This window comes from Podarcis vaucheri (genome assembly GCF_965113315.1).
Source record: "Podarcis vaucheri genome assembly, chromosome: 1".
In the NCBI taxonomy this organism is placed as follows: domain Eukaryota; kingdom Metazoa; phylum Chordata; class Lepidosauria; order Squamata; family Lacertidae; genus Podarcis; species Podarcis vaucheri.
The window spans coordinates 136131849-136203937 of record NC_138759.1 but is presented as its reverse complement, the minus strand read 5'-3'; the positions used below and the strand labels follow the sequence as shown (position 1 = coordinate 136203937).

The window sequence follows — 72089 nt, the reverse complement described above, 5'->3', positions numbered from 1 at the left end:
CAGGACTGGACCAAAAATTTCAGTACAGCACCCTAAAAGGCAGTCTGTTACCCCAGGGAAACTAGGGCCAAAGAAAGCATTCACACATCACATGCATAGGTTCCTATTGTGAAGCACCTGTCCTTTGGAGGACTTACACTAAGACGTCATTTGAACCTATATATTCTGCTCTTTGAAGGCAGGGGTTGCTGAACTACAGCTCTGATCATTCTAGACCGTAGGCCATGCTGGTTGGGGCTGGCAGGAGTTGGAGTCCAACTACACCTGAAGGGTGTCATGTCTTAAGGGCACTACCCTGAAAAGTGGTGGGCAGGCCTGCTTGCCACTGCATCCACATCTGCACAGGAAAGTTGGAGAGAGAGGAGCCCTTTCAGCCAGTAAAGAATTGTGCACGTTTTACCCAGATCTTCACACTAAACAAATCCCCTTGGTTTCTGCCTAGTTGTTACATCCTAAGGAACACCAGTGGCATATGATTGATGTTTGAGGGAGGGAGATTGCAGTGGATGGGTTGAACTTCTCTTTATTACATAGAAGGAGAGAGTGCACAGACTTGCCATTCCTCAAACCACCAGCAGCGATTGTATTGGCTTTGCTACTAGTTTTGCTGCCCCAGGAAGTGCTGCTGCAGCAATTTCTGTGGCACTTCATATTTGTTCTCTATCAAGGACATTTGCAGCATGGCAGTTTGGACCTTCCTGTCTATCTGTTATAAGGCACTATTAGATTGGTGTCTTCTTGTAGATTCTATCAGGCAAGCATGTTCAGTTGTAAATTAATATGAGGGCCAGGTCTACCTATGGCCCTGTTCCCACCCTGCCTGCCACACCACCACTAAACAAGAAAGTGAGACAGCAGTCAAAACACAGGGGGCAGGGCAGGGCGGTGGAGGGCCATGCTAGCAGATCACATCCAGCATCCCAGTTCAGGTGTTCCCTGGATTTCCCTTGCAGTGTTTTTCAGTCATTTCCAATCTGTTTTCTTGGACTCTTCTCTCAGAGATGCAGAGACCCTTGTCTGAAGGGTACTCACACAAGCAAGGAGTAGCATGGCCATACTTTCACCTGGCCCCACGTTTGTGTGTAGGCTTTACATCCTTTATCACTGGAAGAATCAATTATTACTAGTTTTGATGATGTTACTATACATAGTTGAAATTATTGCAGGGCAGTTCTCTATGTTCAGAAATGCTTACTTGCCAGTCCACCTTTTGCATCTTCTATTTATAGGACTGAAAGTGAGTCCCTTCGCAGTATGCATCTCATGTGACAACCAAGCATAATGCAACAAGCATTGTCACAATCATTTAACCATACATTAGTGTTACTAAAATTGGTGGTATGAAATTGTGCCTTGCTGAGCCCTTCCCCCTGCAGGGCTTTGGTAGCATGAACATGAAACGTTGCATTACAGTTAGTGTTAATGTAGACAGCCTATCATGTTATAAACCTTCTCATATGATATCATCTTTATCCCTGAAGGATGTACACCATGGAAATGGTACTCAGCAGGCTTTCTACAATGATCCTAATGTTCTTTATATTTCACTACATCGCTATGATGATGGAAACTTCTTCCCGGGCAGTGGAGCTCCTGATGAGGTAATAATAATAATAATATTGATATGTGTTCTTACAGCATTTGTTTATAGTAATGGTATTGCAATCTTAGAGGTCACTCAAGCAATAATGGATTAGGACTTTCACTACAATTCGTATGGGGGTGTGGCAAATATGAATGTGTTGATGCTCTATTCAGACATGTTGTTTGCTTGTTAAGGCACACCAAACATCACATCTGTGCATGCTGCTGTCCTTGAGGCGGGGTGCAAAGCCTTCTGCTTGTGAAGGCTCCCAGTGTGATATAGAATCCCTCAGAACTGTGTTTCTGAATAATGCAGGCAGCTTCCATGAGTAGAGGAGGCTCCCTGCTTTGAACTCAAGGAGAGTGGCAGTCAGCTGTAGTGATCAGATCAGTCAAGGAGGGCGGCAGTCAGTCTTGGTGAAATGAGCGCATGAACCTAGTGCGCTCGTCTCCCTACTTGCACCCAGCCTTTACACACAAGCAGCACTCTCAGATTCTTGTCTTCAGTCTTGGCAAATGTCATTTAGTCTCCCTCCCCACTTCCTACCCCAGCCTCTAGTCCAGGCTTCCTCAACCTCCACCTTCCAGATGTTTTGAGACTACAATTCCCAGCACCCCTGACCACTGGTCCTGCTAGCTAGGAATCATGGGAGTTGTAGGCCAAAACCATCTGGAGTGCCGAGGTTGAGGAAGCCTGCTCTAGTCACTACAACAACTAGAGACAAGTATTGCTAATATAGGTAGGCAGGCAAGAGTCACTTTTTTGAACTTTGGTTGGCATTCCTAAAAATAATAGTTGGCATTTAGTATCAATATTTATTTAGCTTTGATTTGTCAAAAGGCCTTGCTTTTTTCTACCAGTAGAGGACACCCATCCCCTGAGTTCTTAGATCTGGAAAAGGACAATTCTTACAACACATAGGATTTATACATTGTTTCTAATGAAAGTGAATTATGGACATTTCACAATCCACTCTCTACAAGGTTTTGTTATTTGTACTTACAGGAGGGAGCAGCCTTTCTTGCCCTGTCCTGTCTTTGGCCATTTGCTGATAAAAGCTGTGAATGGAGCTAGTAGTGATGGTTACGAAAAGCATGGAGTTCTTTGATAGTTATACACCTCTGGAATTGGGAAGATCTAGTACTCATTGCATTATTTAAGAAGTGGAAGTAAGAGGTTGCCCTGTAATATCCTAGTGGTCAAATAAATTATGTACTAAAGAAAAGTAAAACATTGACTCTTATATAACCGTGGTCAATTGTATATTCTATCAAGGTAGGAAAAAAATTTAAAGTTTTGCAGAAATTTGCCCAACCCCCACTGCTATAGTGTAAGTTGACAAAGGGAGGTATGGGAAGGCGACCATAAGAATGCGTGGTCAGGGTAAAATATGAATGCTCTTTTGGCAGAATATGAAAGGTTCATGACTGACCATTTGAGGCTTCAGCAGAGTAGACTGTACATGTGCAAAACAATGAGAATTGGTACACAGTTTACTTTTTTCTTACACGCAAGAAGTCCTGACAATCTTTGGGCCCATGCTTGCATTAAGAAATGTAACATGAACTGAAAGATCACTGATGTGATGAGTAATGGTTTGTTTGGCTGGAGCAGTATCTTTTCCAGCAGTCATAGTAGTGTGAATCACTGTAGTCTATATACCTTTGATTGCCCAGCTGGTATGCAACATTTGTCCATGACAGTGTGTACCTGATAATGGTTGAGACTGCTTGTGTGTGTGCTGCATGAACAGACGTGGGAATTAGGAACCTGCATGCTTTTATAACATGAAGTGGAACTCATTCCCCCATCCACCAGCCTGCAAAAATCCTGTGCATATTTGGAAATTCATGCTGTCTCACGTTCTAAGGTAGAAGGTATTTCACTAATTTCCACAATGACCTCCCTCTGGTCTTGCTGCTGCTGTGATACTCAGGGCTAAGCTTAATGTTGTGTCTGAACAGACAAACCACAGGCCCAGGTTAAGCCATAGGCATAGGTAGCATGATGGCAGCAGGACCACCAAAAGAGTGCAGCAGTTTTTATCTCTCCAGGAACCTATGCACTATGTGCACACTGGGCCTCTGTCTCGCTGATGCCATTCCTTACCCTTCACAGTGCACTACTGTATTTTTGTCATCTCCTGCCAACCAAGTTCAGTCAACCTAAATAGTGCCAAATGCTTGGCTGTACAGCATGAGCTGCAGCTTCATCCTTAGGTTTTGCTGAAGGTGTCCTATTTGTGGAACCATTGTGCACTTAGTCCTAGAGTTGGAAGTCTCTTTGTAATTAAGAACACTGAATGTTTCTGGTACCCCCAAAGTGCACATGTCATGTAAGTACCCAGGAGGCGAGGAACCCGGCTTCTACTCTTAAGGCTTCAGTGACTGCGTTAAAGGCATAGAGAGGTAGCCTCCTAGGTGTGGTGCGGCACACAGTCCCCAAAGTGCTCACATAGCTTATTTTTCTCCCAATGAACCCAACATATCCAACTGTGAAGTTGAATTTTTTAAACCTTCTGTACTTTGACCAAACTGCAGGAGGCAGTAGAAGACAGGAGTGCCTGGCGTGCTCTGGTCCAGGGGGTCACGAAGAGTCGGACACGACTAAACGACTAAACAACAACACAAGCTGAAGTGCAAGTTGAACTTGAGGACATTTTGTAAGAGAAGTGAAACTAAAAGCAAATAGCACCAGAATCAACAATGAGGAAATAGACTAACATTTTGAGAAAAATCATGGTACTGTTGTACTTTGTAACATACAGGAATTTATTGTTGAATTGGTGCTGCTTATGGACACCATTTTTTGCAGTGTTCTTATGACGCCAATTCCTTTTCTTTTCTATTTACATTTAAATCAGAAATTTCCTTAACACCACAAATAATTTAAGTAAAAATAGTACATTATAGATCTGTAGTCTTTGCTGGTGTTGTAGCTTGTTAGTGCAATTTTGGTGGGCAGGTTATGTATGGTGAAGTTTCACTGGGTGGCTTTTTACACTGCACCCCTGTTTCCATTGGCTCCTCACCTGAGTGCACAACCTTGCTGTTTTATTTCTGGTAGCCAAAACTTATAAGAATGTGCCTATTTCTAGCAGTTGCTGTATGCTGAAGGTATACTTGAATTTCAACAACCCAGTTAAGAGAAGCTGTTCTCTCTCAAACTCCACACAGTACTTATAAGGGATTAGCTTGGAGACTATAATCAAAATACACACACAATAAAGGAGACTCTTGCAGAAGATCTTATCATTCTTGTGTGATCTTTAGGAAAAAATCTAAAACAAAAAAGCACATGGCTCCATTGTGCAATTTTATAATAATTGCTTTTGCACACTTTGGGATTTGTTTAAGTTGTATAGATGCAGAAATACCGTATTTTTCGCTCTATAACACGCATATTTTTTCTCCTAAAAAGGAAGGGGAAATGTCTGTGCGTGTTATTGAGCGAATGTGTGGTCCCTGGAGCCGAAAAATCAGACAAAAATCAAATCGGGCTTCACGGAGAAGGGAAACCTGAAAAGAGGAAGTGGTTGCTTTCCTGCATTCTGCCTCAGGGTCTTACTGCCCACCCTCTCTGTTTCCTTGCTGTGTTTGCTCAAACGGAACAAAGAGCAGGGAAAGCCCCTCCCCTCCAGGCAAGCAGAGGGGAAAGCAGAGCGTCCTTCCTTCTAATTCCTCTCCCTGCTCCGGAGGGAACAATGTTTGTGAAGGGAAGAGAGATTACAGGTTCAGCTTAAAATTCTGATTTGACTTCCTGCTTTTTGTTTTTGGGGACACACAGCATTCAAATATGCTTTCTTCCATTTAAAAGGATGAAATCCTTAAACAGTGTTTTGCCTGTAAATTCATGCGATCTGGAAGATTACAGTGTCTGTACCTCTTAAGGGATGGCAAAGCTTAGGTTTCACTGCTAAATAGTTCTTAATGCAGTTAAAATGCTTTCTTCTGTCAAGGCAATTAAAATATATATATATCAGGCAGCCGGAAAACATGCAGGTGGGAGGGGGAGAGAGAGAGAGAGAGCGCGCTGGCTGGCTTGTGTGGGTGGGGGGGGGGACTTTTGCCTTCCTTTCCTCACGTTATAGCCCTCTCCTGCATTCTTAGCCTTCTGTGTTTTTCCTTCCCTCCCCAGTTAAAATGTGGTTACAAAGCATGGATCCACATGGATCCTCAGGATCTTTGCATTGGGTCACCCCAAATTCACCATCAGAGCACATAGCATGTCCATGGCTCCAGCCTGCCCCCCCCCAAATCACGCACCCACTGTTGCCTGGGGCTGCAATGGTGCAAAAACGTGGTTACAAAGCATGGATCCACAGGGATTCTCAGGATTTTTGCATTGGGTCACCCCAAATTCACCATCAGATCACATGTCTGTGGCCACAGCATGAATCACAAACATGATACGTCCACTGTTTCATTCAGAATATTTTTTCCCTTGTTTTCCTCCTCTAAAAACGATGTGCGTGTTATGGTCAGGTGTGTGTTATAGAGCGAAAAATACGGTACTTGCACACGTGCCCAGAATAGAAAGGACCAGTGAAGAGAGATTGAGGGAAGGGACAAACGTTCCCCCCGCCTGATACATCCACTGATATGGATGGCAAGCCGCAGAATAGCAATGAAAAAACATGAAAAAGTGGCCCTATGTAAGCCAATGTACCAAATAGGCACACAGAAAAATTAGATCTTAGCGACCCTTTGTGATAAAAGGCAGGCCTTGACCTGGATGCACCCATAGACAGAGCACATCATGCCAAGGTCATAGGAACTCAGGCAACTGGGATGGGGGGGGGCAGGAAAAAACCCTGCTCCAAGGCCCAGCTCTCCCACATTCACTTAAGAATGACAGCTCTTAAGATACAGTCTTTATATTTTTAGCTGGAGACCAGGAGGCATGGTTTCCTCTGATACATGCTTGTGCTATTTTGTTGATTATAAGAGAGTATTTTGTTATTGCAAATAATCTCAGCCAGTGGCTTCTGGCCCAAAGCAGCAGTGATGATCCTGAGCTCACTGGATCCAGTAAGGAAAATGTGTGCACTTGGATATTAGAACTCCAGGAAACATTTTTGGAAAAGAAGCTGATTCTGCATTTACAATATTTGCGGCAGTTAAGAAGCTACTTCAGTGTACCAGATCCAGAGTCCCCAGCAATTCTGTGTGAACAGCTTTAAAATATGACTGGAACTTTAAACAATTTGGTGTGTTTTTGTTTTTGTAAATGTAATAATATTTTAAAGTCACGAGCATGAGCATATGCTTTTCTTTTAAATGCTAACTAAGGATTAAGGCTGTTTCTGCCTTTCATCCCACTCATTGATCTGGAGAAGAGGAGGTTAAGGGGTGATATGATAGCCATGTTCAAATATATAAAAGGATGTCACATGGAGGAGGGAGAAAGGTTGTTTTCTGCTGCTCCAGAGAAGCAGACACGGAGCAATGGATCCAAACTACAAGAAGAAGATTCCACCTAAACATTAGGAAGAACTTCCTGACAGTAAGAGCTGTTGGACAGTGGAATTTGCTGCCAAGGAGTGTGGTGGAGTCTCCTCCTTTGGAGGTCTTTAAGCAGAGGCTTGACAACCATATGTCAGGAGTGCTCTGATGGTGTTTCCTGCTTGGCAGGGGGTTGGACTTGATGGCCCTTGTGGTCTCTTCCAACTCTATGATTCTATGATGGCGCAGGAAGCAGTGGATTTTTAAGCAAAATAGAATACCTTCTCAACAACAACTGTTGTGTTACCACACTTTGAATTGTAGGAGCAACATAAAATTATTGGAGATATTGCTGAGGTGATATGGGCAGCCCCCCATGCATGGCCATATTTGCCAGAGGTGTAACCTGCTGCTTTCTTTTCCTCTCCACCCCTTTCTTAGGTTGGCATAGGACCAGGTGCCGGTTTCAATGTTAACATGGCATTTACTGGTGGTCTTGATCCACCCATGGGAGATACAGAATACTTGACGGCTTTCAGGTAATCCTCTCTGATTTTCCTGCCTATATTTCTCCCTAAATGTGCCCTTTGAGTTCTTGTATGTGTGTTTGTGTGTACACACACACACACACACACACACACCCCTCTCTTTCTGTGTGTGTTGAGTACCTTGCTGTTCTGAGACCAAGGAATTGAAGCTGACTGCAAGTGGCAAGGTCCTGATGCAATGTGGAAAGACTGGCACATGGACACTGTTCACCAGCACAATATTGATAACCCTCATGCATGCATTCATGTTATAATAATGAATAGGATTCTCTCTCAGACATGAAACACAGTGAAATTGCCATTGTGCATAACTTTGTATAGAAAAGCCATTTCGTACATTTTGCCATTTTATGACACAATTTCCCAAAGTTGTGACCCAGTTCAGATGATCATTCAAGACTTCATAAGCCATGGTTTATGAAACAACCTCAGGTCATTGGCCATTCCAGGCTAGTTGCTGCATGTTGTCTGCTTTAATAGTGCTAATAATAAAAATTGTTTTCAGTTGATCTGGATTTACAAGCAAAGCAAATTTCTACCTTATTGTTAGAAGAACAGGAGACAGAGGGTGGTATTCCATGCTAGTCCTCCTCATATGAGGCCCATTGAAGTTAATGGGCATGATTAACTTAGGTTCATTAATTTCAGTGGGTCTAATCTGAGAAGGACTTAATTAAACACAACCAAGAGTAGTAACCAAGAAGGTAGGGAAGCAGAATAGAAAGAATGTCCCCTGCCAGCACAGAACTAATTGCATTTTCATCCATATTTAAATAATTTGTTAATACCTATCTAAATTTGGTTCCACAATGCGTATGTATTCTTTACTTGTTATTCCATCACCTCTGATGGGCCACTTTGGTCTTATTCTGCTGTTTCAGTGAATTCAAGTAAGTAGAGCATTGCTTGATCCAAGAGTTTATAGCCAGATTGGAAGAAGATATTGATGGAATCACAGTTCTCGGTATCATAATTCTATGTATATGCTTTCAAATCTCATCAAAGGAAATCATAATACACAGCACAGTCTGGAATACATAATTCTTTTACTGAAGTTTTAACTAAGGTCTCTAAAGTAAGAGCTTTCAAGTATCCATGAGCTAAGTAGCTTGCACTATTCAGGTGTCTTTTGTTTTTAAAATGGAGGGTCATAATGTATCGGTTCACTTGAGATACGTGGAATTTTGCTGTGCATCTGTGCTATGTACATCGTTTAAGTGCTACTCCAGTTTACCCAGATGTGAGCACATCATGCTAAATGGGCAAAGATTGCAGTTAAGCTCATCCTCCTGTGTACTATTGTGCTACATAGTGAACTTATTGCCTGATATGGGGAGAGTTTTAGGAAAGTACTTTCCATGATGTATAGGTATAGATAATACCAGAGGAGTGAATACATTCCCTACCTCTGATTTATAGCATCACATGAGCATTGCAGATCTATGCTTCCCTGTCAGATGGCTGTGGTTGTCATGCTCATCTCGAGTCACATATGTTAAATGAAGAAGTGTGCAACACTAAATCAAGGTACTGCCATTACTTTCCCTTCAGCAACAAACAGTTGTAAAGACCAGTGGTCGAGTACATGTCTTCACAGCAAACTGTTATGGATCACTTACACAGTGAGTTTTGTTTAGATTATTGTCACTTGAAAAAAAAAATTAAGCTAGCAATATCCCTCTGTACACAGGGACACATTATTAAAAGATTGTATTTTTATTCTGCATTTTCTCCAAGGATCTCCAGACAAGAGATATGAACTTGCATCTCCCCAGTCCTTGCTTGGCTTTCTAACCAGCTTTAAACCTCTTTCCATTTGATGGGGCACTTATTTGGAAAACAAAGTGAAAAGGGGCATGTCCTGCACATTTCTAGATCATGCTCTGTTGTCTTCTAATTAAGCACTTTTTATTTACTGATGCCTGTAGTTGTTTTGCAGTTTGCATGAGATGCAAGCTTTTACAAGAAGTAAAACTTTTTTGATAACAATTGTGGCATTTACCAGTAGGTAGACTTGCCAACTTTTATTGTTCCCAAGTTTTGTTTTACAGTCGTACCTTGGATCCCAAACGCCTTGTGAATTGAATGTTCTGGCTCCCGTATGCTGCAAACCAGGAAGTGAATGTTCCGGTTTGTGAACGTTCTTTGGAACCCGAATGTCTGACGTGACTTCTGCAGCTTCTGATTGGCGGCAGGAGCTTCCTGCAGTCAATTGGAAGCTTCACTTTGGTTTTGGAAGTCAAATGGACTTCCGAAACGGATTCCGTTCGACATCCGAGGTACCACTGTATTTTGCTAAAACTTATATGAAAAGCTTTACAATTATTTTGAATAACTCTCATCTGTTCCCTTTCTTTTATGGTGATCCCCCACAAAGCATTACTGTGGGGTACTCAAGCCTGCTATACCTGAAAGCTTAGTTCCTGCTTACCGCAAAGCACCACAGAATGCAAGCAGTACATAGGAAGTTGTCTTATACTGGGGCAGGCCATTGGGTCATCTAGTTCAGCTTTGAGTTTTGAGTTCTGTCCCAGCCCTACCTGAAGGTGATGTGGGGTGAGCCTGGGACCTTCTGCATGCAAACCAGGTGCTCTGCCTCTGAGTTGAGGCCTTTCTTTAAGAGCTTGATCAATTGCACGAATGGTTCCAGTCTGTTCCTGAGACCAGATTTTATTGTCCACAACAGGTGACCGCTGTCTTCTCAAAAATGTTCAGTGCAGAAGTCTGTGATGCTCGTGTATTGAATGATACTGCCACTGGTCCTTGCCACAAAAGAACCCAATGCATTGCCAGTATGCTTTGGGCAATCTCCACCTTTTCTGGTCTCTTTGAATACCTCTGGTTAAGGAATGAGTTATTCGTAAAAGCCTTCCTGTGGATTTTACTATTGGTGAAGGTGAAGAACTTAAGTACCATCTTGGATAGAGGTGTCGCTGTTGAAGGGCAGACACTCTTGCCCTGTGACTGGCCGTCCACTTCAGCTGGAAAAACCAGGACAGCCCTGAGTTTGGACCAGGGCACTTGCTGGATGCAACTAGCTACAGTGGTGCCCCGCAAGACGAATGCCTCGCAAGACAGAAAACTCGCTAGACGAAAGAGTTTTCCATTTTGGAGGTGCTTCGCAAAACGAATCTCCTATGGGCTTGCTTCGCAAGATGAAAATGTCTTGCGAGTTCCTGCGGGGTTTTTTTCCTCCCCCCCTTTTTCTAAGCCGCTTATCAGCTGATCCGATAAGCCGCTAAAAGCCGCTAATAGCGCTAATCCGCTAATCCGTCAATGGGCTTGCTTCGCAAGACGAAAAAACCGCTAGACAAAGAGAATCACAGAACGGATTATTTTCATCTTGCGAGGCACCACTGTACTTGTCTCTCAGCTAGATGTGTCCAGTGGTTTCAAAATATTTGGACCTTGTGCCATATTGAATACAGATAACTAGGTGTTAGCATTGCTATATAAAGCATAAGCATGGAAACACTGCATTCCCATCCAGTTCCCAGCTTCTCCTCCTCGCTTTGCTACAGCTTCCACTTCAGGTGATGAATAGGGAGTGCGCCCACTCACTGCTGCCCCCTGAACCACCTGGATTGAACTTCTTTTGAAGTGTGGATTTACATAGATGTTTTAAAATACATTTTTTCTCCTGGGCTTGTAGCTTCTGCTTCTGCTTTGTGGCAGACAGAACTTGCCACTGCATCTCTCTCTCTCCCCAGCTGAAAGAGCAGCTGGGTTAAGGCAAGTGTTGATGCCCCAGATGACAGTGGTACTAGAATGGAGGTGGATGGGGGTGAAGGAGGTGAGAGATGACAGATATGTAAAATGGGAGGGGGGGTAAAGATCTAGGAGGTATTTGTATGCTAGAGTCCTCCCCACTTCCACATGATGATAACAATACACCTTTTGTTCTCCCTGCTGCTCTTGACTGTTGCCAGGGTCTCTCACATTTCCAATTCCACTGCAATTCTAAGTATTTGAATGCAAATATTCCCTGAGAAGAGGCACCAGCTTCAGTCCTCTTAAATGGGCCATAGGCAAACCCAGAGTGAACGGTTGCCTTCTTATCTGTGTTGCCTAGCCTTGACTTTTGCACCACTGCATGAAGCCAGCCTTGAAGAAGGCCACACACTCTGGGCACCCACTGCCCAGCCTGGAATGTCAGCCAGGTGGGCCAGATCACCACTGGCCAAGCTGTCATCCCCCACTCCCTGTGGGGCACAAACCTGGGTCTGCTAGAAAAACGTATGATTGCACACCACATCCATAGAAAACAATTCCAACAGTCCATGCCTATGTGCACATACCTTCAGCCTGGAGGTCATGTTGGAAACCTGTTTAATCTTGTGCCAAGTCCCCCTGCCCCATGATAATAGATTGTCAAGTGGCCTTTGAGGTTCATAACCGGCTGCTTTGAAAAACCTTTTCCTGATTCATTTTAATGTAAAAAGGTTCTTTGAAGTTTACAATTCATAGTCCCCAGAGAGGCAGAAAAGTGAAGGGAATGGGCTGTATCCCCCCCCCCCCAATCTTATGAGGCAATGCATGCCTTAAAAGCAGCACCTTGCTACTCTGGCCCATTGGATGCCACGTTGCATTTCCAAGGGATCAAACCAAAAGTTGAAGAAAAGATAAGAAAATTAGCCCTAATGAAATCCAGAAGCTACAGGCAGTTTCACTGTGAACTTAGAAACTCAGAATGCAGAACTGAGCTGTAATTCAAACCAGTCCAAATGCAAAATTCAGATGCTTTGAAGTCTTCAGATGAATCAGTGGAGATCCTTTTGAGCTAGGCAAAGATACACATGCCTTCTCTTTAACTCCTAGTATACTTTGTTCATGAAAAGGTAGCTGCCGTCTGTGAAAAATATAAGAAAGAAAATATTCTCTTCAGCTGCAGAATGTCAGTGGAATTACTATATATTCTAATGAAACCAGACACTGTTATGAAACTAGAGGCCTTTGGCTGAAATATTAATGAGTGTCAGTGTGAGAATTTCACTCTCTGCCACTTTACCCATTGTTTCTGGGCAGCAATGAAGTGTAGTCCAGCAACTGACTGTAAAACTGAAAACATAGACATCATTGCCAGAGAGCTATTGTATAATAATAATAATAATAATAATTAATAATAGTTTATTTATACCCCGCCCATCTGGCTGGGTTTCCCCAGCCACTCTGGGTGGCTTCAAACAAAAGATTAAAAATACATTAAAACTTCAGTCATTAACAACTTCCCTAAACAGGGCTGCCTTCAGATGTCTTCTAAATGTCATGTGGTTGTTTATTTCTTTGACATCTGATGGGAGGGCATTCCACAGGGCAGGTACTGTTCCCTGTAACTTCACTTCTTGCAGTGAGGGAACCACTAGAAGGCCCTCAGCGCTAGATCTCAGTGTCCGGGCAGAATGATGGGGGTGGAGACGCTCCTTCAAGTATACTGGGGCGAGGCTGTTTAGGGCTTTAGAGGTCAGCACCAACACTTTGAATTGTGCTCGGAAACGTACTGGGAACCAATGTAGGTCTTTCAAGACCGGTGTTATGTGGTCTTGGCAGCCACTCCCAGTTACCAGTCTAGCTGCCACATTCTAGATTAGTTGTAGTTTCTGGGTCACCTTCAAAGGAAGCCCCACGTGGAGCGTATTGCAGTAGTCCAAGCAAGACAATCCGTGGGCAGGTAGGGTCTCAGCCTGCGTACCAGGTGGAGTTGGCAGACAGCTGCCCTGGACACAGAATTGACCTGCACCTCCATGGACAGCTGTGAGTCCAAAATGACTCCCAGGCTGCGCACCTGGTCGTTCAGGGGCACACTTACCCCATTCAGTACCAGGGAGTCCTCTACATCCGCCCACCCCCTGTCCCCCAAGAACAGTACTTCTGTCTTGTCAGGATTCAACCTCAATTCGTTAGCCACCATCCATCCTCCAACCACTTAATCACTGATGTCTCTAAATGGTGTACACGGAATTCCAAACTATAAAAATCAATCCTATAAAAATTAAGCACCATAAAAATTCTTCATAAAACTGAACACTACAGGAATGCTAGCATTCCTCTCAAGATAGGGCAAGTGCTTAATATCTGTATTTTCTGGGGGGAAATTGACATTTTTGTTCTGACAGCCTGGATAAATGGGTCTTCACCACAATAATCTACTTTGTATGGTTTTAGTTTTCTTTTAAATACATTTGCTGTTTTTGTGTTTTTAAATGTTCTTAATTTTCTTTAGTGTACATCACCTTGAGATGGTTGTTTAGAAGGCTCTTACTAAGTCAGTGATGTTGATAATAATCCTCCACCATAGGCAAACTATCCTTGTTCAAGAACAGCTGTAGCTGGTCCAAGGCACTCCCAACTGCTGAGCCTCAAGTGACAAAGATGGATTCAGGAGCACTCCCAACAAGGAACCTGTTATTTCAGAGGGAGAGTAGTCCAATGAGGAATAGGCAAATGACTGAACCCCTCATCCACACCGCTTCTGTCTTCCTAGGGTTCAAGCTCAGTTTATTAGCCCTCATCCATTACACAACTGTATCCAGAAATGTTCTAGCATACTAATGATACTTTGCCTCAAAACTCCTAATCACCATCCCAGTGGCATTCATTGGCAACAGGATTGTGCCTAGTAGCACACCATAGCATAAGGACCGTGAGGCCTTCTCGGAACATGGCCCTGCAGGCAGGACTGGAGCCCCTGTAAAACAGTGCCCCCAATACCCATCCTACAGAAGTGGTCTATCTTAGTCAGTGGTATCAAAAGCCACAGGCAGACTGAGAAGCAGCGTCCCTTTCTTGATACAAGCTGTCTATCAGGACCGAAATTTAAAATATCTATTTGAAGCTGCAGATTCTTTGTAATGTTTGTTATTTGATACAACAGTGCTTTTCTAAAAGTGTATCACAATTTGAGATGCTTGTCCTTCAGTCTATTCAGATTTGTGTGAATGAAACATGCATTAATTCTCCCCCCCTTTATGTTACTATATCAAGATTGAAATCACAGAGATTTAACCATGCAGTTAAGTTCTTAAAACCCACAAAATCAATGGGACTCAGGCACTCACTTGGTGATTTGGATTACCATCATTAGCCACAACCTAAAGAAATGTGATGGAACTGTATCATTTTCTTTGCAACTGCTCACAAATCTGAAGAACAAGCTACCTTTTACATTGTGGTCCAAACAACTCAAGAAATGCCCTTGTACACTGTCTGGTTCCCTTTCTAGTCCTTTCTTCTATATTTTGTGCTAAAAAGCACCCTTGAACAAGATTCTGTCTCATTCTAGCTGTCCATTCAAGAGCAAGGCATAGTAATGTGCTTTCTATTGTTCCTTTTTTTGTTACAGAACAGTAGTAATGCCTATTGCTAATGAGTTTGCTCCAGATGTTGTGCTGGTATCATCTGGTTTTGATGCAGTGGAAGGTCATCCTGCACCACTTGGAGGATATAATCTGTCAGCAAAATGTAAGTCCCCACAGGCTTAAATTTCAGTGATCTCATTTTCTTTGCAAATTTACCCTGTTATCTATTTGAGTTGTCTGTTTAATAATAACTCACTGTACCTGGACTCTTCCTACACTTGTTAGTTTGGGGAGGGTTTTTTTATAGGCAATATAATATAATATAATTCAATCCAATCACAAACAATGCAAAAACACACTTCCCTGTTATACATAGAATTCAGATTCCTCCTTCTATTTATCTAAACGTTATTATCCCACCTCATCAATAGCTGTCAGTAGCTTACAAATGCAATATAAAAAAAGACCTCGAAATAGCATAATTAAAAACAGTAAAATGAAATTAGCAACAAAATGCAGTAAAAACAGCATTAAACCCAAAGACCTATCTAAAAAGGTAGATAGATATGGAGTCAGTGCCTTTTTCTAGACCAGGCATAGGCAAACTCCAGCCCTCCAGATGTTTGGGACTACAATGCCCATCATCCCTGACCACTGATCCTGTTAGCTAGGGATGGTGAGAATTGTAGTCCCAAACATCTGGAGGGCCGGAGTTTGCCTATGCCTGTTACAGACCCAAAGGTGCCAGAATGTATCTCCCTCAGAAGACCCACCCCAGAGCCCAAAGAGGATATATATTTGGGGGGCGGTGTCTCCTCACAAGCCAGAGGCAACTTCTGTCAGGCTTCACTTGTGGGGCTACCTCATGGAGGTACGCATGGAGGGTGGGGGTGGGACTTCCTCTTCCTCCCAGGAGAAAGTGGTGGCTTGCCTGCCTGTGAGCCAGAGCAGCCTGGGGGCTTGTTCAGCTGAGGCGTGCCTTTTCTGTGTGTCAGTTTGCAGAAGAGCCTCAGCAAAGCCGTCCTGCACCTCCATCTTGCCTGCCCCTCAGGAGCCGGAAGTGCCAGCGGGGTTTTGCTGAGGCTGGTCAGGTCTCTCTTCTCCCCCCCCCCCCAGCTGAGAGGTGCCAGATGCAGTTCCGGTGAGTTCCAGTGGGGGGAAAGCCCTGCTTGTGGTGAATGTGCAAACCATAAGGGCTGAGTGTGCAAACCATAAATTCTTTGGAGGTGTAAAAAGTTTTGGTTGAATCACAAAACACGTTCACAAATAATGGGTTGCAGCCAACAAAGGGATCTCTGGCGGGGAACACTCCTTCTGGGTGGTTTTCCCTACTTTGGTCCTCACCCTACACTCCGCTCTCATCTGTGGCTCCTAGAAGCTGTCAGCTTGTGACGGTGGCCAGAGCCCAGGTAACGGCTTTGACCGGTTGACTAAACCAGGTGAAGGGTAGCCAGTGAGTCTTAAACCCACGTTGAGTTAAGGACCTGTCTTGTGAGGAAGACTTCTGGAGTAAACCCTGAAGGAAAATCTGTACCTGCGGCCTTGTGGGATATCTTCAGGAGAAGAAAAGGTTAAGGAGTAAACCCTACACAGTTCTGGAGTGGAGTCCCTAGAATGTTTGGATGGCATCTTGAATGGCAACTCCAGTAGCCAAGCACCACATCAGTGAGACTGGGACGAGAGGTCTTGTACACGCTGCCCAAGCTTGCACCCTGGAGAGGCCACTTTGGTTTTGTAAATGCAGAAACCAGCAAAGTTGCCCCATTTGCACATGGACTTATGCAGTGGAGGTCCCCCCCCCCCATCTGTTTTGGTAGTTCCTCCAACCCTCTGGAACAAATTTGGAGTGGGGTGGGGAGAGCATGGGGGCGTGTTCCATTGCGTAAGTCCTTGTGCACACATGACAACTTAGTTGAATGCAATGCAATATGATTAAATAAGTTTGATTCTACCAAATACCTTTATAAATAATTTTATTCATTTTTATAATGTTTCCAACTTTATAGAATAAATTAAATCTGTTAATTGTTGCCCTTTCTTGCATTCCTTGCATCGCAGGCTTTGGGTACCTGACAAAACAGCTCATGGGTCTTGCTGGAGGACGAATCATTTTAGCTCTTGAAGGAGGCCATGACCTAACAGCCATTTGTGATGCGTCTGAAGCGTGCGTTTCTGCTTTGCTAGGAATTGAGGTATTAAAAAAACCCAAAGCAAAGTTGTTATTTATTTTTTATTTATTTTTACACACATACTGTGATATACCATCAGTAGTAGCATCAGTGATTATATTATAATCTCAGTTTGAAACCTATCAGTTTTGTATTGTTATGTGTTGGGCAATATTTTCTGTATAAGAACAATAATAAATCATGCTAAAATCCTCAAGTCACTCGCACTACACTTGTCCTATTAAAATCTCGATAATGAGAAGTCTGGAAAATCTAGTTGATTTCTGCAGTCGAGAAATACGTTTGGACACTGGAGTTGCCCTGAAATTTTCCTCTCCTTTTACTGGCCCCCTTACTACTGTTTCCTGCTGCATGGGCGTAGCCAGGATTTTTGTTGGGGTGGGGCGGCTCAGCTTTTTTTTGGGGGGGGGAGCCACAGAAGGCATTCAGCTTTTTTTAGCAAATAAAAGTTCAGATAGCATAGCTTCTGCCGGGGGGGTGGGGTTGGGGGTTGGGAGAGGCTTCTGCTGGGAGGGCAGAACCTCAAATAATTAAGTACTTTCAATGCTTTTCCATAATGTCTGTGGATCTAGGGGCGCAGCTGCCCTCCTGCCCCTCCTCGGCCACACCCATGTCCGGCTGCAGTTCTTTGCTCTTTTCCCTATTGGAGTGTACGGCAGCTATATGAGAGAATCATAGAATCATAGAATCATGGAAGAGACCACAAGGGCCATCGAGTCCAACCCCCTGCCAAGCAGGAAACACCATCAGAGCACTCCTGACATATGGTTGTCAAGCCTCTGCTTAAAGACCTCCAAAGGAGGAGACTCCACCACACTCCTTGGCAGCAAATTCCACTGTCGAACAGCTCTTACTGTCAGGAAGTTCTTCCTAATGTTTAGGTGGAATCTTCTTTCTTGTAGTTTGGATCCATTGCTCCGTCTCCGCTTCTCTGGAGCAGCAGAAAACAACCTTTCTCCCTCCTCTCTGTGACATCCTTTTATATATTTGAACATGGCTATCATATCACCCCTTAACCTCCTCTTCTCCAGGCTAAACATGCCCAGCTCCCTTAGCCGTTCCTCATAAGGCATCGTTTCCAGGCCTTGGACCATTTTGGTTGCCCTCCTCTGGACACGTTCCAGTTTGTCAGTGTCCTTCTTGAATTGTGGTGCCCAGAACTGGACACAGTACTCCAGGTGTGGTCTGACCAGAGCAGAATACAGTGGCACTATTACTTCCCTTGATCTAGATGCTATACTCCTATTGATGCAGCCCAGAATTGCATTGGCTTTTTTAGCTGCCGCGTCACACTGTTGGCTCATGTCAAGTTTGTGGTCAACCAAGACTCCTAGATCCTTTTCACATGTACTGCTCTCAAGCCAGGTGTCCCCCGTCTTGTATTTGTGCCTCTCATTTTTTTTTGCCCAAGTGCAATACTTTACATTTCTCCCTGTTAAAATTCATCTTGTTTATTTTTGCCCAGTTCTCTAATCTGTCAAGGTCGTTTTGAAGTGTGATCCTGTCCTCTGGGGTGTTAGCCACCCCTCCCAGTTTGGTGTCATCTGCAAATTTGATCAGGATGCCCTTGAGTCCATCATCCAAGTCGTTGATAAAGAAGCTCAAGGGATACTCTCAGAGACCCAAATAAACAACCTATTTGGGAATAACTGTGGAAGAATGACTTTGTATTTATCCTACAGATGATTATGTCAACCATGATCGGCTCCAGAGTTGAGGATGCCCTTGGCAAGGTCCAGAGGGCCCCTGGGGGACATACCTATGACTACACTCATATTTTTCATACGTCCCAAAATGCCGCCCTCCCAAACCTCCGGGTCATCACATTCTGGGGAAATAAAGATGACGGCCACAATGGCAGTCATTATCAGTAATGGGCCTCAACAGCTGCTTGAGCAGGCTTCCTCAACCTCGACCCACCAGATGTTTTGAGACTACAATTCCCATCATCCCTGACCACTGGTCCTGCTAGCTAGGGATCATGGGATTTGAAGGCCAAAAACATCTGGAGGGCTGATGAGGTTGAGGAAGCCAAATGGTGCTGTTAGGCCTCTTTGGCTGAAAAGCCAAATAAATATATATTATAAAGAGATCACATTTTGTTACCTTTAGAGACTATAATCAGTTATAATTTCTGCTTTAATTCAACCAAAATTGAAAACTGAGCTATATTTCAACATATATATCCCTGACCACTGGGATACACACACACACACACACACGTACACACGTGTCTGAAACCTGATGCTTGAGGTCCCAACAACTGAGATGCAGGAGCGTGTTCTAGTCCTAATATTTTCCTTTTTAATTGTCAAAATTTAAACTGAAAATTAAAGCATCAGAAATTCTCACATACTTTTATTTATATTCATTCTCAAAGTAACTGCAGCTTTAGTTACTTATGTTGTCAAAAGGTTGGCAACAGCAAACGGGCTTTCCGTACATGTCTTAAGTTTTTGTATTTGAACTGCATAGTGGAGAAATGAGTAATTAGGTATGCTTTATTTTCCTAGTCACATTTCTGGCTAATTTCTACCACACAGCAGCATACTTTGATTGGTGCAAAGAACAAGTAATCTAATATACTTGTAGAAGATTTCACTGAAAGCACCACAGTCTATCTTAGTACTGCTGCCTTAAGGTGTGCATGCTACCTTAGCTTTTTGTAGCTTCGTGAAAATTCCATTTTCAGTTTAACATATTTAAGCTATAAAAGGTTGATGGTCAGGGAAGTAACAGTCACTTCAGATTACAAACAAGTACAAGATATTATGAAGTTGCCCATGTGTTGGTAAAATTATGTGCAAATCTACATCTCGTCCGCAGACAATTCTGCATACTTGAGATAAACTCTGAGCACATGGATCTCACTTGGAAAAGAAATGAATGTCACTAATTCATATTATTGTGAAAATACGTAGCAGAGGTATGAGGACACCATGCAACTACAATTATTGTCTGCACCAGTGGTGAAAATATGTACATTTATGTAATCTAAGCAACTATAAAACCCATTCATTGAGGGTTCTCCAAAAACTAAACAAAGCTCAAGGCTTCAATCAATACTTGGAACTGACAAAAGAATTTTCTCTTTGATCTGAATGGCTGACCCAGTTTGGCTGTGACCAAGTTGCAATGGAGAAATTGTGTACGCGCCTCAGTCCTCATAGAGCATGAGACAACTCTCACATTTGAATTTTTTCCTAGACATACTCTTTTCGGTGACCTCTCTAAATCTGAGAATAGTCATGACAGACAAATTAGTTCAAGATATATCATTTTTTCAGGGATATAAGAGAAATTCATCTACCACAAACAAAATACCATATTTGTTTTAAAATATTTAAATGGCTATATTTATATGTTAAATAAAGAGACCACCTTAACATCATCCAAACATAGGCAAAGAGCAAAGAATTTAGCTCAGTAGGAGTCAATATTTGAATTTTAGAAGCCTTAAAATGTGCTGAAGAGTCAGAGTGTCATACTTAAAGTTCTTAAATCCTTCACTTTGGGAAAGTTATTTGTCCCTAGAGTATGCCATTTTCGAATATGGTCGGGTTCATTCATTTGTGATAGAAGACTGTCAAAATAAGGTCCCATTTGGAAAATTTCAAAGAATATTAACACATTAGAAGTGCCAAGTGAAAGGCTACTTCACGTTGCCAAATATAAATGAGAAGCCACCACTACTAGATTGCTGAAGGTGGCCACAGAACTGCATTTAAAAACAAAGAGATAATTAGAACATCTTTTCTTTCAGAGTTCTTTTCTGTAAAGGGTTAGAGGCAACAGCATTTTTTGAGAGAATGGGAAAGAAGCAGCAATTATAGATTATAGTGAGGCAGCAAAGGGCAGGGCACTGCCACTCTTGAAACTAGGAATGGAAGAACTGCCTTTTATCCTTGTAGGACTTGGTAGGACAGGCTTGTAGGACAAAGTGGTGAGTAGTCAGTAGTGTTAATAGCCAGACAGTAAGCATAACTTGGTTATGTAGAAGTCTATAACAACTGTTGAAATAATACTTATTTTTTTAAATTCAGTTAATCTAAAGTGCACGTTTTTAATCATTTCAGCTTGATCCTATTCCTGAAAAGGTATTACAGCAGAGAGCAAATGCTAATGCAGTACATTCCATTGAGAAGGTCATTGAAATACACAGTGAGTACCTGGGAGCAGCCATTGCTATTCCACAGTTAAACAGAGTTCCTGATCTCATCTGTTTAAAGTGAAGCTATGTAGCTCCATTAACTCAAATAATAAGCCACAACTTCAACTTGCTTGCAGACTGCTTTACACTAAGAAAATCTATGGAGATGTAAAATAATTCTGAAAGAAATTATATTAAATGTTTCATCATATAAAATCAGAAGGGTTATTCTACAAGCACCCAAAGGCAAAGAGTAAACCATTAGAACTAACAAAATCAATTAAAAACATAATATACACAAGTAAGAATCAAAATGCATATTATAATAGAAAAGCCCCAAAGTTTCAATTCTAAAAAATGCAAATAGCAAAGATAGCTGGAGAATGAAACTGTAATGAGGCAAATAAATTGCCAGGAGTTCAGTATCTGATCTTGGAAAAAGGAAACATGGTGGAAAAATGAGGTGGAGAGTGCAGATTATTTGGAATTTGTCTCATAAATCACTTCTTTTGGAATGGGCTAACTGGTTACTTGCCAGCCACTTCACTTTATGTTTCTTATGCATATGATTGCACGGTTAAAGTGCATCTTGCACATGCTGCCTCACGGCCATATTGATTATAATTTTTGATAGATAGATGGTGAGCTTTTAATTGTATTTTGTATGGATGGATGTGTTTTGTATTGTAAATTGTGATCTACGATAAGATCACTTGTGATTAGGAGTGGGATATAAGTTGTAGAAATAAATATTTTAAAACTTTAATTTGTAAGCCTATTGAATTTTTTTGCCTTTGACCAGCTTTCAACATGTGGGCAGGACAATCACCTGGCATCATGATGTCAGATGGTGGGCAGGTGTGTTGTCTGGCCCACCTGTCCTCTTGCAGCACTTCCCAAGCTCCTGGCAGCCAGCTTGTTGAGCGCCTGGGAACCCCAGCACAAAACACCAAACGCAGGGCTGACAAAGCTGTTTTCCGCAAGCCAGCTGTGCGCTTGGGTTCTCCCAAGGGAAGCTGTAGCCAGTGCTACAGGGTTGACTCACTTCCCAAGTGGTGATGGGCAGGGATTTCAGTCATTCCATTCTGCAAAAAAATTCCGCAAGGAAAGCTCAGTGGTGCAGCTGATCCAGCCATGTCTGTCCCTGCCCCACATGTGCCCGGATCTCACATATCAGGTTGAATGTGGGACAGCCGGGTGAAGTCTAAGGAAAACAGTCTCACAGCATGGGTGTAGCCAGAATTTTTGTTAGGGGGGCAGGCTTTTGTTAGGGGGGGGGCATAACCTCAGATTTGTATTGCTTTTTATTGATTTAGGGGGGCAGCTGCCCTCCCTGCCCCCCCCGGCTACACCCGTGTTTCACAGGCCAAATCAGGACCCTTGGCATGCCAAATCTGGCCTGCAGGCCAGAGGTTCCCCACCCGACTCCAGTCCCAACATCCTATTGTTTCCCTGTGTGAGCCTCTTTGGGTAGGACCTGTTAAACCTGTTCTTTGTAAAATGGTATGTACATTGATGGTGCTATGTCAGTAGTAGTGATAATGGTTGGGTTTTTTCTGTAGCTATACTAAAAGCAGTGGGCAGTAGTGGATTGCCTAATGGCATATCATTTTTTATTTCCTCTAGGTAAGTACTGGCACTCACTCCAGCGCTATTCCTCAACAGTCAGCTATTCTTTGATAGACGCACAGAAGTGTGAGAACGAAGAAGCAGAAACTGTAACAGCTATGGCATCATTATCAGTGGGGGTCAAGCCACCACATGACAAAAAGTGAGCTTTCCATCTGCTTATATCTAAAACTGGTATTTTAGGCAAAAAGTGGGAAATTAGGTATCTGCAGGTGAAGCACATTAGGCTTCAGCATAGTGTCCTGATTTGAAGAAAAACAAAAAAGGGTTGTGTTCAGCAAGGAGAAAAGTAAAATTCAGTGTAATACTTTGAAAAGACTTGTTTGCTGGTAAGATGTATTAGCTTCAAGCTGCAGCAGGATTGATTTATGTTTAATACTAGAAGTACATCAGTTGATCATTGCCTGTACAACTGCATGAGTGCACATCACCACAACCCGGAAGTGGTCAGAAAATGGGGCAGGATTATGCGTGCTCACCGACACGCGTGGGGGTCCGGAACACAACGGTTTTGAATAATTGAACAGTGGAACCAATTGCTTATCATAATGTGAAATATTCCTCTATAGATTCTAAAGCTGCTCTCAGGTCTTCCATCAAGTGGGTCTAGAAAATTGCATTTATCCGGGAAGTCCTTTCTAATATTAAAGTACTTTTATTTTGTGGTCTTCAAAATTTGAAGAACCACCATGCATTTTTCAAGGCTGAGTTCTTTGTAGCTTAATAATGTTGAATGGAGGTGGAAACTAAACATCACCCTGATTCTTTATTAAAGTTGGGAAGCCAGATTTATCTCCAGAAGTTCCCAACTGATTATTATGAATATAACAGAGTAATCCAAAGGAGATGGAGAGGGTTTGAAGGAAGGTGGATCTGCCCAATCCAAAGCTGTTCTAGACTCAGTCATGGAGAAAGTAGGAGCAACATTTTCCTCTTCATTTTGCTTAGGTTTTTGGGCTAACTGCGGGTTGGTTTTTTAAAATTGTCCTTCTCATTAAGACCGCTGAGAAGGAAAATTGCTATGCCAGGAAAGCTCCAGAATGCCTCCTTTTTGCCCTCTGTTGTTGAATGATTAGTGGCAGAGGAGGAGCAAGCAGTGGACATTTTCATGTCAAGAACTCCTGCTCTACTCATGAATATCCCCCTCTACCTACAGAGACACAGCGTGATGGCCTAAAGAAACCCTGATGGCAGTGCCAAATTTACATAGAGACTGAGTGGGCTGCAGCCCAGGGCCTCATAATCTAGGGGGCCTTGTCCTCTTTCCAGTAATTAAAAAAAAAAATAAATCAGCCAGATTTTACTAACTAGGCCCTGGTGCTTAGTAACATTAAATGCATGACGTATGAGTCTATGACTGCTTAACACAGGTGGATACATGCTGTTTAGTAAAGTTCATGGAGGCTAAAGCTACTCAGAATCAAAGTCAGCTGTGAAGTATTGCAAGTGTTCAGATCACTGTCTATCGTTATAGTGTGAAAACACAAGTGTCTTTTATATCATTGTGCATCACAAAATTTTTTTAATTTGACTTCTTGTGAAAGTAATGAGTAAGCAATTCGAAAGTGATACAGATGTAACTGATTCCCCAATGAATGTTCTGTGTGAATTTCTTCATTCCCTACTTTTGTAAACTTATTAAAAGTTATAAATTTATAAACTATCATTTTATCAGGGCTAAAATTTCAGTAATACTCTACTTTCATTGAGTAGATAAAGAAGAGAATGAGGTTTTGTTTCTCATGATCCGATGCTATTAAGTTTGACCTCCCCAAGTCCTGCCTAGGTCTTTAAGCTGAAGAAGGTAAATCTGCAAACAGTATATCCCGCTTGCTTGCTTGCTCTGTACCTCCGTCTGCTTCCTTCTTTTTGACTCCTCTCAATGCATTTCTTTCCAGGCCAGATGAGGAGCCCATGGAAGAAGACCCTCCCCTGTAGCAGGCATCTTTGAGGCTGGAGTTCTCCTGTTTGTTCGTCTTGTCCTGAAGCTCTGCCAAGAAGCTTTCTCTTGTTACTCCTGCATCCTGTCATGGTTTTCTTCCAGACTACAGAAAGGCAGCCATGCGTAAAAGAAAGCTAAATCTCTCTGTATCTGTACAGAATATGCTTGCGGAAAAGAAAAAGTGCAGGTGAAGAGCAGGAATATTAAAGACATATGCGCTGAGCGTTCTTCCTCTTTTCCTAAATGGAAGCTTGAGAGGCAAGAAGCCAGTGAAGTATTTGGCAAAGTTGCCAACTTTTTAAAAAGAAAGAAATCAAAGATTAAACACAGATATGACAACTTTCATTTAAAACTGGTGCTTAAAGTTTGATTATCCTCTGTTCAGACCACTCAGACCATATTGTAGTTTTGTGTTTTATGTTTTATTTTTGTGGCTCTTGCCTACCTGTGATCCAGACACTCTCTTCAAAACCCAAACAATATGAGAAGTCTTTTTTTTTTTTTCCTTTATATGAAGGGTGAAAAGAGAACTAAGCTTTTTTTATACCTAATATACATGCAGACAGACTATATATGTGTGGCGAGGAAGAACGTAAACCAAGGAAGAAAGCCCAGAAAGGGGATTGGCTTTAGCATCTCCAAAGCCATCTGAAGAGTTTGTGCCTTTTAAAAAAAAGATTGGATTGATTTTGGGCAGCTGGTTTTTTCTGACGTTTTGATGAACAATGCCTTAAAGAAAAGAACTCTGCAGTGATTCTACTGGAAGGGCGGGCAGCTGAGAACTGCCATCAGCAAGAAAGGCTCTAGGATTTCTGCTGGCAAGTAATGGCCGGAGCTTCTCCCAAACAGTTGACAAGTTTGGATTTTGTTTTGTTTTGTTTTCTTTTATTGCTGTTTAAAATGAAAATTAAGGTAGTTGCCAGTAATGTGGCAAATACTGTTGGGTTTCTAAAATTCAATGATTGATTAAAAAATCCCAACATCTTCTCCTACACATTATGTATAACCATTTTAACTATCAATTTGGTTGTAAAAGCATGCGTCAGATACAACTGCAAATTTTAAAAAATTGGAATGCTTTTTATTAAAAGCAACTAGCATGATATACTGCTTAATATTTTAGGTATAATTATATAAATGTATATGTATAATGTATATTCCAAATGTATTCCAAGCTTAGAAATGCGACTCTTACAAATTATTGATAAAATATTTATAATGCATTTATACAAAATATATAAATAAATGCAGATTACAATGGTAGCCATTGGAAGTTCCCTTGCAAAAGATTTATTTGTGAATTGGAGTGTAAGGGTTTTTAGAAAAGGGATCTTGTTTGAAACTTGACCATTTTCAAACTGTAGTTTGGAATGCTTTCAGAATGCCAACATTTTAGCCGCTAGGCAACTACCCTAACATCACTATTTTAATTTAAGATTTTTAATTTTGATCTTCTTTTAACAAAATGAGTTTTTTAGTAAATATGTATTTGCTGTTGCTTTATTTTATATTGGTTTTTCCAAAAATCCTTAAAACAGCCTTATTGCATGAATTTTCATTTTATTTTCCATTGGACAGCTGTCTTTCTAAACAGTAACCATTTTCTTGACCTGTGTCACTTTCCACACTGGAGTTTTATTTGTGTTTGGCCTTTCGTACCATCAAGAGTTTTCATGGTCATGTGGGACAGTTGCAAATTGTTAGGCTTTGTTTTTAGAAAGCCCTTTTCACAAAAGGAAGGATTCCAAGGTCTTTTTTATATCAGGAAACTGATTGTATATTTTATCAGTTCTGCAGTCATAGTTGCTATGCTACATTTAAAAAAATAAGGAGCTTTCTTAACCTTAAAAATATATTAATATTACAAAGAGCGATGTATCCTATATCCTCAGTATAGAGTGTGACAAGGATTATTAAAGGCATTAATAAATTTAGTGACCATGTTGAAGGTCTGCCAAACTCTCATGCAGTTAATGCTAACACATACACACAGAACTTTTCTTAAACCACTCTGGTTGAGTTAGTCCTCTAAAAGACTATTTCACAGTGAATCGTAATATTAATATCTTCTTTTTGGCTGGGAGACTGCTAATCTTGGTCACTATTTCCTATCCCCCCAATTGCCTTTTGAGGTGAAGGGAGCTGACCCTCAGAATAAGCAACTAAACTTTTAGTGGTGAAATTAGATATCTGGAGGAGACTGAATTCATGTGTTCTTTTTCAAGCAGTGTAGGATATTACATGCCCCTCATCCGAATAACCAGTGGTATTTTCCTTTTTTAATATTTTTGTTATGATAACTGACAGGTTCACTTTGTAGTAACTTATTTTCTGGTTCTGAAAAGTTTTGTTTTTCTTCATTCCATTAAAATCAGAATTGTGAGAATTTAATTATAAATCCGACTGAGTGCTGGAGAGAGTTTGAGGTTTTTATTTAATGCTTGATATGCAATTTTTAAGACACACTACAATATTTGAGTTATTGCTAACCCAAATACGTGCAAATTGATGAATACTTTTTGGCATTAGAATTGCCTAGAGCATACTCTAAGAGTAAAGTTTGACAGTAAAGATAAAATGTATATTTTATAAAATGACTACCTTGCTGCTGTGATCTTTAAAGATTTTTGCTGTGGAATCATCTGATTTCATATTTTGTTAGTTTAGCCCTTTATGACTGTTGATAAAAGTGATGCATCCACAATTACTTCAGTCTAAAATACATTTTATTTTCAACACCACTCTACATGTTTTCAAAATACTTACTGTATTTACATGAGTCTAATGCGCCATGAAATTTAACGCGCACCTCAATTTTCAAAACCTTGCAACCAAAAAAGTATTTGCTGGCGACTGTAAATGCAGCATCAAATCTAATACGCGCCCTAATTTTCGCAATGTAATTTGGCCAGAAAAGGTGCACATTACATTCGAGTAAATACGGTACTTTTTCATTGCAAGAAATTGCTGGTACACACAACTCAACGGTGTTGACATGTTGGCCTGGAGTATTTGGTAACTGCTTTCAATGTTGTTAATTTTAGGACTCTTACTTTGTTTCTTACAAACAAGTGTTGCCTTTCTAAAGTCACAAACTATTTTGTTATACTTCAGTCTGTTCCATAATCCAGAATTCTGAGATCTTTTTAAAATTGCCGTTGCCTAACCTTGCTCCAGTAGCACAAGGCAAACATGAGCATCATGGCTGTTGGGAAGGTACCGCCGTAGCCTTGTTCCCCCCACTTAACATGGACCTGCTTGTGAGCCCTGTGGCTAAACTAAGAATCCAAGCTGATTTGCGCAACATGCCTATGCTTCCCACATTTTTGTAGACTATGAACATATGAGGTACCTGAGTTCCACCAGCAAGATACTCGAGGCTTTTGCTAACTCAGCCTCCAAGGTATTGGGTGGCTTATTACAACTCTTCTCTTGTAGCAATTTAGAAACAAAGGAACATCTTGAAGCTGTATTACCCAGAAGCAAGACCCAGGTTGTAGTACAAAGTACTAATAGTTGAGTATTTGGGGTTTATTTTACTTTCAGTACACAAACATTCCTTTTTATTAGTCATGTACTCATTCCATTCTTCCTTTTGTAAACTTTTGGGCCCACATTTTATGGGCATTGATATATATATAAATATATATATATATACATAAAAATATATATATGAATATATTTTTTTAAGTTTCCTACACCTTGAGGTTGCATGGTCTGTTAGGTTGGCATGTCTTTATATTGTATACAGATTTTGCACGCCACCCGTGGCAGCTTTGGAAAGAGAAATCCCCTCTAATGGCATTAGCAACAGATAAACTGTTGGGGTGTTTTCTGTCATGCAAATTAAAGTGAGGAGCATGAAGGGGGAGAAGTTTGTCTTACTGAACTTATTAAGGACCTGTGCTTTTTATTGTAAAATTTTAAAAATACAAAGGACTACTTAAACATTTGTCATTTTAAGAGAAAAAAATATCTAGCACTTGTGACAAACCAATAATAGAGTTTATTGTATTTATGTGGAAATAATGTTCTAGGGGAAACTGTACAGAACACACAAGTAACTGCCTGTGTCATTTTTCTTTAAGGGGGGAGGAGTTTTTTGTTTTTGTTTTTCATTTAGGCAGGAAAGGGATAAGGCAGGCACAAACATATGCCAACTTCTTTTTATATTAATGCTCAGATAAAAATGTCAAGAACTTTTAAGAGTTAACTCTTCAGCACAGCTGTGTTAACATTTTTATTTTGAAAGATGTATCAATAGATTTCACTTTTAAGCAGTGATGTGCAAACACTGTGGTTTCAAACAAACTTTATATCAGCAGGAAATGAAGTTTCTTCATAGTGATAGTTGAGCTTCACCGTGTATTTGATATTGATGAAAAATCCTATTGATAGAAAGAAAAAAATAGGAAAAACAAAGAATCTAACACTTCTGGTGCTCTACATTGGAGATGCTATGTATATGGGATGGAAATCTATTCACCCAAGAGCTTATTACAAATATGTAGTACCAAAAGTTGTAACTCTTATTATATTCTGCTTTATACCTATACATGCTCAGTATGTTGTCACCATTGGTAGCAGCTACCAGTTTATTCTGTAATTTAGACACAGTTTCACTCTTAACTGTATGAACCCTTTAAGTGATGGTAGCATATTCTTTGTACTTCAATTTTCTTACCACCTTTTTCCTTTACTTGGTGGGGTTGAAGGTTTTGGGTTATTTTTCCTAGCTCTATATATCTCTCTCTCATTCCTGTTTTTGTTGTTTTGTTTCACTTGTTTTTTACTGGCCAATGGTGTCTTTCTCTGACAATACCAACTTCACTTTCAACTTTAATAGAAGTCCAGTATTTTGTACCACATTATGACAACTTGTTATTCTTGTGGTGTAAATAAAAAGATAAAGTGAATTATAGTACCATCTCTGTTGCAGTTGCTGATCTTCATATCTCTTGTCTTCTGTTGTTTGACTCATTCTTCTACTCCTACACCAGTGTTTCCCAACCTTTTTTGGGCAACGGCACACCTGTTTAAGGAAAAAAATCTCGCGGCACACCACCATTACAGCCCCGTGACGTCAGCGCGCAGCGTCACGCTGGGAGGGATGCACGAAAGTGAAAGTTTTTTCCCTCCCCCTTGCCGGGGAACCTCCAAGCTTTGGGGGTGGGAGGAGGCAGCAGAGCGAGGGACTGAGGGACGGCGGCAACTGAGGCGGCGGCTGTTGTGGTGGCGGCGGCGATAGCGGGCGGAGGAGGGGGCGGCGGCGAGGCTTGAGGAGCCGTCGCCGGGAGTTGCTGCTGCTGTTGTTGCTGCTGCTGCCCGGACATGCCGGCCTCCTCCTCCTCCGCTGTCTCGCGCTCCTCCCTTTTGCACGCGCTGCCCCGCCGCTCGGCACCACCACCGCGGAGCCGCCCCTGGCTCGACGCGGATCCTCGCCGCCGCCGCCTCTCACTGCCCGACTCGCCCACCTCCCTCCCACGGCACACCAGCCAATGTCTCACGGCACAGTAGTGTGCCGCGGAACACCGGTTGGGAAACACTGTCCTACACTAGCGTTGCCGTCTCCTGACTATGACTTGGAGATCTGGCATATGTTGCCTTCAGAGCTCTGGAGCAGAAAAGCTTCTGCAGATACGTCTCTCTAAAGAAGCAAGCCTATCTCAAGGCTTTGTTCTAGTGAGGGGAAGACTTGTTTCTGGATTGCACAATTTCAGACAGCAAGTTGGGGCTCACATGACTGAATACACCTAACAAACCTACCACCACCAAAAGACACATGCAAAACTAGATGTTGCAGATAAGTGTTTTGTCTTCGTTTTTCCTTCTAGTTTTCTGTGTAGAGGGTTTGTATTTGTTTGTATGGAATAGCACTCCATCACCTAAGGTCTGAAGTCGTGCAGCCCAGACGAGACGCAAGTAGACTCCTTCAGTGATGACGAGACCTCTGTTGAAACACTGGAACTCGCTATTATTCATTAGCATTTCCCAAACTATCCCTCGGGCTAACAAAATGGTCTCTGCTAGGGCAGTAGCATTTCAGTCCAAATGCATGCAAAACCAGATTATTAGAGAGGTGGATAAAGCATACATTACATTCTAAGCACAATGTATAAAATGTGCTAATCAGGCCAAAATCAAGAGAATTGCGCCACTGAATCTGCACACATAGAGCAACTTTTCAATTTTGCCCTCATAGCAGTCCCCCCCACTAACCTGGCATAGAAAACCTGCGGCCCTTGCAATGTTGTTGGACACCCATCAGCACCAGACAACATGACCAGTGGTCAGGGATGGGGATGGAAGTTGCAAATGGGAGGGCCAGAGTTTAGCCACCCCTGATCTAAAAGCTTTAGTGGTGGTGGTGTTTAGCCGTGTCCGACTCTTCATGACCCCCTGGACCAGAGCACGCTAGGCACTCCTGTCTTCCACTGCCTCCCGCAGTTTGGTCAAACTCATGTTAGTAGCTATGAGAACACTGTTCCCATTTAAAGTAACATTCCAAATTCATCTCCTGTATTTCTTTTTGGGTATAAAATGGCGAGTTTAAGGATTGAGGACTAGCCAAGCCTCCACTTTTTAGGCAGGAAGTGGGAAGGGTGGCAGCAACGGTGCATCTCTAGATTTCACAAGGCCTTAATCCATATTATCTGGAGTGACCTTGACATGCGGTCACAGGACCGTGCGTTGTCCATTAGCTTTCAAATCCCTTAAAACTCTCACACATTACAGAGAAACCAGGAAAATCAAAAGTATAAGGAAATGACTTGCTCATAATACTGTACCCCTTTTCTACTGTACAATTTACCTCACCTGTAATGTGATTTATGACCTCCAAGCATCACCTACAGCTCACAAACCTCAGAGCAGTTGAGCTGCAAAAGCTGCCCCTTTCCCAAATGACAGCAAAAATGGAAGAGCAGATGTCCAGATCACTCCTCCTTCAGCAACTGTCTCTCAGGTCTTGTGGTTTTCCAATGTTTCACTATTAAAAACACTTTTAGTTACAAATAGACCAGCACCCTTTTCTACAAACACAAGTGGGAGCAACATTCATGTGTCTAGAACCTTGTAACTGTGCTCTTTGTTTCTTGAATTCACCTCTGTTGGTGTTGGCAGATAGAAAGTTGGTTCCCAAAACCTTCTATAAAACAGTGCTGGTGCTTTCAGCCCAAGACATGAGGAATTGATAGGACATCAGCACTTGCTCCGCACTAGCCAAGAAGGTGGGGTGGGGATTGTGGGAGGGTTTGCTGGTATCATAATTTCATGGTGACAAATGGCCATCATGTGAATAGATCCTTTGGGGAAAGAATGAGAGTTTCCTCTGAAAAAGCCCAGCTGGATCGCCCCAGCCTCCTCCCCTGGTTGAGTAGTTTGTTTCCAACAAGGGGAATAGTCAGATGCTTCCAGGAAGATCCCATACGGAACGTGAGCCCAGGGGTCCTGTCCGGCTGTGTTGGGGTTGGACTCGATGGCCCTTGTGGTCTCTTTCAACTCTATGTTTCTATGATTCTATGATCTTTGCAGGCCCACTGCCTCGGCACATAGAGGCTCTGTTTAGCCATTCATGGCTATTGGCTTTTGACAGACCACCCTTCATGAATTTGCGTCATGCCTCCTAGGAGAGGCAGTGCCATGACAGCCCTGTGTTTGGGCCTTAGCTTTATGGCAAAGGTGTCTGAGGCCGACAACATGGCCCTATAGGTACAGGTGGCTCTTGTTCCACCTGCACTTCCATCAGTGCAAGCCCATCTGGCCTGTGGTGGACCTTCAGGGATGGTCCTCAAGAACTGTGTTCTCCTTACATGGGGCTTGCCTTGCAACTGTTTGAAGCTACAGGGTCTGTGCAGAGTATAAGTTTGTTGCCTTGCAAAATAGGCAGTTGGAGTCTGGAGTGGCTCCCTTGGAGGGTAAGGATATGGCCATCTAAGGCAGGTGAGGTGGGTTTGGAAGTCATGTCTCTGGGGTGGGAGTGGACTGAAAGAATATGATGAGGGTCTTGCTTGTTTTTTGAAAATGTTGGGAAACGTCAGCTGGGCTTTCCCCTGTGTGTTCAATTTAGGAGTGTTTGGGGTGATGTGGAAAGAGTAGGAGCTAAGACACTAAAAAGGGTGGTGGTGCCTTCAGAATTTATTTTTCTTTGTGTTTGTCTCCTGTGATTTTATATCAATCTGTGTAAACCTTTGGAATAGGAAAATCGTATGTTTTATATTAGTGGCACATGGCTACCCATCTCAGGTCCCTGGGATACACAAGTAGAAGATAACTTGACTTTTTAGGTAACCACCCTCTCCAGAAATGGGCGTCCCTAACCCTAGATCTATAGAAGGTAGCTGAAGCTGTACTCTGCACCAGCACTCTGAGGTTCAGATAATGACCACATACTCAGTTGCTGCTTATTAGCTCCTTTATTGTTTTATATATATATATTTGTTGTCACTTGATTTCTGGGAGCCCCAGACAACTGGAAGAAAAGTAATCTGGTACAATGCAAATAAATATATAAATAGCCACCTCCACAGGGATATTTGCACTGAGGCACAGTCTCCACTCTAGATCAGAGGATAAAGAGTGCTCTGAAATTTAGACAGAATGTCCTTGAAGCACTTTGTTTTTTAAATGATACTTATCATGGTGATCTTTATTGAGTCTTCTGGGTACTATCACTTTTCAGATAAATAATGAATCTTCTAATGCAAATTCCATGTTGCTGAGAACTTTTTATAAATGCAGGGTGTCCTGCATCACACCTTATCACAATTATTGGGTGACAAGTAACTCTAGCTCCCCCTAGTGGATATAATTTGAAATCCCTGAAAAGAGATCACAGTATTTAATTTGGAAGTTAAAGTGGGCAGCCTTTTCAAAATGGGACACTTTTATAGCTGTCAGGGGCTGCTCTGCCTTTTCCTGCAATGCTGAGGGTGGAGCCTCCCATAGGAAACTTGGGCTTAAATGTTTCACATGAATGAGTTAATAAATCTTATGATTGACAGGTGTGTGTCTGCTGTTGGTTCCTCCTGATGACCTTTCAGGATGGCATTTCGCAATATATGTCAGTTCCCTGCTCACGCCAACTGGCTGGTTGAAGCTGCCAGGCACAGGGCGACAGTTTGGGGAGACAAATGCTTTAAAATGGCACCCAAAAGCTTGATCTGGCCTGGTGCAGGGGGTGCATGTCACTCGCAACCAGTTTGTGCAGCTTTTCAAGAGGTCACCCTGCGCCAAGTGGTGATGTGGATCATCCTCTGGGGCAGCCTGGATTCTTCCTGACCTCCCCCTGCAGTGTGGCATCTGCCAGTCTATCATCCGATGAGCCTTGGGATGTTCTGGTCAGCCAAGGGTGCCTTCCTGCTGCAACTTCTCTCTGCTCTGGGAAGAGGAGAAGCTCATCACGGTCTGAAGAAAAGCAAAAGCTGCAGAGAAAAATATTTGCCTGGGACTGGTATAACAGATCCACCATGTATGTTTTACATTTGATGTCATGTAGCGGATTCTCTTGCTTGTCCTTTGAAGAACACACACACACATTTGCATGGGTCCAAGAGCTCAAAAGGTGTATCCGTGGTGCTTTGATCAGATGCCATGCATAATTTGTTGAAAACTGGACATTTTAATGCACAGTGCTATGTTTTTGCATACACCTTGCTCACAATCTATGTAGAATGTTTTGTTAGCATTGGGTTCTTCATGGTAGCATTCTTTATTGCCCTGGGGTGGATCTAAACACAGGAACACAACACTGTAAACTGGTCAGAAATTAGATTGTTTTTACCAAACAAAAAAATTCCAATGAGAAAGCCCGTTTTAAACAATTTTTGCTCTCTGATGCCATCTAATGTTGCATGTTTAAAACGCATTCAAATTGTGTTATTGTGACGAGTGTAGCTGAGTCCCTAGTCATCGTTTTCTCTTTTCTGTTTGCCTCAATAGCACCCTCTGCTCACCAAAAGCAAATGGCAAAGCAGAATTATATTCTTCATTGCCACTCCCAAATTTCCCAACAGTCATGCACTAGATGATTGCAAAAACTCAAAACAACAAGCAAAGGGGATTTGGGGATAGGTGGGGAAGGTGTTGTGCTTGCTGTTTTATATACCAAATTACATTTGTCTGTAAAAAGGTTGCAGTGCACCCTGACCCTTAAGAGAAAGGGTGGAGTGGAAATATAATTGAAATCCTCCTAACAGATGTATTACCACACCTCCCAGGCCCAGCCATGCCTATATAACCCTGACTCCCTCGCTACACACACACACACACACACACACACACACACACACACACACACTTTCACCACATGCCCCAAGGTCATCTCTGCTTGGAGTGTTTTCAATTCCTTGAATTCTGATCCTCCTCTTGTCAATGCTGGGCTGCTTCCAATATGAGGTCACTGTCCACCTCTTCTTATTAATTAGCACACTGGGACTCAGAAGCATAGCTTTAGTGTAGATCACTAAAATTAATCCAAGTATATTCTACACATTTCAAGGCAGGAGAAACTAACATCTGGACCATTTGAGCCCCTCTCTACTGTTCTTTCCTCCCTAACCTGCACCCTGCCAGTCACACTCCAGTTTATAATGTTATATAAAGCCATCTCATCCCTTCCTTGGTCTCTTTAAAAAGGGTGGTGGCTCTGTGTTCATGGCAAAGTTCATTTATTCCAGAGTCAAAAAGACAAAAATGCCCTGTGCCTGAAGACAGGCCTGCTGCCAAAATTTCATCTGAACTGAAATTCGTCGTCATCAACAACTTTTATTCTATAGTCACAGACCTGGTAATACTAAACTTTGAATTGAAGGATTTCTCATGGGACCAAACATATGAGGAATTTTGAGGGAAGCCAAGATATTTCAATAAGAGTAATGCAGTTTCTCAGATGGGGTTTTGTGCCTCTTAAGGTTGTCATTGGATTTGGCCCAAGCAAATGTGGAGATCTTCTCAGGAGCCAAAGGAAATGTATTAGGCATGAAATTTTTCGGGGTGGGGGGTGGGGGTGGATGGGATTGCACACCAGCTAGAACCTTCTACATCCATTTGCCTTGATCCAGCAAGGGCGGCCATAGCACAGAGGTTGCATGCAGATGCCCTTCTGGTTTGAGAGCTGCTTATGCATCCTGGAGAAGAGTGACTAGTGGGGTGCCACAGGGTTCTGTCTTGGGCCCGGTCTTATTCAACATCTTTATCAATGACTTGGATGATGGACTCAAGGGCATCCTCATCAAATTTGCAGATGACACCAAACTGGGAGGGGTGGCTAACACCCCAGAGGACAGGATCACACTTCAAAACGACCTTGACAGATTAGAGAACTGGGCAAAAATGAACAAGATGAATTTTGACAGGGAGAAATGTAAAGTACAGTGGTGCCTCGCAAGACGAAAATCCATTCTGTGATTCTCTTTGTCTAGCGGTTTTTTCGTCTTGCGAAGCAAGCCCATTGATGGATCAGCGGATTAGCGCTATTAGCGGCTTTTAGCGGCTTTTAGCGGCTTATCTGCTGATCGGATCAGCTGATAAACGGCTTAGCGGCTTAGAAAAAGGGGGGGGGAGGAAAAAAACCCAGCAGGAACTCGCAAGACATTGTCGTCTTGCGAAGCAAGCCCATAGGAAATTCGTTTTGCGAAGCACCTCCAAAACGGAAAACTCTTTCGTCTAGCGAGTTTTCCGTCTTGCAAGGCATTCGTCTTGCGGGGCACCACTGTATTGCACTTGGGCAAAAAAAATGAGAGGCACAAATACAAGATGGGTGACACCTGGCTTGAGAGCAGTACATGTGAAAAGGATCTAGGAGTCTTGGTTGACCACAAACTTGACATGAGGCAACATTGTGACGCGGCAGCTAAAAAAGCCAATGCAATTCTGGGCTGCATCAATAGGAGTATAGCATCTAGATCAAGGGAAGTAATAGTGCCACTGTATTCTGCTCTGGTCAGACCACACCTGGAGTACTGTGTCCAGTTCTGGGCACCACAATTCAAGAAGGGCACTGACAAACTGGAACGTGTCCAGAGGAGGGCAACCAAAATGGTCAAAGGCCTGGAAACGATGTCTTATGAGGAACGGCTAAGGGAGCTGGGCATGTTTAGCCTGGAGAAGAGGAGGTTAAGGGGTGATATGATAGCCATGTTCAAATATATAAAAGGATGTCACATAGAGGAGGGAGAAAGGTTGTTTTCTGCTGCTCCAGAGAAGCGGACACGGAGCAATGGATCCAAACTACAAGAAAGAAGATTCCACCTAAACATTAGGAAGAACTTCCTGACAGTAAGAGCTGTTTGACAGTGGAATTTGCTGCCAAGGAGTGTGGTGGAGTCTCCTACTTTGGAGGTCTTTAAGCAGAGGCTTGACAACCATATGTCAGGAGTGCTCTGATGGTGTTTCCTGCTTGGCAGGGGGTTGGACTCGATGGCCCTTGTGGTCTCTTCCAACTCTAGGATTCTATGATTCTATGCACATAGCATCTGGGCTAACCTTAATGATGTTAAGCCAGGATAACTAAATAATACAGCAATAATCGACTTTTGTGTATGTTGTAATGCTCTGTTGTTGCTATGGCCGATGGCTAACGTAAATAAAGTTCATTCATTCATTCCCCAAGGCAGTGCACCTTCTGAATGAATTCAAGGGAGGGATAGGAGGAGCTGGTGCCTCAGGACCTGTTCCTGGAGCTCCTGGAGGCAACACACTAGTCGTCATGGGAAAAAGGAGGCTAAAACAGAGATGGGAATACTATAACTCACCCCAACCAGCATGGCTGGCAGGGGATTTGTAGCGCACTGGGGACCTCATTCATTGTACTTAAAATCAGAGAAAAATGATGACCATTTTTTCATTTCCTCACTGTCTCTGCAATAATGGCCAAAGTGAAGTAAGCTCTATTTGTCATATCATGGGAGAAACCCAAGTTATACTGGGCATTTATACTGGGCTGCAATTTGATGGGGCAGAGGACTGCTCTCCTCCCCTTTGCATGGAAGGAACAAAATATCTCCAACACTTGACCAATTCAGGAAGATAGGAAGTTGAGGCAAGCAGGCCAGTGCTCTTCTGACTTCAGCACTAGATAAGGTTCACAGCCTGGCCCTGAGCACCCAGCAGTGTGGGGTAAATACTACAGCATGTGCTGCATTGAATGGTTGTGATACAGAATCCCTTTCTTCACACAACATCACTGTTCTTCCTGAAAAACTGAGATTATGGTTAGGCCTCCATGGAGGTATCAATTCAAAGCCCCTCAAAATGACAACATGGTTAGAATACTAAATGTGTTCCCATTCCAACTCCTTTTCTTCTTTTGATAGAAATACAATAAAAATGCAGAAGAAATTTGGAAATGGAAAGGCTTAGAATCAAAACCTCTTAATTTGAAAAATTCCTGAGCAATTGGGACTCGATGGCCCTTGTGGTCTCTCCCAACTCTATGATTCTATGGGAGCCAAGTTTCCACCTTCATCCCTCTGAATTTCACTTCAACTCACCATGGCTTGTGCCACCACCCCTCTGAGCTGCTGCTTCCCCTTTGCTCCTGCCCCTCCTCTTCTCACACTTCCACAAACTTCCTTGGCCATGTTCAGGCCTTCAGAAAAACGTACACAGCGCTAACCGTGTAGTGCAGGATGGGGACTTCAGGCCTGGAGGCCAAATGTGGACCTCCTGTCATCTCTACTTGGCTCTTTGGATTCTCCTAGGACCACACCCCTCCCCAGCCACGCTCTGTGTCCTCCTTGAGCGCTTAAGCCTGGCTGGAATAGGCCTTTGAACTAGGACAATGCCTCTTGCTTGCTTGGGTGGATGGAGATGCATTTTCTGTGGTCAGAATGTGGCCCACTGTGCACAGAGAATAGCTCCTTCAGGTTCATCCTGTCTACAACAATATTTAGAAACCTTCTTCCAGCTGAGGAAACCTGGTTGTGGGGAGGATTCTGTGCGTATTCTGCTGAACATGCTTAAAATCTCTCTTCAGACGATTGTGCTCAGTGTATGGGAAGTGGGCAAAAGAGGGGATGTGAGCAGCCCACAGAGAGGTGGTGGGGAAGGGCCTGTATTCCTCATGTACACAGTGTCTGTCCTCCTCACATGTTCTTTTGAAGGCCTGGATTGAGGCTGTTGTGGTTGTTAACCCTTGAAAAGTGAAGCTCCCAACCTCAGGGAAGGAACTCTACACATTCACAGTTGCACAAACCCCGACTCCATTCTGACATTAGGGATGGTGGAGCATTTCAAGGCAGATCCCATTTAAAGCTGAAGCAATCAATTTTGCAGTTTCTGAAACAATATGAGAACTGAAACAATATGAGAACATATACGGTCAAAACTGTATATGAAAATATGTTTCGTATGAGACATTTGCACTAAAATGCTGGAGAATTTTCATAGGGATGTTTTTTTAGAAAAAATTTAAAAAAATCATAAATTGCTGCAGAAATGTGGAGAACTGAATTTAAGATTGGAAAAGTGAGAAACTAAGATAAGTGAAATTGACAGACCCTTCCATTCCTAGCAGACATTCAGCTGAACATCCTATACCCAGCCATGATGATTTTGAATACACAGTTTAACTCTCCTGATAGGGCTAATAAATCCTGCTTAACACCATTTGGTAAAGATTTAAATACAATTAATTTTGCTTCTTAAATGCCCAAAGTAGACAATTTGCATTCTGAGGGTTCATACTAAAACAAACTTCCCCTCTTTTGCTGTGAACTTGAGAACTGATGCTTAGTGTTCACGACACCATTTAATATGAGTCGGCTCTTTCCAGAAATTGCACTTGGGTGGCCCCTGAGTTACAAGCTTACAAACATCTCTGAGCAATTGCCAGCCCCCCCCCCTCCTCCAGCTCCCTTCTCTGTCAGCAGCATTCCCCAGCTGTTCCAAAGGGACTCAAGCTGGCTGGGAGACCGAAATATATTGCTTGAAAGAGAAACGGCTTGGACTTGGACATGAACTTTTCCTAGAACGGACTTTTGTTATAGTCAAATTATATTGCATTCTTCTTTCATTTAGCCTTGCAACAACCCAGGACCTTTTAGGTGTGCATATTAAGTTGGGGGATTGCCATCTATCACAGATGCTTGAGCTGAGATCCCTGCATTGCAGGGGGCTGGACTAGATGACCCCGGGGGTCCCTTCCAGCTCCAAGATTCTATGATTCTAACTGGGGCAGAGAGAATGGGTTGCTTCTCCAAAGCCACCCAAAAGGCCATGACTGGTACAGGAGGCTTGGCAATGGCCAGTGTTCTTTATTGCACTGCTTCTAAAAATAGTGTTGTGAGTTTGGTGGGTGATGCCTGAGTCCATTGTAATTATTGGGTTATTACTGGATCTAATGGAGGATTCAGTTGTTGAAGTAACCAGGCCAGCTTACTGGTGAGTTAATGGGCCTAAGCCTGCTCCTTAGTATAACATAACAAAGGAAGTGGCTTTGTGCCAGACACCAAATGGGTAGGCGTCCCTCACCTGGCTGGTAGTCCTGGAATCATAGAATTGTAGGGTTGGAAGGGATCCCGAGGATCATCTAATCCCAACCCCCTGAGATACAGGAATATGCAGCAGCCCCATGTGGGGATCAAACCTACAACTTTGGCGCTATCAACACCATGCTCTAACCAACTGAGCTATCCCTGAGACAGTCCAGGGCTGGGCAAGAAGCAGGCAGAAGCCAGAGAGCCACGCTTGATTTCTGCTTGAACCCAAGGCTGTGACTATGGGAGAACTCATACCTTCTGGGGTGTTAATGCTGTGAGCCTCCATCGTAGGCTCAGGTTGTATATGTATAAATAAAAAAACCCTAAAGACGCCACAGCCACCATTGTCCCTCATCCCAAGGAAACCAAACCCTGGTTTGCATCTGGAACCCCTGGAGTCTTGCAACACTAAAAAATTGGGGTGCCGCTGGCAAACTAGGAGTAATTGTGAGCAAGGAAGTTCTTGCCACCTTAATCCTGATCTTTATATTCAGTCATTCTTTGCATCTGGAAGACATAGGATGAGACAGGGCCGAAGACTTCTTTCCTTTGGAGCCATCTAGTTTTACAATGCCAGACCCTCCAAGTGTCCCTCTTTTCCAGGGAAAGTCCCAGATTTACAGAAGCCGCCCCAGTGTCTGATTTCATCCTGGAATGTCTCAGTTTTCCTTAGGACATCCCTAAGGAATGAACAATTTCATTGGAGAAATGTTGGAGGGTATGGAGTTATGCAACCCCCGAGCCAAGGAAATAAGTAACTATACAACTTTAAGAAGACATCTGAAGGCAGCCGTGAATGGGGAAGTTTTTTTTTAATGTTTAATGTTTTATTATGTTTTTATACATGTTGGAAGCCACCCAGAGTGGCCAGGGCAACACAGTGAGATGGGTGGAGTCGTCATCATCTTCTTCTTCTTCTAATAGGATGTCCGTATTTTCACTGGAGAAATGTTGGGGGGCATAGAAGCCTGAGATCAGAATAGTATTAGCCCGTTTCCTGAAGCTCTCCATATAATAAGTAACCCACAAACCCAGCACCACATGTCAGAGATTGGCAGGCCTGTTGCTTCAACCTCAATAAGACAACATTAAACTTTTAGCTTTCTTTTAACGTTTAGAATTTAAACTGTATTTGAGCTCTTTCCCTTTCTCTCTGTACATTGTGCCAGAATATAAGATGCAATCCTATTACCTGAGAGGAGGCCACATTGAACTAAATGGGACTTACTTTTGAGTAGACATTATTGTGCCATTAATTAAAATAGCACAACAACATTCTTTTGCTTGCATCAAATGCTACACACAAAGGAGTTCTCTCATACAATGGGACTTCCTCTCCCTCTCCTCTCCCCACAGTCAAAATCTGCTCCATCCCTTTGAAACAGATTTAGAGGTGACTATGAGGAGAGGTCAGGGAATCTCTGCTGTGCAAATAGAAGTCTGCTGCACTGGGAAGGTGAGCTGCACTGGCTATAACTCCCAATTTCTGAAAACCTACTCATTTAAGTAAAGTTGAGGCCATATTTAACAATGAATAAGCCACAAGGGGGGGTGGCATTTTGTTAAAATATTGCATTCCCAACCTTTCTCCAAAACTATTTTTTCATGGATCATCGCAAAAGTGTTTTGTTACTTCTGATTGGCTGGGATGGCACAAATGACCTGGACAGGAAGCACAGCTTGATGCTAAATGGTCTTTACCTGTCCTTATCAGCATCCAGAAGCAGCCAGTTCTGGATGGCTACATAACACAGTTGATGTCATTACATCCAAGATTCCCAACTGACTGGGATCACTTGTTGAGGATTAAAACACAGACGAAATGGCCACCGAAGCTGCACTCTGGGCTGGCAGGGGCTGCAAACAGTAATGAGCAACACTGGAAAAGGTAGGTTTAAGGAAACAAACTACTTTCAAGTGGCTAACCTAACCTGGGACGTGGAATTGCTTAGTTTTGTCTGTTTTGTGCTCTTAGTATACCTGTTAAAATGTTGTACAAAAAGTCCCAAATAAATAAAGAGTACACATAATTTGGTAAAGCATACTGATTCTTTTTAAAACTGGGTATGTTTTCTGTCTATTTTTTTGTTAAGATTGTGAAACTCACAAATAAATCAAATGTCTTGCTATTAACTGCATCATTTTCTTTTAATTTTTTTGAGCTGGAGAAGCATTATACACAAACCAGGTCCTTTGCAGTCTTTTGTTTAAAGATTTCTCAATAAATAAAACAAACAATAAACAATAAGGAAGAGGCCGGTTAAAGCAAAACAATAAGGAAGGTGGTGCTGGATGCAAAAAGAGAAAAAAGGTGTATTCCAGGCTTCCTTGATGAAAAAGAAATGTGCAGAATTTAGGAAGTTTGCTTTTCTAAAGAGCCTTGGTCCAGTTTTTGACATTACTTTATACAACATGATTTTAATTAAACTATTCACACAAAAATACAGAGATAATTTGAAATCCAAATCAATGGATTCCTCATTAATGTGTTCCTGATTTTTTTAAAAAAAATGTAAAACACACATGGTCTCTCTCTCTCTCTCTCTCTCTCTCTCTCTCTCTCTCTCTCACACACACACACACACACACACACACAAACACAAGCTCCAGCAAGTAAACACAAAGTTGAATAGCCTCTTTGTGTTTTAGTTTTGTCTCTTGGGGAGAGATGTTGCAACATTTCAAACCCATTAGCTTTGGTGCTGCGTTTCTGGTCTCTCCAAATGCTCTGCAGGAGCTCAAGGGGAGGTGAAATCAAGTGGTTCCTTTAGACCAGTTCTCTTGAGGTTGTTAAGGTTTCACAAGCTACAAACGTGGATGCATTTCAGCTCCACTCCAGTCTCCAGAAGTGGACAGTCTAGGGGAAAAGAAAGAAAAATATATTACTGTTGGATGCATCCCAGTGTTGTGTTCTCTGGTTCCTCCTTTCTTTCCTAAGGTCACAATTCAACAGTAGGACACGGTTGTGCCTAGAAAAGGGGGAAGGGAAATGCTGTTAGAATTGCATTAACACACGTGTCACAGAGAAGACATGCGACTAACAGCACCGCTTCCCTCCAAACTGCATCAGTCACACAAAAAAGAAATATGGAGACGAGCCAGAAAGGGACACCAGAGTATTTCAATGAAAATTAGGAAGTATAAGAAAGTACAGTGGTACCTCGGGTTACAGACACTTCAGGTTGCAGACTCTGCTAACCAGGAAGTGGTTGCTCCAGGTTAAGAACTTTGCCCTAGGATAAGAACGGAAATTGCGCGGCAGCGGCAGCTGGAGCCCCATTAGCGAAGGCATGCCTCAGGTTAAGAACTGTTTCAGGTTAAGAATGAACCTCTGGAATGAATTAAGTTCCTAACCTGAGGTACCACTGTATCTACACCTACTGATCTTTTTAAATAAAAATAAAAATCAAAGTTAAGGAACTCTGGGAGGCAGAGGAAATTACCTGCTTAACCCTCTCCCCCCACTGGGAGTCTGTACTGGACTTGACTCTTTTTATTCTATGTTTTTTATTATTATTTTAAACAAAGTAATAATAACACAAGTAGAAATAAAAATATAAATGTGCACCCCGCCCTGAGATCACTATCCATCGTAACTATCCAATCTCTCAAAATTTCAACTCCTCTTGCGATGGTTTAACCCTTTTCTGTTTTAACAGTTCAAATTCTACAAATATCTTCCACATTTCCTCCTCCATATTCCCCATCTTACCTTAATTTATCATTAAATAACCAATGTTATTTGAACACTTATTCTTTCCATAAACTAGAGGTGATTATATCCACAGACAAACACCAATTAAGGGATTGGTGCCACTGGACAGAATCACTACGTGATCGGCAACTGATCAAATCCTTTAAATGATCTCCTTGGTTCCCCCCTTCTAAAAATGGTCCATTTTAGAGCCAGTTACCTGTCGAATCTGCGGCCAGACTAAGATTTGCTTTTACTGAGCTGTGTTTTCCAGCTATTCCCTCCTCCGTCCTGGACAGATGATATAACAGGGTACCCCTTTTGCTTCTATTTATTTTGATTCAGATTTGTCATGGTAATGGGCTAGTACAATAAAGTTATTTTGATTGATATAATAATATAAAATATATAATAATGCTAATGATGAAGATCATCATCATCTGTAATACTTTTTCTGTTTGCTTTTTTCTTACTCCCTCTCAGTCCCTCTGTCCTTTTCTGCCCCTTTTTTTGAAGATTGTAAATGTGCAGCCAGGGACCGCCTTGTTTCAACTGACTGTATATAAGCTGCTCTTGGAGCCTTTTTCACCCAAGAGCAGGTTCTAAATGCTTCTAAATAAAATAAATAATCCACATAGGCATTTGAGTTTGCAGGGATTCCTTGAGATTGCACAAGTTCTGCACAACTTGGTACTGGGTAATCCTGCAATCACTTGCATAATGCTTAACAGGATTTCTGTTTTCTGTTGTCTGCTTGCAAATTCAGAACGCAAACCAGGTTTGTGTCCTCATCAGCAGGAAGCATCTCAGTGCATGGATCTCATATTTGGGGGAGCTCATTAATCTGAGCCAGGCTATGCAGTTCCTCATCAGGCAAATCCTGAAGCAGGGCTAAGGAACCCGTGCTTGCTGTTGGACTCCACCTCCCATCAGTCCCAGCCAGCATGGACAGTGCCAACGAGGATGGGAGGTGCAGCTGAGCAGCTTCTAGAGGCCACCAGGCTGCCTCCCCCCGCCCTACAGCTTGTGTTGCTTCTTGCATGCATATCCCACCTTCTCCAACGAGCTCAAGGTGGTGTGCATGCTTCTTCCCGTCCTCGTTTAATCCCCACAATAACCCTGTGTTGTAGGTTAAGCTGAGAGGGAGTGACTGGTCCAAGGTCATCCAGGGAGCTTCACAGCTAAGCAGAGATTCGAACCTTGGTCTCCCAGCTCCTGGTCTGACACTCTAACCACTACACCATGCTGGCTCTCTATCCCAAGGAGATCTAAATTATTAGACCAGAAAAGCAGAATTCTGCTCCCTGTAGTAGTAGAGTTGCTATTTCCGGGCAGAAATCGCTTTAACATCTGGGAAATTCCAGACATATGGCAGGCGCCATTTTGGAAGTGTAGATTTTGGCAAATTTCTTTAAAATTTCCTCCTTCTTTTTTGAGATCTTGAAAAAAAAAAGTTCAACAACTTTGGGCAAAACTAGAAAAAAGCTGATGCAAATTACAGCAACTATCATATTCTTGAATGGCATAATTTATGTGGGTTTCCATCCTAAATTGCTCCTCTTTCAAATGGGAGGGGCACTTTTCCCGAGGAAAGACTTGCAAGTGCCACAGGTGGGAAGGGGAGTCAGGTAAGCCTAGTGTGTGCATGTGCTTCACTCATAAAGGCAGCTGAACCCCTTGTCTCTGCTGTTCACATGACAAGTCAAGGAGGAGGAGCCACTGCCACCAAAGGACCCTGGATTCCTGTCCATCCTCACATACTGGAAATTCTGGTTGGCCACACACAGACTTCTGATTTTTCTCCTGGCATTGGTGCCCATGACGTCAGAGAGACTAAAGATGCTTGATTGGGTGCATGGTCCACATTCTGCACTCCTGTCCCTAGCTGCATGGAATCCTGGAATGCACACACAGCTCTGCCCATCCTGGGAGGATAATTTATTAGTGCATAAGCCTTTCAGACATGACATGAAACCACCTTTTAAGGGCAGGGCCGGACTGACTCAGCTCAATGGTAAATATGTACAATCACTTCCTCCCACAAAGGAAAGCTTCCATTCCGGCTCCTTCCCCACTCAGATCCCCACCCCACCCCCGCATCTCAGATATTATTTATCTAATTACAGTGACATTCTGCAGAAAAGCCAGGGCTTGGCATTCAGCCCTGCAGTACTTTGAAGATCTTCAAAGCTTGGCAGTGCCTATGCAGAGCAGTGAGCTCAAATACAGATGCAACTATTGCAAAAGGCATCAGCAGAAAGAAAACACACACACACACACATCCCAAACTATAATCAGTTCTGCAATCTGTATCCCATGTGCTCAGAAAAGCTCTCCTTTTATTCTAAGCTTAAATGGATCAGTGTTGATGTCTGATGCTTGGGCTGGCTGCTTTAAAGAAGATTTAAGAAATTATAAAAAGTGATGTAAAATATACATTTTTGTGTGTAAAGACTCTGCTGGGTATTTTAAAGCAAAATGTAAAATTCATCACACTGTTTCTCTTGTTCCTGCTTCCCACCAGCAACAAGTAGGCCTAGTTGGCCATATTCCAGGACTTGCATGGGGGGTCCCAGAAGACCCCCAGGCTCAGCCCTCTGGCTAAAGCCAAGAGAGACTCATGTCTGAAACCCTGCAGAGCTGATGCCAGTCACTCTAAACAATACTGAGCTAGATGGAGCAATGGACTTAGTTGGTATAAGTTTATACACTTCTCTGATGAAAATAGGGACGTCCTACCATACTGTCTTTGCATATTATCTTTGAATACTTACAAAAAGCTTGGCCTATCACTCAACATACAAAAAACCAAAGTGCTGCACCAGCAAGTACAAAATAACCCCTATGCAGCGCCACAAATCCAACTCAGTGGTGTAACATTGGAAAATGTCGATCACTTCTCCTACCTAGGCAGTTATCTTTCCACAAGGGCCAACACTGATGCCGAAATCCAGCATCGCCTGAGCTCTGTGAGTGCGGGTTTCTTCCAATTGAAGTGCAGAGTGTTTGAGGACCGGGACATTCGCAGGGAAACCAAAATGCTTGTTTACAAATCTATTGTACTACCAACCTTACTATATGCTTGTGAAACATGGACCACTTATAAACACCATCTCCAACTCCTCGAAAGATTCCATCAACAGTGTCTCTGAAAAATTTTACACATCACTTGGGAAGACAGGCAAACTAATATCAGTGTACTGGAAGAAGCAAAGATCACCAGTGTTGAAGCAATGATTCTTCAACATCAACTTTGTTGGACTGGTCATGTTGTGCAGATGCCGGATGATCGTCTGCCAAAGCAACTGCTCTTTTCCGAACTTAAAAATGGAAAGCGTAATGCTGGTGGTCAACAACAGAGGTTCAAAGACTCACTCAAGGCAAATCTTTAAAAATGTAATATAAACACTGACAACTGGGAAACACTGTCCTGTGAGCACTCCAGTTGGAGAACAGCCTTTACCAAAGGTGTCATGGGCTTTGAAGATGTTCAAACTCAGGGCGCAAGGGAGAAACGTGCTAAGGAAGGCACGCTTGGCAAATCCACACCGTGATCAACTCCCGCCCGGAAACTAATGTCCCCACTGTGGAAGGATGTGTGGATCCAGAACTGGCCTCCACAGTCACTTACGGACTCACTGTTAAAACTGTGTTTATGGAAGACAATCTTACTCGGCTACGAGTGATCGCCAAAGAAGAAGAAAAAGATTTCAAAAAGTAAAAACCAGGACACCCCAAAAGTTGTTGAGCTATATTTTTTTTGATTAACTTGCCTGAGATCCAGAACAAAGTAGTGCCTTTCGGAAATTCCTCCCAGGCATCAATTCCGCCTTTGAAATCTCAGTAATGTCCAGGAAAATCCGGACATATGGCAGCCCTATACCATATCTTCGAATATTGTTCCAATGAAAACAGGGACTTCCTAAGAAAAAGTGGGACATTCTGGGATCAGATCAGAAACCAGGATGGCTTCTGTAAATCTGGGACTGTCCCTGGAAAATAGGACACTGGGTAATCCTGTAATATGGGAGGGTCTGTAAGGCAGCCTCCTAATATTTTAAAGTTCACCTGGCCATAGGCCTGCAGGTAGTTAAAACTAAATAAAAATGATTAAACACACCCACACCACCACCTTAACTTGTTCCCCGGAACTTTTTTTTTTTTGTTCGACAAGCATATCCAGGCATTTAATGTTAACATATAATATTGATGAGCAGATTTAGTAAGTTTAAGTCTTAAAATTACTGATTTTATTTTACCTTTCTGATTTTTTAAATGCATTATGTACATTAATTTTAATCTTGGTTTTTATTAGTATTTTAAATCATGTTTTAAGACTTTATTTCAAACCACATAGAGATCTCCTAGTAGCAGTGTATAAATTTTGTTAAATAAAATCCGCCTGAAAATGTAGAAGAGGCTTTGGGCTTGTGTTTGTGGAAAGGAAGTCCATACCTTTCTTAAGGCCTGCAGAGTTAAGATGCAGCCTGAGACCAAGTGAAATATCATCGCTCCCTTCTGTTTCCTCTCTCTGTTACAGCTCCGTGAAATATTTTACAAAAGGTACAAGACCAGGCAGTTTGTTAGTGCCCTAACATACAGTACTTGTTTTTTAACTGCTGAACTGAAGCTTGATTAAGCAAAATCTCTCTTCAGATTTTCCACACATTTGATATTTTTCCACCAACAATGTAGTGCAATTTGAATGTAGATAACTACAAAATGAAGACATGCTTTCTTGAGAATGGGCACACGGCTGCCATACAGCAAAACAGCAATACAGAACTAACTCAACAGATTTTTCACCAGAAACAGCTGCTGTAAGAGGGTAAGCCACTGCTGCTCCAACTTTGGAATGTCATTCACTTTTAATCCACGGTCCTTCTATGAATGCTTTCAAATCTATTTATATATTGGCAAAGAAATGAAATAGTGCTAATCTTGTGAAGTAGCTAAGGCTGCCATTCGATCCATACTTATGGGTGGTTAAATGTTATTTATTCTTTGGTATATTTATCAAAACACACACACCCCAATAAATTAATTTTAGAAAGAGGCAAAATTAGACATGGAAACACAAACCATTATTTTTGACAATCAAGACTCCTTGCCCTCTTTCTTCCTGCCTCAATGGGGCCGGCCCTCAGCAGCCCCAGCCTCTCCTCCTCCTCCTCGGCTCTCCAGCAGCCCCAGGGAGGAGGCTGGCAGCAGCAGCCATGGGGAGGCCACGGGGTCCCTCACAGCCATCACTGCCACTGCTGCCACCGCTCAGGACAAGCGCTGGCTCGTCCTCCCTGCTGAGCTTGGCAGCGCTGGCAGTGCTGGCGGGGGAAATATGGACATTCTGGAATCCAGTCGGAAGCCAGGGTGGCTTTCATAGTTCTGGAACTGTCCCTGGAAAACAGAGACACTTGGAGGAGATGCTCTTTCTGACTCTGTCCTGCACCCCCCCCCCAGCCAATGAAGGCAAATAGCCAATAGTTAATTCCTTGCTGACAAACACAACAGCTCCCAAGGGCACAAGGCAAATGCTTCTAGTGCCCACTTAGCTGGCCTTCCCTTTTCCAGGTTTGTCCCTGGGGAGCAACTGAAGCAACAGTGGGACCACACCATTCTCCCCGGCTGATGTACCCTCGTCTGACGGAGTGCATGCACCCAACCCGATACTTCTGCCTGGAAGTCATCACTCCTCTTCCCTCTTCAAGCCCCTCCTGGTTCTAGGAGACAGCAGGGGATTTGAGCAGGCCGCCCCTCATCTGAACAGCCTTGTTCTCTGCTTCTGACACATCCTGTGCTCCCTCTTCTGCCTCTGACTACTCAGACCCTTCCTCTCCCCCTTGCCCTGGCACAGCCTGGCAGGTGGCACCAAACCCCATAAATTGCTGTTGCCCTTGCCTCTGCCACCCACACATCAGAGCCCTGCCAGTCCCTGACAGACTCTGACCACATGGTGGAACTGAAGTAACAAAGAGCTTGTTCCTGTTGGTTCTGCTGGACCTCTCAGTGGCCTTTCCTTCTGGACCACTTAGCAACTTAGAATCATAGACTTGTAGAGCCTGCATACAAAATATGAGAAAGTATAGAATGTAAAACTAATTGATATTAAACCAAGAGTATAACTTAAAGAGTGTGAGATGTAATCCATTGGTGCGTTCCTTATTTCCCTCGCGTGGGCACAGGCAGGGGGACATCCAGTCAGTGTAACGTCCTCTTCCACTGGTCTGGAGCATCCTCCCCCTGCATGTGACCTGGGAGATGGGCATGGCTCTGGCTGACTCCACAAAAAGGCCGAGTCATGCAGCCATTTTCTCTCATCCAGTTTGCTTTTGTCTTTCTATTGTCTTGTTACTGTTCTTTTGCTGCCATTCTGCTCTCCTGCAGCCATTTTGTTATCTAAATGTAATGTTGCTGTCTGCTGGCTCTCAGCCAGTAGCACGGGGGCTCAATCTCCATATGAGATGAACTGTTTCTTTGTGTAGCTATCAAGTAAAGCCTGCCTTTCAGGGATCAAATTGTGAACTGAAATGTGAGTAAACATTTTATTACTTTACTCAGAAAGACTCTTGGATCTTTATTCTTTTAAGAGGGATTGAAAGGGGACACGAGGAAAAACCTTAATTAAGAGATTCAAATGAATCTGCAAACTAGCTTCCAGCTATATCGAGGGGAATCTGCTCTGCTTCGTCACTTACTAGTGTGAGTGAAGGGAGGATAATACTTTTTCAATATATCTTTCCTACTATCCTTAACATTCCTACAAGGTAAAGGGTAAAGGGACCCCTGACCATTAAGTCCAGTCGTGACCAACTCTGGGGTTGCGGTGCTCATCTCGCTTTGTTGGCCAAGGGAGCTGGCGTACAGCTTCTGGGTCATGTGGCCAGCATGTCTAAGCCGCTTCTGGCGAACCAGAGCAGCGCACGGAAACGCTGTTTACCTTCCCGCCGGAGCGGTACCTATTTATCTACTTGAACTTTGACGTGCTTTCGAACTACTAGGTTGGCAGGAGCAGGGACCGAGCAACGGGAGCTCACCCCATCACGGGGATTCGAACCGCTGACCTTCTGATCGGCAAGTCCTAGGCTCTGTGGTTTAACCCACAGCGCCACCCGCGTCCCTAACATTCCCACAAAGAGACAATTAAAAACAACAAGAAATGAGCAGCACCAAGTAGCTTGAGGACCAATTTTTAATGTGATACCAGAAAACCTTAAACCTTATATCAGAGGCGGAAGCACAGGTCATTCTGCCATCCATAATCAGGTTGTGAGGAATGAGGCTTTAGACTCTCAAGAGACAAGGAAGTTTGAAATTCCTTTCTTGCAAAATTGATGTCTGAAGAAACTTACATTAAGGTTTGCATCTGCCTGAAACTATTTTCACTTTAAAATCCTATGAGATGATTGTCTTGTGTCTGACGTATTTTGTTCTAGAAGATCACAAACTGATTTTAAGACTTGGTGGATTACAAGAAGTATGCAAGCTCTTCATATCTTAGATTATGGAGCTCCTCTTCATCCAAAGGGGCGTCTTGAAATGCTGCTGAAAGTCTTTTGATTTTAGAATGGTCCAGACTGTGGCAACTGTGAAAACAGAGGAGAGGCAGCACATGATGCTTGAGGGGTTGCTCTTGCATGTTTTTGTGTGTCACGTATGAACACCACTAATGAGAGAGAAGGGCTTCAGAAGAAGAAAATCAGTTGACTCTTTGAGCCAGTGTAGGTTTACTCTGACATTTAAAGCTCTCGTTCAAAGGGTTGTTTTATTTTCTTCTGAAGCCCTTGCACAATATTGGGCAATTAGGTTCCTCCCATATCCTCACATGTTCCTTCTTCTCTTCCACTATGAAACACTTTTAAGGGCCAAACTGGAGATTGCACATATACTGTATGCTTTATTAGCAGAGTGAATTGTTCAAAGCATTTCTTCCAAAGTCAGAAAGCCTCATTAGATAAAACCCTATTATTACCAATCATATAGTGTGTGGCCCTTCCCTGAATAGCAATGAGCAAAAATTCAAATAGAATTGTATAATGAAAACCTTACATGCTCTATTGCAATTTCCACTTTTCAGATTCCATTTTCTATCAGCTAATTTGTTGCTTTTGCACACACTCAGAAAGTGCATCCCCTGACGTCCTACACACACCAGCAGATCAAAGATGACTGCAGTCTTTCCAAGTACAGTGAAATTTCAGCTAACAGCACACGCAGGTCTTTAGAAACTCCTGCCCCAGGGTCACGCAGCTGACAAAATAGCAAATGAATTAGAATATTCTTTGGGATGTGAATTTTAAATGTTTGCTGGAATATTTTATTTGGTGAAAGGAAGTGATGGGGCACTGACATTGGGCTGCTCAGGACCCCTGCCAGACTTGAATGAAAGGAGAAAGGACATTCTTCTGTTCTAACCAGTATCTTTTGATACCTTTCTCAAAACAGTGAGGCAGGGAAGCCATGTGAGACCTGATCCCTTGGTGGGTGGCCTCAGCTGCTGCCGCCCTCCAGCTCCTTCCAAGGTGGGACCAGCCTTGCTGCCTTCAGCTAAGCAGGACCAGGGCCCTACAGTGGCTGAGCAGTGCCAGGAAAGAGCCACCAGGTGTGAGCAAAGGTAAAATGGCAAGGCCTTTTGGATTGTGAGTCCACAGCATTTCTGAAACACTGTGAAAATAAAATAAGAATAGCGGTGGCATTTTGTATGTTCATTGATTATGAGAATCCCAGTGAAAGAAATGCCCTGCTTAATGAATTATCCCACTAGAACATCCTTGCCTATAAGAAAGCTTTTATCTGCAGCCCATTGAAGTAGCTAGCATCCTTTGAAACCCTGTGAGTGTGTGTTTTGGAGCAGCTGAGATTGGGAATGAGATGGAGTGAGACTTCTGTGTTATTCATCATTATCATAAACCTTAATGCACTAGCCAAAGGCTGTGGCATCATCCAAAAACATCGATATTGTTGTTGTTATTTAGTCATTTAGTCGTGTTCGCCCCTTCGTGACCCCCTGGACCAGAACACGCCAGGCACTCCTGTCTTCCACTGCCTCCCAGAGTTTGGTCAAACTCCTGCTGGTAGCTTCAAGAACACTGTCCAACCATCTCGTCCTGTCGTCCCCTTCTCCTTGTGCCCTCATCTTTCCCAACATCAGGGTCTTTTCCAGGGAGTCTTCTCTTCTCATGAGGTGGCCAAAGTACTGGAGCCTCAGCTTCAGGATCTGTCCTTCCAGGGAGCACTCAGGGCTGATTTCCTTCAGAATGGAGAGGTTTGATCTTCTTGCAGTCCATGGGACTCTCTTTTATGTCTTTGTGCTACGTTTGTCATTACTTGAATCTCCAGGTCTGGTGACCAAAGCTGAGGAAGAATTAAGAACTATGGAACTCACTGCTACAGGATATAATGGGCAGCCACTGGCTTACAAATGACAGATGAATGGAGGCTGAATCTGCCACCGGCTACTGGCCTGATGGCACATGGAACCCTCATGTTCAGAGGAGGAAGCCTCTTGGGAGGATAGGCCTTTGGGGCTCACAGAGGCTTTTGTGAAAAGCAGGATGCCAGAATAAATGGGCCCTTCATCTGACCCATTATTACATTCTTCAGCCGACGCCCACCAGGGAAACAAAACAAAAAACATTTATTGTGAGAAGTGGTGTCAGTGAATGTTAGAATAAAGCATCCTTCCTCTTCAGATGGAGCTGGACTATATGATTTTTAAGTCTTTAAAATCCTAGCAATGGGGGAGGTATGGGTTTGTTTTGTTTTTGCTCTTATTAGGTATTTAGTGTTTTCATTTTCTATTTGTATGCTGTGAACTGACCTGAGATCTTCGGATGAAGGCTGGCACACAAATTTAAGAAATGATAATTTGAAAATTCTGTGATTTACCATATAACTCATGGGATGATCATAGAATCTTAGAGTTGGAAGGAACCCAAGTGGTCATCTAGTCCAACCCCCTGCAATGCAGGGATCTCAGCTAAGGCATCCATGACAGATGGCCATCCAACCTCTGCTTAGAAACCTCCAAGGAAGGAGAGTCCAAAACTTCCTGAAGGAGACTGTTTCACTGTCAAACAGCTCTTGCTGTCCGAAAGTGTTTCCATATGTTTAGTCGGAATCTCCTTTTTTGTAACTTGGAGCCATTGGTTCACGTCCTGCCCTCCAGAGCAGGAGAAAACAAGCTTGCTCCATCTTCCTTGTGACAGCCCTTAAGATATTTTAAAATTGCAATCACATCTCCTCTCAGTCTCCTCTTTTCCAGGCTAAATATACCCAGCTCCTTCAACCGATCCTCATAAGGCTTAGTTTCCAGACCTTGGTCATCTAGTCCAGGGGTCTGCAACCTTTAAGACAAAAAGAGCCACTTGGACCTGTTTCCGAAGGAAAAAAAACTGGGAGCCGCAAAACTCGTCATTATAAAAATAACTTTTTTGTCACTTTTTTATTATTTCTTTGTTTGACCCCTCAGAATTACTCCTCCTCATAGAGATAAACGTTAAATTAACAAGTTACCTTTTTGTGTGTGTGTGTTCTTCACTCCCCTTCAAAACAGTGAACAGCGTACATGCCCCCTTTCAATGCAGTGACCAGCGTACATGCCCCTTACAATGTAGCGGGCAGGTGGGCGGGAAGGTGACGTTGGGACGGTGCGTGACTAAGGCACGCACCGCCCCCATGCGACGTCACAGCCAGTACAGCGCCCGCCACAGTGGGGAGTGTCGGGGTGCACAATGCGCCTCCTCCCCTTGCTAGTATCCGCCCCAGAGCTGCGGCAAAAGTGTAAAAGAGCCACATGCGGCTCCGGAGCCGCGGGTTGCAGACCCCTGATCTAGGTTGCCCTCCTCTGCACATGTTCCAGCTTGTCAATATCCTTCTTAAATTGTAGTGCCCAGAATTGGACACAGTGTTCCAGGTGTGGATGTGTGACCAAGGCAGAAGAGAGTGGGACTATTATTTCCCTTGATCTGGACACTAGACTTCTATTCATGAAGCCTAGAATAGCATTAGCTTTCTTTTGCTTCTGCATCACACTGTTGACTCATGTTAAGCTTGTGGTCCACCAGGAGCCCTGGATCCTTTTCACATGTACTGCTAGTAAGCCAGGTGTCGTCGTCCCCCATCCTATATTTATGCATCTGTTTTACACAAGGTGTGTCTGGGGTGGGGTGGGGGGTGTAATCATACTAGCAGAGAACTCTTGGGTTGGTGGGGGAGGTCTTCTTTTGTAGACATGGGTAAAAGATAGCACAACTACTGTAAAAATAATAAGCTGGTATAATTAAATTCCGAAATAAATATGCTCTGGGAATGGTGGTATGTTAGATTGAGCTGCAAGCAAATAGTACAGTGAGCCCGAACAGAGGTGCATACAGGCCTCCCACAGTCAACTGAGGAAAGCTTGAGAGCCCTTTCCTTCCAAAACGTTCTAATATCAGGACAGCATGCTCCGTGTTTGTGCAGCCAGCCAAGAGTCAGGACACCTGAGCCGCTGAACAATATGGGAGAGAGGCATAGGCAATGCTGAGCAGGGGGAGGAAGGGAAGGGAAATGGCAAGGCTATTTTTATTGAAACTCTCTTATTTTAGGATCCAAGCCCAATTTTGGGTAGGTTGCTCCTCCATCAGCCGCCCCCCTCATATTGTTCAGAAAGGTCCTTTACTCCCCAGAACAGCTTTTCAAGACTTAAAAGTTTTGTTGAAAGAGGAGGGTCTTCAGTAGGTGCCAACATGGCCCCAATGGCATGACAGATAAAATACTGGAAGAGTAAAATGTACTGACTTTTTCTCAGTCTCAGGAATATAATTCCAAGTGTTAAAGATATACAGAATCATTTAGAGTTGTGGTGGGGAGCCTGGGGCCCTCTAGAAGTTGCTGGACTACAACTCCCATGGGTTAGGCTGTCGGGGATGATGGGAGTTGGAGTCTAGCAACATCTGAAAGGCCACCGGTTCCCTATCTCTGGTTTTGAGGCAAAGGATACTATTTCAGAGAAGGAGACAATATTTACTTTCTGTATGTGAAATGAACATGTTGAGCAGAAATAGTGGCGGCCCTGAAGCTTGAAATGGAGGCAGTGCAACTGCCAATCTCTTCTCTAACTCAGCAGCTCTTCTGAGTACAAGATAGTTAATTTCTGTTGGCAATCACAGGCAATTATATTAACAGTAGTAGTTGCACGTAGCCCCTAAGATTTCACACACAAAACTAGGGAGACCTCTCTAACATACCCAGTGCTTTTTTTCTGGTTGCTACGCAGGGGTACGCATCCCCCTAAACATTTTGTGAATCTTTGTACTTCTGTCTTTGTACTGTATTTATTTTTCCTGATTTGAAATATAAAATAATGATTTTCTTGAGTCAAAATGAGAGTACCCCTAAACATTTTTTTTAAGAAAAAAGCACTGAACATACCTATCATAATACCAATATTAGTACCTGAGACCTCCCTGCTTTCTTCGCTACCGTTTTCAGAAGGCTCTGTTCTGTATTCTGTATGCTTAGTAATCACTTATCCAACACTGGCTTGAAAGGCAAGAAGGTTTTGCTAAAAGTGACACTAGAGCATCATACCGTAGTTGTCTGTTGTCAAAAGGGCAAATGGAGCTTTAGCAGCTTGTGAAACGAGAGCCTGCATGCTATGTTACCTAAACTTTTTTTTTGGGGGGGTGTTTACCTGCATGTCAGAGGCAAAATGCATCTCCCTCACTCCAACATTTTCTAGAGACCCCAAGGAAGAAATTGAGCCTTTATAACTTTTATAAACAAGGCAATCCCCAAAAGCAACAATAGTGATAAAAAATGGACAATTATTTACTGCTGGGACAGATTCCAGGAAATGGGGTGTATCCCTGGCAAACAGGGAGAGTTGGATTGCGTGAGTAGAAGGAACAGTTAAATTATTCAAAATGAACTAAAAATCCAGCCAAAGTTATGGACATCATAGATGATAAATCAGACTATGCTAATTGTTTCTTCCCCCCTTTCTCTTAAGAGCTTTCCTTGTTTGCTGTGGGTGGACAGGTCCCTCAGGACAAGGAAGGAAAGATGAAGTCTTAGCTGCTAAGTTTTTATCTTTCTTGGTGTGTGTATCTGGCATTTCATGTATTGTATTTTTGCAAGTGATTTGGTTGTTCAGACTTATTCATTTGTTCCAACTGAGGAGTGTGATTTTGTTTTATTGTTTGCTGAAATGTTATTATCTTGTAATGTTATAAGCAAAAGGTATTGCTGAATTTTGTTAAACTTGTTTCTAGGTATATTGTGACTTGTTACAGAATGGCACTCTGATTTTGCTGTGCATGTTATCACATTTCTGCATCAGTTTGCTAACTTTTTTAAGCAATGAAAATTATTTAGCATTTTAGTGTGCATTTCTTACAATACACACATTTTTTATGCAATTTTCTCTAGCATAACACATTTTGGAAGCTATTTTCACATTTTGTACATAATTTCCCGTAATATACACATTTTTATTCACATATTTGGTTGCAGAACTGCATTGCAAAATTTGAAGATGTGTGGATTTCAAAGAAAGCTGTGTTTCTGTTGATGTATTGTACCTAATACAAATCTTAAAATGAGAATTCCCCCCCTCAAGTAATTCATATACAGTGGTACCTCGGGTTACATACGCTTCAAGTTACAGACTCTGCTAACCCAGAAATAATGCTTCAAGTTAAGAACTTTGCTTCAGGATAAGAACAGAAATCGGGCTCTGGCGGCACGGCAGCAGCAGGAGGTCCCATTAGCTAAAGTGGTGCTTCAGGTTAAGAACAGTTTCAGGTTAAGAACGGACCTCTGGAACGAATTAAGTACTTAACCCAAGGTACCACTGTATTATTTGCAAGTAATTTATACATTTCAAAAGTATGATTTCTCTGTACTGTTCCATAATTTTTACAACTGTCTAAGTTTCAGTCTTTTGCAACTTCTTTGACTCAAAATCCAGTCAAATGGCTTGTACTGTATTATCTGCAAATTACTGCTCATCTCAGCATAGCCTACATTTTTTGTTTTTTGATGTTCCAATTCACAATAGAGCTGTTAATTTACATGGGCCAATATTTGTGGGAAAAATGCTGCTCAATTTTATGCAGATATTTTTGTTTTGCTGTTCATTAATTCATAATACTTCTTAATGTGAACTGTGGCCTCCTGGCTCCCATGAGGACCCAGAGGCATAAACTGGAGGTACATTCATGTACATCTGAATGTGAATAACACCCAGTCTCTCTGCATTACTGTTCAGTTTTGCATTCAAATGTGCCTACTTCTCCACATTTTGGTGCATGTGACTAAAGGCAGACTGGAGGCAACTGTCTCTGCAGTTGTTTCCTGCAATGGCAAGTTTTAAAAAGAAGCTTTTGTGTGATTTCACCCTTAATAGCAATGCTAAACCCTTCCATTTCTCCAGTAAACCACCATTAAATTAACATTTCCCATTCCATTTTCTGTGCTAAAAGAGCCGGGACAAGTGAAGAGAAAGGAGGTGGGGAATATATCCCCGTGCAAATCAATTGCCTAGAATAATATAATAGGCTCTTGGAAGATGGTGAAAATCATTTTATTATCCAAAAGTTATTCCAGATTCTATTTGTGTAAAATACAATCAGGTTCTGTTGCAAGACCCTCAGAAGCAGAGCTCCTGGCTAGCCTGGTCAACCTATGCCAAATCACTTGTTGTTGTTGCATTGCCTTTCTCAAAGTGAATTACAAGCATATACTACAAACAGCTAGAGACAGGCTTAAAAGCAATTGTTTGGAACGATTAGCTGACAGCTCAACATGCTTTGCTGCACAAACTCCTTGCAGCACAATCCCAAGTGCCTGTGAATCTTCCCTTTGGGCTCCCCGGGACTCCTTCCCCTCTCGCTGTGTTTAGGCGGAGCAAGCGAAAGTCGTTTACAAAAGACAAAACTCCTTCTCATGCCAGCTGGAGGAGGATCAAATCCCGACCTACTATTCTTGACTTGAGGGAATGCCTTCTATGAAATACTGAGATTTATCTGTTCAGATTTGCTGGCATGGCTTTAGCACAGTGGGAATTGAAGACACTTGGGGAAATAGTTCAATGGCTGGTAAAATATTCCTGCATAAAGAAGACACCATAATCCCATAACATTTTAAGATATAAGGAATTGCTAGTTGAGAACTAGTGGAAATCGCAGATGTTGATACCCATGGCTATGAATCTGGACTAGTGCTTTTACAAGGATTTTTGTTTTTGTTTTAAAAACCATGTGGGATAACATTGAATGAAGTAAGCTTGATTGTAATATTCTTTCAAGATCAAATCGATATTACTTTGTCATGGGGCCCCTAAAAGCTGTGGGGCCCATAGGCCAGTACCCACTTCTGCCTATTTGGTAATGTTGTGCCTTCAAGTTCAGATTTTCAAATATTAAGACTTTCATATCCATTGAAGTTATTGTATGAGTTTCCAGAATAAAACCCAGCACACAAACTTTTTTCTTTCAGTGCGGATATGCCCCCAAATTAAATCATTTGGAATAAATTATTTGCAATTCTTGAGGGCCGTATACAGATATATTAAGTTACACAGAACATGGGTAAAAACTTTTTTAAAAAATTAGAATAAATTCAAGATCTGGTATCAAGTTGGTTTCAGTATCATCAAGTAAATGAGCTATTTAAGAAGGATGGGTTAAATGGTTTTATGGAAGAAAGATCTGACTTAAAAATGGGGCTGTTTGAGAGTAATGAAAAACTGATTTCTAAAATTTATAAAATCACTAGAATAAAGATGAAATCTTTAAGTCAACAATGATATAATGGGCTAAATAATAATAATGATAATTTATTATTTGTACCCCGCCCACCATCTGGCTGGGTTTCCCCAGCCACTCTGGGTGGCTTCCATAGAAACCAAAAATACACTAAAATATCACACATTAAAAACTTCCCTAAAGACTTATTGATAACTTCTTGGGAGAAGTTATGGGGAAATGATATAAAATTTACTGCTTGTTATACACTTAAAGAAAACTTAAAATGATGTACAGGTAGTATTTAATGTCAAATAACCTGGCTAAGATGTATAAAAGTGTGTCAAGTAAATGTTAGAAATATGAGCAGATAGATGAGTCATTCTTCCATATGCGGTGGACATATGAAAAAGCTAAAGGCTTTTGGGAAATGATATATGATGAAATGAAGCACATCTTTATATGGGCTGTTCCCAAAAGACCAGAAGCTTTCCTTATAGGTATAATGGTGATGGAGGTTCTATAGAAGATGACTAAATTATGTGTGTATGTGACAAGAGCAGCTAGAATATTATGCACAGAAATGGAAAGGAGAGAGGGGCTTCTGAAAATAATGGACTATGCAGAAATGCAAAATTTATAAAAGAATGGAGGCCATTTGCAGACTATTTAAAAAAAAATATTACAGTCAAATGAAATTGCAGGCAGGATTTGAGGAAAAAAACAGCGGAAGAAAAATGACAAAATAACTATAATAGAGAAACTTTTTGTAATAGATAAAGGTATAATGGATCAGAAAAGGTTTGAATACAAACACGGAGGAGGCGAGGGTGGGAAGTCAACTTACGAAACAATGTAATTATCTGATTAAAAAGGTATTGGGAAAATGTTTGAAATAATAATAATAAAGTGTGTGTGTGTGTAAATCTCATGAACGAATGACTAAAAATAGAATTCTAAACAAATCCAAAAGACCATTTATTGTTGTGTAAAAAGTTTTCCATTTAATCAGAAAATAATTGTTTGTATTGGCAGAAAATCATGAAGCATCTTCTTCTTTTATAACGTTATGAGAAGTGAACATGCGTAGCTCTTCCCTTTCAACAGGGAAAGAAATGGTTCCATTTAGTGTTTTACTTTAAGACGTGACTGAGAAAAGTAAGTGAGCCTAACATTTCTTGCTCAAGAGATTTCTAGGCACCCCTTTTCTTTGCACCCCAATTCAAAAATGCCTAGGTGCAATTCAGACTGGAAATCAATACTACTTATTGATTTCAGTTGCAATAAGTTGAACATACTTAACTTTGTGGAGATGATGCCCTGAGTAATTAAAGCAAAAGTCTGTTCATATCTGAAGAAACAGAACTTCACGTACACTATTTCAAGCCAAGAATATCTAACTTAGTTTATTAATTGTTTAGAAACTTAAATAGATATTGAAGTAGGTAATGATGTAATGCATACTAGTGTTTGTTAATACTTATTCAGAAAATTTCATTTTAGAAGTTTATAAATATATAATTATATGAACTAATCAGTCCATGAATATTTTTAAAATATAACTGCATGAACTAAATTAATGGATTTATGAAAGATTTTCTTAAAGATAAGCTGGGTGGGGGAGGAACAGAATATATTTTTAGATATCGGTTATAGACTCTGTCCTGCATTTCCCCAAAGCCCCCTCTGCATACAAGGCATGAAGACTATAGATCAACAATATTTTGTTAATTGTATATTAAAATTATTTATAAACTTAAAATATTAGTATATTGAACAAACATGGAGATTACCTTTTGCTCAGCACCAATATAACCCATGAAGAAACTAGTTGACTCCTCCACAATTATTAACTGAGATTTCAAATGGGAATGCCTGCGCTGAAGGATACTCAAAATCCACATAGTGCTATGTAGTTAACCTAGCATGTAAATAACAGTACTGTTTTAGCCTTACTCCCTTTATTCTTCAACATGTCCTCATTTTAACAGCATCCACACTTAGCAAAACAACAAGATTGTGTTAATGTTAAACACGGCCCTATACATTTTTGGTTAAAAGTAAGTTTTATAGAGTTCAGTGTAACTTACTCGCAAGTAACTATGTACTGGGTTATGTGTCACTGATTTTAAATGAGTGCTGAACTCTTCTATTTAAATCCTCAGGAATTAAATGTATCTGTGCAATATACATAAATCCTCTTCAAATTGTGAAGTGTTATTGATTCTCTTACATAGCAGTAAAGACTAGGAAAAAGAGGGGAAAACAGAGGGGGTTTGGGGTGATGGACTGGTGATTTGCAAAATTCAGATTTGCAAAAATGCAATTCAACTACTCAAGTTGGCTCTGTTATCCTAAAAGCTTCCTTGAATAGCATGGCAATGTGGGGAAATGTGTGATAATGGAATACTTTTGCAGTACTCAGCAGGTGGCAGTTTTGAAGCTAAGTGGTACCCCTTCCTCATCATTACCAACCCACTTATCACAGTTCGGTTTTTAAAAGACTTCTCTGGGTTTTGTGTTGACATCTATGAGACAGAGAAACCCCGGCTGGATCAATCCTCAGATTTACTTTGGTGTATTTTTCTCAAGAGACTGATTGTTCGGACAAATAACTTTGTTTACTATTTTGAATCATGGTGGGGTGTGAATGGGACCCATCGGCATCGGCTAACCTATTGGATCTTACCAAGATTTTGCTTTGTACTAGTTTCCAAATTGGGACGCGGGTGGCACTGTGGGTTAAACCACAGAGCCTAGGACTTGCCGATCAGAAGGTCGGAGGTTCGAATCCCCGCGACGGGGTGAGCTCCTGTTGCTCAGTCCCTGCTCCTGCCAACCTAGCAGTTTGTAAGCACGTCAAAAGTGCAAGTAGATAAATAGGTACTGCTCTGGCGGGAAGGTAAACGGTGTTTCCGTGCGCTGCTCTGGTTTGCCAGAAGTGGCTTAGTCATGCTGGCCACATGACCCGGAGGCTGTACGCCAGCTCCCTTGGCCAATAAAGTGAGATGAGCACCGCAACCCCAGAGTTGGTCACGACTGGACCTAATGGTCAGGGGTCCCTTTACCTTTACCTTTTACCAAAAACACAAAAAATAACCTGGGCAACAGAAAAAGGATGGGCATATTTTTGGCATATTCTAATGCTAGTGTTGAATTTTCTTCTCTCTTCTACTGGCATCCAGTGAGAAGAGAACAGTTCTAATTAAATCCAACCGGGGGGGGGGGCATTGAGAGAAGGGAGGTTACAGGGAACCATTCAGAGGGCCTTCTTGGTAGTCATGCTCACCCCATGGAACGCCATCCCATCAGATGTCCAAGAAATAAACATCTATCAGACTTATAGAAGACATCTGAAGGCTTTACCTTAGTTTCCAAATTGCATATTTTATTTTGGGACTTTCTCCTTTCATCTCAGCTTTTAACTTGGATGGGCAACTATTAGGTATTTATGAGGTGTGAAGGCCTCTGAATCCCAGCTGAGGAGAGGGCTGTTGCTTGCAGGCTTTCCCCATGGAAATCTGGTTGGGCACTGTGAGAACAGGATGGCCTGATCCAAAAGAGAATTCTTCTTAAGAATTAATGCAGCAAAATGCACAACTTCAGAGTACCCACAAGGAGAGCTTTTAACAATGCCCAGTTATTGTTCTCACATTGTAAAGCACATAATTCCCCCTGCTTCAAATGGTGCATTTGCCCATCTTCCGTCATGTCAATTTTCACTCACATTTTACAGGACAAGGAGTAAGAGGCACACTGAACTGCTAAACCTGTTCTACATTAAGTGAAGAGAAGATTCACAGTATGAGAATGTGCAAGCTAAAGGAACAAGTCCGGTGGTATCAATTAACTTCAGATGTACAGTGAGCCAATCTGCACATATCAGACATTAATGTGCCATCTGAAAGAAATACAGTGGTACCTCAGGTTAAGTACTTAATTCGTTCCGGAGGTCCGTTCTTAACCTGAAACTGTTCTTAACCTGAAGCACCACTTTAGCTAATGGGGCCTCCTGCTGCTGCCGTGCCACCGGAACACGATTTCTGTTCTCATCCTGAAGCAAAGTTTTTAACCTGAAGCACTATTTCTGGGTTAGCGGAGTCTGTAACCTGAAGCGTATGTAACCTGAAGTGTATGTAACCTGAGGTACCACTGTACAGTAAGAATGTATATCAGTTATAACAGAAATTCATTAGACACCAACATTTGGGAGCTTCCAAATGGCTGCTTCTTGTGGGATGGATGATTCTCATATATGCAGGTGGGTTTTTTGGGGGGGGAGGGGGCAGCATTCACATGATGATGCCAACCTGTCCCTGCTCTGTCCCTGCAATTTAATCTGGATTCATCCCTTCTGGGGGAAACCCAGAGTAGAACATCACCACCACAACCATCGCCAACGACCAGTTTGCAATATCTTAATGACCCATTTGCAAATTATGCCCCCTTCTAGAAGTACCTTTTGTGTTGATAACATGAAAATAGATAGGGTAATTACATAGTATAATTGGAGCATATATTCCTACAGAAGAATTCTAGTTTGGCCTTTCCATCTTTGATTTCTACAAATGTGTGGGGCTTCCATTGTCATTTGCCTGCGGGACCTGACATCCTTCCGCAGGGCCTGGAAGACAGAGCTGTTCCGCCAGGCCTTTGGTCAGGGCGCAGCCTGACTCCCTCCTCTGGCAACCTGCACAGAATTTTGCTTAATTGGTTGCCATCAATTTGATTTAATTAATTTTTATAATGAAATATTTTTAGATTGTGTAACTATTTTACTGTTTGATTATTTGATTGTTGTTAGCCGCCCTGAGCCTGGCTTCGGCTGGGGAGGGCGGGATATAAATAAAAATTATTATTATTATTATTATTATTATTATTATTATTATTATTATTATTATTTCTTTTTTATACAAGTGCCCTGTTTTGTCATAATCTGGGTCTGGAGCAAAGAACAACATATTATTAAAGGTAATATTTAAGAATAATAAGCTAAAATAACAGTTATTGTGTTGCTACATAATATCTAGAAACTGTTATAAGCACTGCATCCCCTTACTTCCTTAGCATTGACCTGCACATTCTTGTTCCACCAAAAAGCTCTTATGTTGCTTCTGAAACATGGCAGGGCCTCTAGAAGGTAATTTGTATTAATGCAAAAGCTACAATGGCTAAAAATCCCTCTCTCTGTGTGCCAAGTCCCAGATAGTATTGTGAGGTGGAATTCTAGCTTATCACTCTCTGTCCTGATCATTTGTGCTCATTTTATTTGTTCAGACCATAAATTAGGTTTGAATAATACTCAAAATTTAAATTTCTCTACAAATGCCACAGGCTAGAAGTGAGTATATGTAAAAATGCGTCTGAAAAGAATGTTTGGAAAAGAATAATTTTTATCTGAGGCATGATGCGTTACTTACAGAAGTCCCATACTGTGGCTTCACTTTTGGTATTTTTACACTCAGGAAAACATGTTAATTTTATAATCTAAAAACAGTTTTTAAAATGTGAAAATGAAATACACATTCTGTCTCTTAACATGTTTTCAGATGGACATGTCTAAAGAATGGCATAGAGGAGATTAACAAATGAAGGCTTCTATAATTTACTTCCTCTGGACTAGTAAAGTTAGATTTAATAGGACTTCTTCAGAGTAAAAAGTTGTGGATTGTAGCCAAAGAACTGCTAAGTAATTGCAGACATAGTGAATTTATTGTTTCTATGACTGAATAATTAAAGCAGAATCTAAACTCTAACAAACTATGTGTCTGAGACATTTTACATCTGCTTTGGGCAAAAGCAGCAGAATATTCCCACAAAGCGGGAAGACACCCCCCCACCCCCACCCCCCTGGCCCTCCTTACTTAGGCTTTACAAGTCATATTTATAAATGGGAAGCCAATGGATTTTGTTTCACTTTTTACATGTATCTTTGCAGCTGATACTAAAGCAAAGCCACACAAAACTTGTCCTAATTAATGTATACTTTTTATGATATAAAGTACCCAGGGCAATGAGGTGGAGACATAGTTTCTCTTAATTATTACTTATGCATCCACTTGTATATTTAATGAACAAGGTTTAAAGAAATTTATTCATTTTTTCTTCTAAATACAAATAAAGCATGAGCATTCATTTCCCAAACGGTTTAAAATGGTGCATTTTAAAATTTTCTCTGTAATGACTGATGCCTGTGCATCTGTATAACATGGCCTTAGTTGAGATCGTAGGCTGCCAGTTGCATTCTGGTCTTTACCTGTAAATCTTATAATCTTACTTATAAGCAGGAAACCTAAAAATATTGTTGTCTTCAAATAATGAATGTATCTTTCCCCACATTTTCTGCACTCTACAAATTATACGTGTCATTATAGATTTACAGTCTGCATTTATATCTTTATAGTATTTTCTGCAAAATAGCTTTGCTATTGTTGTCCATTGGTGTTTCATTGGGTGCCCACAATGTACAAAGCCTTTTACATATTTCATGTGTGCATTAGGACATATAAAATAATGTTGTGATTTACATAGCTGAGGGAAAGTGTTCACATTGTTCTGAAACAATGTCAAGTTATGAAGTGCTCAGATAATGTTCATCTCTCTCTCTCTCTCTCTGTCTCTCAAAATGCCTAAAATATTCTACCCCTGGAAAAAAATGAAATAAGAAAGGATTATTTTGTCTTGTAATAGATTAAGGGGGGTGGAATGAGCCTTGGGGGCTCCATTTAAGGCAGCAGGCTGGATTAGGACCCAGATCTTCAAGTAAGTGACATTCAGTTGTGGTCAAGAGAAGCGAACTGAACCAGAAGCTGGCAAAAAGGCTGGTTCTGTGTTTACGTTGAATATGCAGTCCGGGGGGGGGCACAGCCCAGCAAAACAAATACTGAACATCTGTTTAAGCTACAAAGTTGTGCTACGACCAGAATGGAGTTGGTTGTTTAAAGAAGAACCAGCTCCTCACAATCTCTTCCCCCACTTTTAAAATCCTTTGTAACAAATGCAGACCTGCAAAGTTCAGAATGAGGACCACACAGTTTTGCCACTCCTTCTGGAACCAAAGCTTTTGAATAACAGCTGCATTCCATCGCTCTGTGCATAGACGTTTTTATCTGGTATGGCAAATATCACAGTTCTCTCATATAAGATGCAAAACAAATGAAAAGCGACTTGGACATGACTCTGGAGGGCCATGCGAGGGATGTTATGATTGAAAATGAATTTTCTTTTACTTTGTTTTAAGATCCTATTAGGATCAGAAGCAAATAATTCCCATGCAGTAATTGGTTTTTGAATTGTTGAGCCTATCTTGGGACTAAGCTTTAACCACACACAAAAATAAGTAGCCTTCCTCGCCTGCAGGATAGTATCAGACAAGGAGAGTTCTTTATGGATTTTGCCATATGAAAGCCCTGTCATTCCCAGCTTACAGATTTACAGACAATAAATCTAGGCGAGGCAAATAGCAACATGCCTAAAGGCTATCAAATCATTCCAGCTGGGATCATGACTCCACATCTCCATCCAACACATTTGCTGCGTTACTCATTTGCCATCCCCACCTCCCCAAATATTTCCAAAGTACGGCATGCCACCCAAGCCGACAAGCTTTGCCCAGAGTAAGAAGAATGAGCCACATACCACTTTGGCAGTCATCCTTGGTTTTACCCTGATGTTGGCTAGTGTGAGGCAGACATTGACCAGGCTCCTTCCATCCTCCACACCGAAAAGGCGTAGCTGAGCCGCTCGTGAGCCACATAGCTGCAGCTGGTCATCTTATTGTCCATCTCATCGCTCTGCAGTACCTGGTAGAGGAAGTCTATGTACCTGGCAGCAAGCTTGAGAGTCTGGATTTTACTGAGTTTGTCGGAAGGCAGGGTGGGAATGATTTTCCTCAAGGCTGCAAAAGCTTCATTGAGGGACTGAGTCCTCTGCCTCTCTCGGACGTTGGCAAGGATCCGTTGGCTTTGGAGCTCCTCGTAGGACTGTGCGCTGGGGCTGGACTTCTTCCCCCGCTTGCCTGGGTTTGGGCTTCCATCTTCGCTGGATTTCTTGCTGTATCTCCTCTTCCTTCCCAGCCTCTTTGGCTGCCTCTCCGGCTCCTCTTCACTGGTCCCCAGGCTGTCCACAGGAGAAGCAGGAGGGCTAGAACTTTCTTCCATTCTTTCTGTAAGGAGGGGAGGGAGAGAGGGAAAGGAATTCTCCCCCCTCCTCAAGTGGTGGGTGTCTCTGTGTTTTTTAAAAGTGTGCTTTAAATTCCTGAGACAGAGCCTTTGGAAAAACAGGAGGGTTTTGCTGAGCAAACGTTTTCCAGGTCTCTTGAAGGGATCTAATTTCAAGGACCAGGCTGTGCAAAAATTGAGGTCTTGGAGAGAGGAAGTTATTCTAACTTTTTTGGAAACTTTAGCTGAGCTCAGTTGCTAAATAGTTGTCAGAAATGAGGGAGATGCAGGGCTGGTTCCTGATTGGACAAGCAGGCCAGTGGGAGGAAGGCATTTCCCTCAGCTAAACTTTTACAGTTTTGTGTTACACTTAGCAAAATCCTGAACGTGCACCTCCAGTAAGATACAACTACAACCTTCTCCCCACATCCCAAATTTTGTATGTATATATCTGTGGCTATGTCAAACCCTCCGAATTAAGCTAATCAGAAAGGAACTGTTTGTTTATTTGCTGACATGTGTCTGCAAGCCTGTAAAGAAGAATGTCAACTGAAGCTCCAAACTGTGAAATATAAGTTGAAGGTTTACCGCTCATCCACACTTGTCACACTGTTTTCCCACTGGAAAACCTGCAGTTTACCACTGAATCAGAACAAACGTAATTCGGCTTTTCTGAGGATTGATGTTTGTTTTAATTCAGCGGTAAGCAGTGGGTTTCCCCAGGTAAAGCAGGGGGACAAATAAGAAACCACCCGGACCTGGACCTCTAAAGCACGGGGCAAGTGGAAAACGCCCAGGAGACCTGCTTTCTAGGCACAGGGCAATAGGAAGTGTAGACGGGCCCTCGCTTATTGGGACATGGAAAAAACAACACCCCAATTATTTTGAAGGTTATTAACAACCATCACATTTCCTCATTACTATTTTACAGATTCCTCTTTCACAGCCCCCTCCCAGCTATTTTATTCCTAATACATAGAGGGAATGCCCACTATTCATGTTTTCTTTTTAAAGCAATTCGTAATTCAACAATGAACCCCGAATCTTTATTTGATACAATCTATTTTGGCTCCACACATTACAGGTGAGAACAGTTAATGAATGGCAAATTACTAATGTTTTGATCAGGATTTAAGAGCAACTTTTAATAAGCCAACTTTTTGAAATAAAAGAAGAGAAAGGAGGAAACTTAGCTACAGCCTCTAAAACTGGCATTTTCCAATGGAGAATTATCACCAGCAACATAGCTAGAAGCAACCACAACCTGTTGTCTGCTAGATTGATTGGAGAGCTGGAATTCCCTGCTGCAACCAGCTGACTATTATTCAAGAGAAAGCATCACTTTCAGAAGGAAATGTTTTCAGGCTCAGCAGTCAGCACAAAAGTTAAAAAGCATCAAAGATTTGCCAGATTTAAACCTGCTTTTGAGACCCATGGACCTGCTTCAGTGTGTTGTGGTGGCCTGTGCAAGGAGCATGCAAAAAGGCTGCCGCCTAATTCAACAGCCACGTCCATAAATTTGCTTAAACTGGTCATTTGTTGTTCTACAAAAGGTAGCTCTAAAGGAGTTATCCTTAAGCAATCTGAACCAAAAGCAGGATGCATGTGCAATGGCAGGCACAGTAGTAGTTAAGCAACAAAATGTATTTCTGACTTCACTGTTTTGAAAGTTATAAGATGAGACCAAAATATTGGCTCAGAAGCAAGTTGACCACTTAACACATCATGGGACGCACCGGCCATGATGTCCCTACAGAGCAGCTTTTCCCACCATTTGATTCTTAGATGTTGCTGGACTACAACTCCCATCATGCATAGCCAGCATAGCCAGTGGTCAAGGATGGTGGGAGTTATAGTTCAAGAACATCTGGGAACCCAAGTTAGAGAAAGACTGCTATAAAGGAATGTTGAAATTGTGCTAAGTGTGGCAGAAACGTGTCATTAGTGAGTGTGTGAAGTATTAAGCATAAGTATGTCACTCAGCTCAAAATCAAAGGTTTCCTATTGATTGAAATTTCTATATCTTCCTCTGCAGCCTGTCTGGCTATGGTAGTTTGTTTCCTTCTTTTCCCATCGTAGTTAATTATTTTCCTTCCTTACCCCAGAGAAAGAGAGAGAGAGAGAGAGAGAGAGAGAATTTGTTATCAATTAAATTGGATGATATTTAAGGCATTTTGCCAATCCATCAGCTATAACATTTCACCTCTGGTGATGACTAAGTTCTCAAGTACTCTCAGCATCTTGCTCCTGGGAGCGCACGTTGCGTGAGCCGTAAGGCAGGAAGTCTGTGCTTCTTGCTGCACCTCAGCCACAGATCCATGGTTCATCTCACACATTCGCCTCTTGTAATGAAAACTGCAAAACTAGCCTTTGCAGTGATGCAGGGGAGGCTCTTGCAGCACCTGTGGGGTTTACATGTTTCAATTTCCACCTGAAGCCAAAGGGGGCAACTTTGAAGCTGCAACCTTCTTACTAAAGATGGGCTAATATGTCAATTTCACTTTCTCTGTTTCTCATTTTTCCAATCTGTTCACCACATTTCCACATTAGTTTGCAATTATTTTATTATTATTAAATGCCCTCATGAAAATTCCCCAGAATTTTAGTGTGAATTTCTCCTACTTTATGTCAATTTTTGTATGTAATTTTGCGCAATATATGAATTTTCTCTCTGTGCAGAGAGAAGAAACACTACGGTTGATCTGCAGCAGCACAACCAGATGCCTTCCTCTGCCCTGGCTGCAACAGAACATGCCTCTCCCGTATCGGTCTCTACAGCCACAGCAGACACTGTAACTCTCCAACAGTTTGACTTCACCCCACAAAGGCACACTCCTTCATTGTCTTCCGAAACAGATGGATGCCAGCAACAACATTTTAACTCTTTTTATTAAAGATTTTCTATGAATAATTAAGATAATAAACAAGAAAAATGAGAAGCTACCACATCCCCTTCATTAGCGCAGTGCAATTTGCATTGGAGTTTATCTACTAATATATGCATTTATCTGCACATTTTACACTGGTGTTTGCATTTGTGTACACATTACAAACAGGGTGATTGTCTTTCGGTTACCATCTGGTTTTAAAACAGCACAAATTAGTTTCGTTTGCCTTTAAATATAGACTGAATCAAATGTCTCCCTCACCTCTACTTGTCACACAAATGCCCCATTCAATGTTTTCGTAACAGTTCAATCTTTAAGCCAACCCCCCCCTTTTGTTTCCTTTTCCTTTTGAAGATTGTATCCATGCCATCACTGCTGACGGTGTGGACTGTTGCAAGGAGATCTAGAGCTTTTCCCGTCTCCGGGAAACTTCCTCCATTGAGAGGCCTGTTTGGCAGATTATCTCCCAGCTTTTCAGAAATCTGTGGCCCTTTCCCTTTCTTCGTGGTGGGTGGGGCTTCGCTCCAGCTTCTTGGCTTCTTTTTTTCATGGTTTTTTTCCTTACAGATTCTGTTATTATAAAGTTGTTCTCTCTTTTTAGCTTCTGATAGCAGAGTCAGTTTGAGAGCCAAATAGGACAAGTTAAACAGGATATTAAATTTTAAACAAACAAATAAAGCATTGCACCATTGAAATGGAGCCTCCTTCCCACCATCCACCAAAGAAGTTATTCAATAAGGTGCAAAACCTTGCTTGCATGTTTGCTTAGAATAAAAACTCCAGGAAATATATAGGGGAAACTGCTACAAAGGGATTTTCTGGAATCTGCTGCAAACATGAGCACTTGCACTGCGTTCTCCTTTTTACAGAAACAGACATATAATTTCAGGGCAGGTTTTCTGCAAAAGCAATAAAGGTAATAGGAGTTATTTTTGGCTTGGAAGAAACAGAGACAGAAAGGGAGAGAGAAAGACCAGTTTCCAAAATTCCACATGCCAGCATTCCCTTTCAAAAACCATTTGCCACAGAGACTGTCATTGGCTCAGGACCCCGATGTGAGCTATGGGAATCTTTATTTTGCCTGCCTCCCCCCAGACCTCTGGTCAATGTGCTGTCCTTTATTGAAAAGCCATTACCTTTTGATGAATTAAGACATGGCTGTGCCTGTCTGATTTGACTGAAGAACAGGGAAGGTAAAGCTTCTTGCCTGCTTGTTGTCCCTGAAAAAGAAGACTTACGGTACTTTTCCAAACATCCAGTTAAAACTCCTGATAAGAAGTTTTGTGGTTATTTTTGTGCAAACCTATTGAGTGGTACTGAGAAGCTAGGCAAATTTGGCTACTTGCTAATATAATTTAGAAT

General features: G+C 42.1%; 2 protein-coding genes across 5 annotated transcripts in view; one reads left to right on the top strand and one right to left on the bottom strand.

Annotated features, from left to right (window-relative positions):
* HDAC4 (histone deacetylase 4) overlaps nt 1-29703 on the top strand; it is a 123503-nt gene extending 93800 nt beyond the window's left edge. For 3 of the 4 annotated variants that reach the window (XM_082229214.1, XM_082229212.1, XM_082229213.1), the window contains exons 21-27: nt 1482-1601; nt 7471-7568; nt 14917-15035; nt 16931-17064; nt 21138-21222; nt 22838-22982; nt 24739-29703. In XM_082229214.1, the coding sequence (XP_082085340.1) occupies nt 1482-1601; nt 7471-7568; nt 14917-15035; nt 16931-17064; nt 21138-21222; nt 22838-22982; nt 24739-24778 (741 nt within the window). In that variant the 3' untranslated portion in view covers nt 24779-29703. Of the gene's footprint in view, nt 1-1481; nt 1602-2590; nt 2817-7470; nt 7569-14916; nt 15036-16930; nt 17065-21137; nt 21223-22837; nt 22983-24738 lie in introns of those variants that run through there. The other variant, XM_082229215.1, reaches the window with a different exon arrangement.
* An 11357-nt stretch (nt 29704-41060) lies between these two features.
* On the bottom strand, nt 41061-68058 carry TWIST2 (twist family bHLH transcription factor 2). The gene is made up of 2 exons (XM_082222557.1): nt 67319-68058; nt 41061-43118 (listed from the first exon to the last, which is right to left on the bottom strand). The coding sequence occupies exon 1, from the start codon at nt 67837-67839 to the stop codon at nt 67357-67359; it is 483 nt and encodes a 160-aa protein (XP_082078683.1). The 5' UTR covers nt 67840-68058; the 3' UTR covers nt 41061-43118; nt 67319-67356.
* Nucleotides 68059-72089: the final 4031 nt, after the last annotated feature.

What these genes read in the sequence shown, in the direction of transcription:
- TWIST2 (XM_082222557.1), bottom strand. Translation starts at nt 67,839, where the DNA reads ATGGAAGAAAGTTCTAGCCCTCCTGCTTCTCCTGTGGACAGCCTGGGG.